The following is a 72,089-nucleotide window of genomic DNA, read 5'->3' as shown; positions in this document are numbered from 1 at the left end:
CAATTGTGGCTTCCATCACACCAGAGGCAGAAGAGTTTTTAGGGAAGAGCCTAGGAGATGTGAAGTATTCATAGTGCTGGCTTTCAACAGAAGAAGGAAGAATCTCCCAATAGATAGGAGACTTCCATCTCTGCCCTCTACTACAGTATCTGCTGTCTCCTCCTTAAGAGTCAAGCTGACACTGCAAAATTTTGTCCCTCAGCTTGCTCTACTGCCACTTCTTTGAGACTTTCCTCCGCCACTCTGAATTGTCAGTCTTTTTTGTGGGTAATTATAAAGCAAGTACAAATTGTTATTCTTAACTCCCCACACCCAGGGGGTGGGATGTGACAATTCCAGTGTCTTAATAAGTACCCAACGTTTTTTTCAAGGCCTTTCATTATTCGGAATCTTATTCTCCATAATCAGATGCCAAAGCTATAGAAGAGCCTGGATTCAGAGAGTCCTTTTGCATATTGAAAGGCCCGTGTGCTGTTCACACAGCGGCTTTGATGGGCTGCATATTAAATAGTGAATGTCTTTGATTTCATGGAAAAGCAGTTATAAAGACCAGTTCACACGACCTCTGCCACACAGTAATACATATGTAAGTTTTTCCCCCCTGAAACTGATTTGATTAGTAAAGAGGTTGTTGGATTGTCGTGCCCTCTTGCTCCATTTCCTGATAAGCATATGGAAAAGTCTGCCATTATTTTAACTGCCCCCTTTGTATAGCTTTTGGGAAACAAGGCCTTGCAACATATCCAGCTTCCAAATCATAGTAGTCCTGGAATTTATTTATTATTCATTGTTAGGAATTTATAGATTGTGAAAAGAAGAACTGTTAACTTTTGGAATAGTTTTTTTAAATGAACCTATGAAGCTCATACTATAATTTCTGCTTTTAAGCCCTTTCTTTCTGGATCATGAGTGAACAGTCAATGATCCCAGGTCCAATGTGGGCTCTGCTCCCTTTTGTTTTTTCTAAGTTTGGGATTTGCTTTTGCCATCCATGCTGAAAACTGATGGCATAACTTCCATCATTTTGAGATAGGAAACTCGCCAAAGTATGTAGTATTAATTTTATAGCATGTAGCTATGTAGCATCATAGTTCATCAGACTTCAATGGATAATTAGAAGTTCAGGCCAACCAATTGCTACCAACCTGCCTTCTGTTGAGGTCCTGTATATTGCATGAGTCAAAAAGAGGGCTGTGAAAATATCTACAGACCCTTCACATCCTGGACATAAATTGTTTCAACTTCTACCCTCAAAGTGATGCTGTAGGGCATTGCACACCAGAACAACTACTGTGTTTCCCCGAAATTACGAAATGTCCTGATAATAAGGCCATGCCATATTTTTCTGGTGGACAAAAATATAAGCCCTCCCCCGCAAATAAGCCCCCTGGACAACCCCCCACCTCTGGCCAGGCAGAGCGCTGCTCACCAACCTAGCGGTATCCCGAAGGTGCCAAGCCGCGGGAACGGGGGGGGGGGAGACAAAGGTGATCGCGTTGCTTAGTGCCTTCGGGATACTGCTAGGTTGGTGAACGGCTCTGTGCCCAGCTGAAGAGGGGGGTTGCTGGGCAGCTGCTCTCTTGTGAGCAGGCTGCCAAAGAGCCGGGCACAGCCTCATGGGTGAATGGTTGTGTTGCGCTGCACAGCAGCGCAAAACAGAAGCCATGAAGCAACCACACTCATGAGCAGCCACCCGACAAACCCCCTTTCCAACTGGACACAGCACCATTCACTGACCTATGGGTATTGCCAAGCCGTGTGAGCGCCTGTTCGCCAGCTCCTGCGGCTTGATGCCTTCGAAATGGCAGTGAATGGCGCCCTGCACAACTGGGATTGCTCTCTGGCTCATGTGCTCTGGCTCGTGCGCCTCCCAGCCTCGCAATGCCCTGGCCCAGCTCTCTCCACAGAGTCAGGGGACCTCTGTTGCTGCCGCTGCCGCATGGCTTTTTCTGCAGCTTCCAAACTGAGTCTTCCAGCAGTGGCCGCTCTGGGCGTACCCTCTATGGTTGTACGCTCTGCTGGAAGCTGGCCCACAACCATAGAGCGTATGCCCAGAGCGGCCACTGCTGGAAGACACTGTTTGGAAGCTGCAGAAAACGCCATGCAGAGGTCCCCTGGCTCTCGTAACCCTCCTCTCCAGCCACGCAGAGTGCCATTCACTGGCATTTTGAAGGCGCCAAGCCGTGGGAGCCGGGTGGCGAACAGGCGCTCATGCGGCTTGGCGATTCCCCTAGGTCAGTGAATGGCACTGTGCCCAGCTGGAAAGGGAGTATGTCGGGTGGCTGCTCATAAATTTGATCACTTCATGGCTGCTGTGTTGCGCTGCTGCGACAGTGCAATACAGCCATTCACCCATGAGGCTGTGCCCGGCTCTTTGGGAGCCCACTATTTTGTGTGTAAAAAGAAAATAAGACCCTGTCTTATTTTTGGGGGAACATGGTAGACACAAGGCCAATAAAGCTGTTCTGTTCCGTTCCATTCCATTCCATTGTTCTATTCACTGGCTCTCATCTATCAAATGTTAGATTAATTCCTGCCTTAGATGTTAATGTATATTAGTTCAGTTACTTTAAAACCAGTTTAAATGGGGTTTACTACCCTCTTGCCCATTCGTCTGGGTGGAGCGTAGTTTAACTTCAAAATCCTATGCTTAAGGCACCACAGGGCACATGTTAGTGCCACACAAAGCAAAAGCTTCAGTTTCTTGATGGGTGAATTTCTTTCCTTTTTCACCATTTAAATAGATTCTAATCATAAACTCCAGTTGACCTATCTTTAGGAGTTTGTTCCAATTATAAAGTTGGGATAGGTCTTCTAATTTTAAGAACAGACTCTTTCTCCAAAATGTTTTAGCAATGAGGTTCTAGATTGTTTCCCAATCCATTAATTCCTTTCATTGTTCTCTTACCTGGCGCACTGTCAGGGGCCAATGAAGACTCAAATCCAACAGGAGAAGGAAGGTGGAGAAAAGAGATGTAAGGAGGAACACAGAATGGATGGGATTTTCCATCTGGTAGTCCTGAGAAGTTCATTGGGGCAATGATAAAGGTTGTCATCCAGTATGCTAAAACATGGGAGCTCTTGTAAATAAACAGTGCCCTAACTGTTTTACCAACGTTGCATTGTTTTCATGAAAGATATGTCCTTCTGGGTTCAGCTCCAAGTGTGGAAAAAGACACTGGAGACATGGAGGCGGCTTGGAAAGATGGTTTATTGTTGGACAGGGCCACATGGCTTGAGCCCTGAACAGAAAAAGTGATCACATGCTTCAATGTTGGTGGACAAGAAGAGAAAGGCTGAAGGAGGGGCTTGCTAGGCTTTTTATAACCTGTTTAGTCCCACCTCTCTGTTTCCTGTCTCTGATTGGTTGTCAGACTCCCATGGGGCCATTGCAGGGGCTACTCTCTAGGCTGTGTTTTGAATCCAGGTATGGATGAGTTCTCAGATGCCATGTGGTCAGTTGAGTAAAGGGCCAATATTATCATGTAGCTGCTGGTGAAGTCTTTATTATGTAAAGTGGACTAGCTAGGCCGTCTTAATGACCCATTAACAGTGGGGATGGGCAGGAAGCTACAGGCAACTATTATGTCTTTTAAAACATGTTTCTTTTCACATCCAGAGAAATATTCTGCCTTTTCAATATTTCCTAGGATATTTCATTTTTCTGGGAGAGGACTGGATGATAACTTCCCACAGTTTGTTATCAGTTGCTTTGTCACAAACTATTAATCTCCCCCAAATGCTGTCTACCTGTGTAATCTACACATTGGGGCTCTGGCAAGGAAGCCCTAATTCAAAGAGGTTTTTATATCTACTGCTGGTTGTTGAATAGGCTATTCTTTTGCCTACAACTTATTTTCCCAGACAGTAGAAAGTCTTGGGCAGCCCTTAGTTCAGGGCTGAACTTTTTTATGCCCCAGGAAATTTTATCTCTATTATTCTGACCTTGAAAGACTGTGTGAGGTATGCCCATCAGTGCAGTGTGGAGATGGATCGAAATATTTCAGCTTTTTTTAAAAAAAGTTTCTTTTTAGCACAATTTTCAACACCAAGCCCCGAAAATGTAAATTATAACAAAACAATCTTGCCACCCAAAATTGGTAATTTTTTTCCAATTTGAGGATTTACCCCTTAAATGTTGCCCGCCTAAGCCTGAATTTCCATTCAGAGGAGAAGCCACCAGCACAATTTAATATTTTTATAATAATGTTATTACTGTTTTGAAAGGTGATTTGTATTGATTAAATGTGCAGCTTACAACAAGCAGCTGTAGCCAGTAGTTGTAGAGTCACAACCACATTAGAAGTTCAAAGTGTTGATTTCCCAATTCCATTGATTTTGGTTTTTCAACTCTTGACACATCAGTGCCAACCTTTCTCTTGTGATGGATACAGCCCAAGATGGTGTACATAGCATATGGAAGTGTCTGTTGGCCTCTAAGGTAAAGGTAAAGGTTCCCCTCACACATGTGCTAGTCGTTCCCGATTCTAGGGGGGTGGAGCTCATCTCCGTTTCAAAGCTGAAGAGCCAGCGCTGTCCGAAGACGTCTCCATGGTCATGTGGCCAGCATGACTAAATGCCGAAGGCGCACGGAGTGCTGTTAACTTCCCACCAAAGGTGGTTCCTATTTTTCTACTTGCTTTTTTACATGCTTTTGAACTGCTAGGTTGGCAGAAGCTGGGACAAGTAACAGGAGCTCATTCCGTTACGCGGCACTAGGGATTCGAACCACTGAACTACTGATCTTTCTGATCGACAAGCTCAGCGTCTTAGCCACTGAGCCATGTCCCTTTGTTGGCCTCTAGCAGAGACCAAACCATGTCAGGCACCTGCAAAAAGAAGACTACTTGGACTCCCATTTCCAGACACTATAATATTGATATAGCTGTTCATTATCTGTTTGTGCAACCAAGTGTGTGTGTTGCAGTCTAGGGATGGGAAGAATAAGGTTTCAGCTGAGAGCCTTATCTTTGGTCTACATAAGTCAGATTCTTATGACTTTTAGATTATGGACAAATTAGCTCTGAATACCTTCATATACATACACACAAAGAGTGACTGAAAGCAGACAGACCTGTAAGAACTTTCTTTATAGGTTTCTTGAATCTCTTCTGATAGCAAATACACAGAATTGAGGCTGCAGTCACAAGCTATCCAAACACATATATTGAAGGACCATTTAGGGAAAACACACAAGCGCCATCTAGTGGAAACTAAAAGATACTGAAGACAACTCCCTTTCTATGTGTATTCTGTAGCCTTTTATGCAGAGAGGTGGTGAGCAGACAAGCAGTTACAAGTGTCAGAAGGCCATTGCTGGACAAAGGAATAGGAAAACCAAATTAATTTATTCATCTATTCTCTTTTAAACTTTCAGGGTCAGGGTTTTAAAACAAATATTGTACAGTCTCCCATGTAGATACACTCTTGTCAAATTATGAAATCAAACTATAAACAGCTAAAAAAGTGAACAAACAAAGAAAGAAAGGCAGAAGCAAACATCCCCTTTTACAATTTTTCTCTTCAACATCTGAGCCTGGAATGGAGACTTCTGCAACTGCAGATATGTTCCTCTAGAGTAGCTAATTTGTTTGCTTTCACTTGGCATTCCTGTTGAATGGAATGCTTCCAATCCCTGTCTGAGCTGTTTTAAGGTCAGGTCTCTTTAAAGGTTTAGGAAAGTTTTACAGACTTGAACAGAGAAATCCAGCAACAGAATGGATTTCTTTTGTTTGCTTTTTGTTTTGACAGGGATTAGATCATGAGATACATTCATATTATTATTGGTTTGTCCTCCCTTGGAAGGGTAGGACATTTAGACTTCCTTGGGAATACTAATGCATGTATAGACAGTATGTATTTTATTAATATAGTGAGGATATTCATCTTGGTGAATAAATGTCTCTGAAGAACAGTAAAGGTAAAGGTTCCCCTTGCACATGTGTGCTAGTTGTTCCTGACTCTAGAGGGCGGGGCTCATCTCCGTTTCAAAGCCGAAGAGCCAGTGCTGTCCGAAGACATCTCCATGGTCATGTGGGCATAAATAAACACTGAAGGTGCACGGAATGCTGTTACCTTCCCACCAAAGCTGGTTTCTATTTTTCTACTTGCATTTTTACCTGCTAGGTTGGCAGAAGCTGGGACAAGTAATGGGAGCTCACTCCGTTACATGGAATGGAGTACAGAATGTTGATCAGAATGTACACTCCGTTACATTCTGATCGACAAGTTCAGCGTTTTAGCCACTGGGCCAACATTTTCTCTGAAGAATAGGAAGCCCTATATTTCCTAACATTGCATTCCATTCCAAAAAACGCCACCTCAAACAGAGATGAGAAATATTTTTTTAAAAATAATAATTGAATACCAAAAAATGATTAAAAAATAAAGTTAGAACCTGATAAAAATTACCAGGTATCAAAATTATGCTAAATAATAATGAAATATGTTGGGAAATATTAAAAAAAGGCAGAATGTTATAGTTCCCTAAAGCAGAAATGGAAAAACATTTTTTTAGAGGCAGAAAGCAGCCCCCAGTCTTTCTTAATAGCTCACAGCAGATGCCAGCACTTAAGGAGATAAAGAACCTATTGAAAGATGAAGCCAACTATCTGGATGGTTCTATTCATAAGCAAAGCAAATACTGCATGGAGAAATCCATTCAAGACAGGATATTTTGAAACTCCTTGCAGCAATGTTTGGCAGACAACAAAAGCAGAATGGTAGGATTAGTACAGCAGCCCCTCACTCAAGATCCAGCAGAGGATGAAAACCATTAGCCACAATAGGAATTGTCCAATAACCTTTCAGTACACAAATCCCTTCATTGCACAACCACCATCCCCAACAATATTTCAGGACCTGTGTAAAAACCGTGGCACTAATCTAGCTAATTGTTCAGCTGACCCAACTGCACACTGTCTTTATTTGGGGTTCACTGGTGGGTTCGGCCAAACCGGTAGTGGCCTGGAGCTGCTAAGAGTGAACCGGTATGGTGGCTTTTTTGGCTCACCCACCCATACACTATACCTGTTTTTATGGCAAAAGGCAAATTACACACAAGTGCACAGCGTGCGGCGCCTGCACGAGCCCCGACAACCAGCTGATTGTCACAGGGGCGGTTGATTGCACATGCAGCGCGAGTCAGGTGCATGTGAACGGAATGCATGCCTGCACAATCAGCGAACCAGTAGTGAAGGTAAGTGCAACTCACCACTGGTGAGGTTCTGTTCATCATTAAACTTTCTTTCCAATCAGCCTCCATTTTATTTTATTCCCAGCTTGGACCTGAAGCAGATGGATTTTCCTTCCAACAAGGGATTACTGTAGGTTTTCCTTTATTGGAGAGAAGAATGCTTGGATAGAAAATTTGCATTGTGCTCCTTCACTGAATCAGGACAGAATTAGCAATAGCAATAACATTAGCAATAGCATTTAGGCTTATATGCCGCGCTTTATAGCACTCGTGGGGCAGTTTACAGTGCGAAAGCATTATTTGCATATTGCCTTCAACAATCCAGGCCCTCATTTTACTGACGTCAGAAGGATGGAGGGTTGAATCAATCTTCAGCCCAGTTAGGATCGATCTCAAGGCTGTGGGCAGAGTATTTGCCTGCAATACTGCATTCTAACCACTGCACAACCAGGGCCTCAATGTTGATTTCCGAGATTATTCTATGACTGAAGTATTCTGTGATTGCTGCGTTGCTTTATGCTCAGTAATGAGAATTGATTCATTCACCTTGAAATTTGACATCTAATAATTATTAATAGATCAATAACCAGAGAGAGGAATCGGAGCTCAAGACTCTTCTGGCATGAGTTGCCTTGAAGATAATTCCAGTTTTTGGTTTCAGGAAAGATCACTGGATTAAAATGTGGAAAATTGCTTGTATATATTTGGGGAGACCCCTAAATGAGGAACATCTATTTTAACACCAAAAAGCCCTATAGCTATTGTTATCTTTCAAAAGATGTATTCATATCCTTCCAAGATAGTGTTATGCTAGATAGCCCTCACTGATTTTTCAAGATGGTAGTCCTGATTCCTTTGAGGCAGGAAGTCATATAAAATGGTTGAGGCTGATATCCCATGAGATTAACAAATCCCTGTGCTACCTCATTCACTCACTCATACACACTAGAGGTGGTATTTAGTATGTTCTGACCAGTTCTGGACAAGCGGTAGTGGAAATTTTGAGGAGAACCAGTAAATACCACCTCTGACTGGCCCTACCCCTGAATCCCAGCTGATCAGGAGGAAATGGGGATTCTGCAGTAACCTTCCCTTGGAGTGGGGAGGGAATGGAGATTTTACAGTATCCTTCCCCTGCCCACCAAGCCACGCCCACAGAACCGGTAATAAATTTTTTTGAATCCCACCACTGATACACACGCTTAAGTGTGGTTTATAGAGAGTTTTATTAATATTCCCCAGCAGCTCCCTTCATCCGGCCTCAGAACTCTCCCAAATAAAGCCATGTACAACCAGGCCAAGATTAGTCCACAGGGCAATGACCAATAGTCCACAAAGCAAATGGAAAGTTGCTCCAACAAGTAAGCTCACTAAACAAACTTAAATCCACCAAGCAAAACCGAAAGTACATCCACAGAGCACACGGAACAAACACACACGGCCATAAACCAAACATGTTGTTCCCAGCAAGGCCTCTCTCTGCCTGCCATGATAAATAGCTTTCTGGTGCCGCCCATCAAGGCGGATGGGGCCTTCTCCCGAGTAATCTGGCAGATTTCCATTGCTGTTGTCTTATCTCTGCCCTGCATGTTCTGAGATCCACCATGGGAGGCAGCACCTCCCCGTCCTCTTCACTGACCTGCAAGGCCTGTAAATCTCTTTCAGCTGGCAATTGAGAGTCATTAATTAACCCCGTTCCTGATGTGCCAGGAATGCACTCATTCCCCCTCGAGCCGGCCTCCGAGGAAAAGTCAGAGGAGTCGTCCAAAGGAGACATCACAATCCCATGAAATTTGGGGCATTTTTTTACATTCAGTTTTTGAAAATTACTTTTTGAGGCCTGCAACATTGCATTAAATCATACAGCGGTATCTGGCATCTGTAAAAATAACTGACCTCTGCCTTAAGCAAAGCATATTTAAATGCTTGGATACTATTTTGCCACAAAAGGGGAGATACCCTTGTGAAAACAGTACTGTTTATATCAATTAAGCATGGAGAAAATCCTGCTAATTTATATCTGATGTTTGTAGTGCACTGCCAGAAAAGTTAGGAATGTCATATATGAAGTGTTGTCTAGTTAAGTGTTGTGCATCACATTCAGGAAGAGAAAAATCCCCAATTATCTGGATCTGTTTTGTCAGATACTGTATTAGAGCTGGGCCATGATAGTTAAGGTAAACCAAGGAAATACAGGATCAATTTAATAATTGAAACCAGTGTCAGAATTCTCAAGGCAGACATAGAACACAGAACAATACAGTTAAAAGGACCTTGGAGGTCTTCTAGTCCAACCTGTTGCTCCACTGCTTTGGAAACAGGGCCAAGGAGCAAGAAAAAGGGACCATTACAGAGGAATCAAGGACACTGAAGACCTGGATCTGAAGAAGATATGGAAGATCTTGATTAAGCAATGTTGTGTATTCCTTTTCAGGAGGAGCAGTATCCACTGTATGAGTGGACTCAGTCCGTAGTTGCCATCTGCAATTCAGTGATGTACCACACAAGGGCAGTTATAAGTGGACACAACAGCGCCTGCGATTTTTGCAAGGAAGGTATATTTTCTGCCGTAGAATCATGGTTCTTTCCTGCCTATGGGGTGGTATAATGATCATTTGAACCTGCTGAACATTACAGTGCATGTGTAGTACATCTTCAGAAGCTAGGATTGGTGGGGCTGTGTAAATTTATATATACATATTTATAGAGAGAAGGGAATGCAAAGAGAAAAGAACTGATGCTTTTTAAATTTATTTTTCTTTTACTATTTCCATTGTTACATAGTCCATTTTTAAATGTTGTAATTTGTTTGTGATCAGTTCATTTGTTTCTCTGTTGATTTCAAAGAGTGATTTTATCAGTCTTCTATTGTCTGTGCGTTGTAACTCAAAGACATGATCATATGAACTCCCTCCCCTTACATCCTCTAGCCCAGGGGCATCAAACCGGTGGCTCGCGGGCCAGATGCATCACGCAAAGGCCACACCCAACCCAGCTCCGCGAAGGGAGAAATTGTTGTGATACATCATGTGATGACAATGTGACACCACAAGTTTGACACCCATTCTCTAGTCCAAGGGTGTCCAACATTGGCAACTTTAAAATCTGTGGAATTCTGCAAATTAAAGTCCATAAATCCTAAAGTTGTCAAAGTTGGACACTCCTGCTCTAGTCTGAAAATGTGACTCTACCTTATGTGGCTCTACCTTTCACTTAAAATATTTGCATTGCTGTAACTCTTCTGCCCTCCCTGTAATCTTTCAGTGACTTTTATGCATAGGGTGTTAGCGTTCTAAATAGCACCCAAAAGTAAATCAGAGTCCAAGGCAAAGTATTGCTCAAAGTTCCAATTTATTAAGAGTTGTTGGCACATCTGGGAAAACCCAAACCTGAAAGCTTCCCGGTTTCCCCCACCTAGTTGAAAGTTCAAGATTTTGTCCCCACACCACAAGTCCATCACATCGTCCAATCTCCCACTGCCATGCTGGCAGTTCCACCCATCCAATTCCGGTCAGGTGCAGAGGTGCAGAGATGAAGGATGACCTTGGCTTTCTAGAAAGAATTTTGTTGTGGCTATATAGTATGTGACTTCTTACATTCCCCCCTCAATTTTCCTACCATAGAAAATGCATAGCAGAATAATAGAAAGTCTGGCAGGCCAAAGACCCAAAAGAAAAGATGGCGGCAGGCCTGACATAGGATTTCCTCCATTTACTACTGTATACTCCAAAATCTGTCGGATTCCAACTCCAGTATGTGCTAATTAGAGAAATGGAACCAAAATCCAGCATCTCAGGAAGGTATCAGATTGGAGAAAACTGGTATCGATTATGATTTAATATAAAATAACTTCCTTTTGTTCAGTATATTCACACTGAGATTGGAAACAAAAATATAAAAGTATTGGATATATTTTTAATTTACGCAATTAGAAAAATAAACATGGTTCAGATAGTGGTAAAATTTGGGAGATATTGGACAACACTTCTTTATTACCATATTTTCTGCCTACTTTTCAGTTCAGAAAACTGAAAATAACCAGCCTCTTCCCCTTTGGATAGAGTTCATGTCTACCAGATAGTCAATATAGAGCAGGGGTGGGATGTCAAACTCAATTTCATTAAGGGCCGCATCAGAGTTGTGTTTGACTTTGGGGGGCCAGAATGGGTGTGGCTAGGATGAACATGTTTATGGTGGGCATGACCAGCTCGACATCACTTGTGTCGGGGGCGCCTGTGGTGGCCCAAGCACTCTGCCAGCGAAAATGGGCCCCCGAGCTCCATTTTCAGCTGTGATGGCTTCCTACAACCCACTGATAGTGAAAATGGAGCTCGGGAAGGCTGCCCTGCCGAGCTCAATTTTTGCTGGCAGAGGAACTGCAGGCCGGTCCTTTGCTGTTTCTAGGGCGGTCCCATGGGCCAGATTTAAACACCCCATGGGTTGGATCTCACCCCCAGGCCTTAAGTGTGACACCCCTGATATAGAGGGTTGATTGGGGAGGAGAACAGAGCTAAATGGCCATCAATGGGGAACAACATTTCCACAAACTGGAGTTGAAGTGCTTCATGAGCAAAGACAATATTTTTTGATGTCATTTCATACACATTGCATTGAAGCTAGTAATACATTAATGGTTTATTAATGAATTTATTAAATTTACATGCTGCTCATCTTACTGGCCAGAGTGACTATATGCAGCTTACTTTGCAATAAAAATAGCAGTATGAAACAATGATAAATACAGGAATGGTTAAAATTACAAGAATTAAATCATCTAATAACCAAGGTTTTGCATGGAGTCAGGGTGGTGCCTTCACCTCCAGCCTAAAGCATCTCCATTGGGGCCCCAAGCCAACTGGCAGAACCAGATCTTTAGGTCCTTTTGTAAGACCAGAATTTGGGAGTGGACCTGGCAGGATGCGCCAAGCCATGGTACAAAAACCTCTTCTCCTAGACCCCACCAGCCAAAATTCCTTGGCTAATGAGATCCACGGAAGGCCAATTCTGCCAGAATGTGTGGGTTGGGCTGGTCCCATTGGGCAAGATAATTCTTCAGTTCCCAGCTAAGTCAATCCTGAAGTGCAGCAGACCTTGAACTGTTTTTGAATTCTGCAAAGAACTCATGTAGAAGTACCCTGAATATCTGTTTTCTCTGATTGTATTCTAATGATTCAGCAAAAAATAAATAAAAATTGCCTTTCTAGTCTTAGTACATCTAACCCTTGCAAAATAAAGTCTTCTTTTAGCCAAGTTCAACTTCTAGTGATTACACAGGTGCCCGTGTTCTTCTTTTGGCAATGATATCAAAATGTCTTCCAGGTTTTTTCCCCCCAAGTTTCCACTCTAGCCAACAATTATGGGATTTTATGGTGGTCTCCCATCCTGGTGCTAACCAATGTGACCCTACTTTTCAACATAAGTCAAGCTTAGCTGGGGGCTGCCATCAGTAAAACGTGTTGCTTAAATGTTGCTGACATCCTGCACATTTGAAATCAAAAGCGAGGAAAGAACTTGGCTAAGTTTCTTAATAACTCCTCTCCAAAAATCCCACATTTCACAATTGGTCTTTAGTTGCTGATACCAGATATAAAAGCATGATGTCATTTGGCTTAGTTTTCACTCCCTTGCCCTAAATCAGACCTGTGTCTCTCATGGTTTAAAACAGAGCAGTGAACTTGCAAAAAAGGAGGATTGTTTTTGTACTTGAGATTTACAGCTTTCTTCTTTTAATCTCTCATTGGTCCATAATAGATGTTTTTTCAGCAGGCATGGAAAGGATGACCTCATGTAAAAGCTCTGTAAGCTTTTCTCCAAAATAGGGTATAAGAATGTCAGAGCATGCCATAGTTTCAGTTTTGATTTCCCGAAATGATGCCGAATACGAGGCAAAGAGTTGGGTCTTATTTTAAAAAACTTGGAAAATTCTCAGGGCTCCTAGGACACATAATACATTGATAGCAACAACACAAATGGAATATTGGCTCCTCCAAAACCAATATGGTACCATATACAAACAGGAGAACTGGCAAGCACAGAGGAACCCCAGATTTTACAGAGCTAACCTATTTTACTAATAAAGACGAATATTTGTAGTTCATTCGTGATGGGCCCTTGGTAATTTCTGAGCATGGTTATTTTCTTCTTCTTTCTTTCTTCTTCTTTCATTACCCAAATTAGGTAACATCATCAGCAAGGATGATCATCCCAAAGGTGCTTTTCAAAAGGCAACTGGACTTTCTGGTTTTTCTTTGAAGATGTTTTGCTTCTCATCCAAGAAGCTTCTTCAGCTCTGATGGGATGGTGGGGAATGGATGGATTTATATTCCTCGCAGACAGCTGACATTTGCATTCTTTTAGTGGTTCGCTAAGGTCACCTGGAGGTTGATCTTTGTCATCAGAGTCACCTGAGTGGTGCAAATTGGCGTGGAGCCTTCTTGGAACTGTTGAAAGGACTGTGTTGTAGAGTGGTGTTGTATCCCTCTCCCTCTGTTGAGTGAGTGCTATTCAGTTGTGACATAGATGGCCTCTTTAACTCCTCTTTCAAACCAGTGGTCCTCTTTGTCCAAAATGTGGACTTTGCTGTCTTCAAAAGAGTGGCCTGTGTCTTTTAAATGCAGATGCACTGCTGAATCTCATCCTGATAGGTTTGTTTTCCTATGTTCTCCGGCACTGATGATGTTACCTAGTTTGGGTAATGAAACGTCTGCTAAAAAATAAGAAAGCTTGTCGATCAGAAAGGTCAGCAGTTCGGCGATTCAAATCCCTAGTGCCACGGAACAGGATGAGCTCCCGTTACTTGTCCCAGCTTCTGCCAACCTAGCAGTTTGAAAGCACGTAAAAAAATGCAAGTAGAAAAATAGGCACCACCTTTGGTGGGTAGGTAACAGCGTTCCGTGCGCCTTCGGTGTTTAGTCATGTTGGCCACATGACCATGGAGACGTCTTTGGACAGCGCTGGCTCGCCCTCTAGAGTCGGGAATGACTAGCACGTATGTGCGAGGGGAAACTTTATCTTACATGCAATATCTTTGAGTAAGCAATTTTGCTAAATGTTTGAAGAAGCATACAGTGCATGCAGAAATGTCCTTACAGCAAGAACCACACTGGGCAGAGCAATGATATATAAACTGGATGGGAGAATAGGATTCCCCCCCACCTTTTTTTTCTGGGCAGGAGGATGGGGATATTTATTTATAGATTGTGTTAAACCTACTTTAAAATGTGTGCTATGTTGCTGTGTTACTGATCTCAAAATGATAGAAGCCTGTCCTGACAGCTTTAAATAATTCTGCCACAAAAATTCACTGATGTACTGAGACCGGATTCCTAGGCTCTGGGGAAGAAAGTGATGCCAGAGTTGCATATGCCTCCAGATCTGCAGGTTTGCCCATCCCTGGCTTATTGCAACGCAGAGAAAACAAATAAATGTTGGATTTTTTAAAAATGGGAAAAACAACCATCCACATAAATCACAAGATTTAGAAATCATTGGCATGCAACTCCTGTGATTGCCCATAGTGGTTGGGCATGAAAACAACTGAAGCCCCCAGATGCTCCTTGTGCTCTAGAGCTTCAGATTTGTGCCTCTGATGAACATAAATAAAAATCTGCAATAAAAATTACATATAATACAGTATAAAGTACACAATATAATCACAGTTGTGGGGCCATGATCAGTAAGGAAGGTCTGAAAATGGGCAGGTTTCAGCAGTAAAAGATATCCTAGTACTGTGCATTTGATTGTTTGAATTATCTAGCAACAAGTGCAGCTTTCTCTATGTACTCACCTTGGATACTTCAGGCCTAAGTGAACTGGGCAGTAGCATAAAAGCAAAAGGAAGTTAATTACATGATGACTGCAGGCTGGAGTTAAGACATATGTTGATTGATCTAAAATTCTAAATCAAAAGGGGTTGTCAAACTTTGTGTTGCCATGCAATCTCCTGGGATGACCTAAACATGAAAGAGCAGAAGCAAAGCTTCTAATCTCACTGAATGTTACTCTAGTGAGAGATAACCAGCATATTGTGGAATATTCTTTTTGCTCATTCAAGTTTTTGACCAAGGGGAACTCTAGCGTTCTGTCATTAAATTCCCCAAGTCACTGGGTTGATGTGTTCTTCACAATCATGTCCTATTGTTGCTATCACTGCAGTGGAGATGAGAGAGAATAGGAGAAGGAATAAAGATGGACTTGAACCTTGGACTTTGTAGACCAGATCAGAGGTGGCATTCAGCAGGTTCTGACCAGTTCTGGAGAACCAGTAGCGGAAATTTTGAATAGTTCAGAGAACCGGTAAATACTACCTCTGACTGGCTCCGCCCCCATCTATTCTCTGCCTCCCGAATCCCAGCTGATCAGGAGGGAATGGGGATTTTGCAGTAACCTTACCCTGCCACGCCCACCAAGCCATGCCCACAGAACCAGTAGTAAAAAAAAATGAATCCCACCACTGGATCAGATCCAAATTTTAGTTCCATCTTCCCTTTTCTGTAATATCGAACTCCAGGCAAAGAACCATGTGGCGGGATAAAAACAGAATAGATATATTTAAGCCTGGCAGACTTATTTTCTCCAAAGGCAATGACCTACTTTTTCTACCTACTTTGAAAGAACTTTTTTTTTGGTGACTGGGTTTAAGGTGATTACTCCTTCTATGTGGATTACATAATCAGCCAAGATTAAAATCTTTCCACTAGATGGTGGTGTTTCGATGCGCACACAACTCTAGATAGGACATCTGCTTTCATTATTGGCAGCTTGCTTTCTCAGCCTTACAAAATGGTTGCTAGTAGAATAATTGTTTTAAATTATTACAATGAGAATAATCACGACACATAACTGGAAAATAAAAATAACAAACTGTCAAAATCAAAAAAATCATTAAAACAATATATCAAAGCACACCAGGGGTTGGGTCCAGCAGGCACTACTGCCGGTTTGCTCATGTGCCTGCTATGTGCGTGCTTGCGCAGTGCAATTCTGTGCATGTGCAAAACCAAAAAACAAGATGGTGCTGCTAGGGGAACTGGTTCGGGGGCGTGGCAGGCCTGGGTCGCTGCCGGTTGCAGTGACCCAGGCCACCAAACCACTACCGGTTCGGTCGAACTGGTCTGAATCAGTAGGAACCCACCACTGAAGCACATGTAAAATTTGCTAGTATAAACAATATTTAGACTTATCCCACTTGATGCAATCCTATATGTTCCCCAATAGGCAGTCTACAGAACAAAGCTGCACTACCTGCGATCTCCACTTTCTGGTCAGCTTGTAGGGAAATGAGGTGGCCATCCTCTGTCTTGCCTAAATGTTGGGTTGTGGTTGGGGGAAAATATATAATCCAAATATTTCTATTAAAAAAGGTAACTCAGCAGGACATGAGTCAGATTTTTGATGTCCTCATCACCACATGGGTAGAGATGTTTCTCTTTAGGAATCTCTGTCCTTGGGCATGTTGCCTCAACCCCTCAGAAGAAGGCAGGGCATTATAGCAGACCAATGTATGGTATTTTTTGATGCAGTATTAAAGAAAGAAAAGTCAGGTGCAAACCTCCAGGTATGACCACATGGAGAAAAGTGAAGATGATGGCCAGAAGCATGTAATTGAAGCAACTACCACAGTAACAAGATCATGGTCTTCAAGGGCAGCTCCATTCAGAGTGTGTTGCAGTAATCCAATAGAAATGAGTAGGGCGTGGAGTAACTGTGGTCTGGAAAAAGCTGCAATATCTGCACAAAATGAATGTGTGTAAAGGTCCCCCTAGCTGCCACCTCTCCTCAAGCAAGAGCGAATAGTCCAGGAAGTCTCCTAAGTTGCACGATAGCTCTCTTCAATGGGAATGCAAGTCCAGCAATAAACGAAGAGGAACTTCACCAGATTCAAGAAGCCAAACACCCAGAGCCAAAAGTTCAGTTTGAATCAAAGCTGGTTCTTGTCTATCCATACCTTATGGTCCCATGCATTCTGCCAATACTGCTTAGCGTTACTATAGCATGGGATATGTATAACTGGTTATCATCAGCATATTGAAGATTCCACATTCCACGCTGCCTTTCCCAGTAATCTGATGTAGATATTGAAGAGGAACAAGGAAAGATCTGGGCAAGGAGGCACCCTATACCTCGGGCTTACTCTGCCTTTCCTCCCTCCCCAACATGACCTGAAACCTACCACAGAGAAAGGAGGAGAGCCATCACAAAACACTCGTCTTTCTTCTCAATTCAAGCATAACATTAATCAAATGCAGATCTTCATCATATCTTGTTTTCATAAGGAGAATACGTCTATATTCAGGGAGAAAGGAGGGAAGATTATCTTAGGGCTGTTGGAAGAAATGTCCTTCTGGATTCAGTTCCAAGTGGGGAGAAAGACACTGGAAACATGGTGGCTGTTTGGAAATATGGTTTAAATGGTGGACAGAATCACATGCCTCGAAGGTGTTGGGTGAAGAAAAAAAAAGGGAAGCGATGCTGAGAGTGCCTGAGTTTTATACCCTCTCTGGGCTTTTGAATTTGAGTTTGTATTCTGATTGGTTGTCAGACTCCCATGGGCCATGCAGGGGCAACTCTGTAGGCTGTCCTGAGTCCCAGGCTTGGTTGAGCCTTGCTAGGTAATGTAATCTCCCCAGATACTACGTGGTGAGATGAGTAGTGGGCTCATCCTACATTTGTTGGATCTTGGGTGAGGGCATTTGCCTATGCATAGACCTAGCTATCTCTCTATCTTTTAAGTGCAGGCATCAGCTGTGAGCTATTTAGGAGGGTGGGGCTATTCAGAGTGAGTCTGTTTCTTGCCTAAAAAACATGTTTCTCCATTTCTCATCCAGGGAAATACATTAGTCTGCCGTTTTAATATTTCCTAAAATATTTCATATTTCTAGGAGAGGGGTGGGTGCTATCTTCCTATAGGGCTAACTGAAAGTAATGTGCAAGAATTTGAAACACACCATATTTAGAAAATATTCAGAAAAAGTCACGTGATTTCCTTAAAACTATTTTCTTTCTCATTATCTATAATTCACGTTTCAGGGATGAGTTACGCCCTTTAGCTTAGAGAGGATGGGTTTTTCCCTAGACAGTGTTTGGCTTCCTGTCTTGTTTCTCAGGCTTTTCTACTTTGGATGAATTTCAACATTGTGATGAGCTGCCTGAAGGAAAAGGGGGAATTTAACCACGTCAGGCTGATATTAACCCTGTTAGCAAGGTCATGACCCCTCTTCACATAAATAAAGAAAATGCTGCTCTGTGATGCTGGGGGGAAAAATGAAAAGACATATGAGATTTGGCTTGAATGACTTTTTTGGTGTGATGCTTTGGCCCCATGTTTTTCACAGGAGGCATAAAAGAGGAAAGTTATTTGTTGTGATGACTTATTTCTTTTCTCTGTTGTAAAAGACCAGCATTATAGAAAAAACAGTCATAAGGGGTAATACATTCTCTCTTGGTGGCCATTAGACTGGAAGCTACAACACATTGGAAGTTCATGGCAGATCTATTGGAATAAAGAGATGAAGTATGTTTGGATAATTGCTCCTGTAGAAAAATAAATTAAGAACTCCAACTCAATAAAAAGACACAAAAATATAGAAAACAACCTGCTGGTTTCGACATTTGTCTCATATAATCCCCAATTAGGTTCATTTGTAAGCTCACGAACACGAATCGGAGCGTGATATCCATTTCCACTGTTTATCCCTAGAACTGATATTAACGCTCTGCCCACAGGGGTTCTGCAGGCAGTAATACATTAAAATTCCTAACTATTGATAACTTAAATATCATGAATTTATCCAGTCCTTTTTAAAAATCCATTGAAGTTGTGATCATTTTTATACCTAATGCAGAAAATTCTATAGGTTAATTGTAGAAGGTAAATTGGACTCTCTTATTAGGACTCTTTTATATCTCACTAAAATCAACTGGGCTTTCACAATTGCCACTGATTATTTGTGACAAAGAAAAAAGAAAAAGAAACCATACTATTAAAATGATAGCTTAGAGGCGTTGGACATGGTGGCTCAGTGGGTAAGACGCTGAGCTTGTCGATCAGAAAGGTCAGCAGGTCAGCGGTTCGAATCCCTAGCAATGTGTAACAGAGTGAGCTCCCTTTACTTATCCCAGCCTCTGCCAACCTAGCAGTTCAAAAACATGTAAAAAAATGTTTGTATCAAAATAGGAACCACCTCTGGTGGGAAGGTAACAGGATTCTGTGCACTTTCGGCATTGAGTCATGCTGGCCACATGACCACGAAGACATCTTCGGACAGTGCTGGCTCTTTGGCTTTGGAGCAGAGATGAGCACTACCCCCTAGAGTTAGAAATGACTAGCACATATGTCCGAGGGGAACCTTTTACCTTTTACTAATTGGGACAGGGTCCCCACTAATCTTCATAATATATGGACTCCATATTATCATGGACTCCAAAGCAACAGCTTTCTTTTTAAGAGGATTTGCTGGACAAGCAATATTTATACAATTTTCTCTATATATTTATTTTTCAACTATATTGCTGTGATAGATTATCAGTGTTTCTGCTGCTATCTTTCTTATAATTCTTAACAATAATGATGATGATGATGATGATGATGATGATGTAGTAGTAATAGTAGTAGTGCTCCCTCTTCTCTTTTTCCCTATATCTACAACCCTGTGAAATAAGTCAGGCTGGGAGAAAGTGTCTGACTCAAAGCCATCAAACTGAGCTTCCATGATCAAGGATGCACTAAGAACCTGGGTTCCTTGCTTCTAGTCTAACCATCATGACTATGTCAACATTAAACTTGTGATGTAACAAGGAGGGGAGGGAGAGAAGACAGGGCATTTTCAATCATTTGGAAGAACAATGTGATCTAAAAGGGGAAATAGGTTATCTGTGCATGTATGATTTGTCTCTTTGTTTAACTTACCAGACTTCGGGTGAACAATGCTTGTCTAGTATCCTTATTTAGTATATCCTTATACTTATTTAGTACAAATATTTGCTTATTTAGTATCCTATGACTGTCGCTAAAGGTTGTACCTTTTGATTTATGAGGACTGTATTTTTATGATGACTATGATCATGATTTATCACTTATAGCTTTTATGCACATTGAGAGCTTATGCACAGAAGACAAATTCCTTGTGACAAATCACACTTGGCCAATGAAGAATTCTATTCTGTTCTGTTCTGTTCTGTTCTGTTTCAAATATTCATTGTTCTGATCCTTCAGTTTTGGCTTAGCCAGAATGCTAAGCTATAAAACAAGTTTGCAGCGGATGATTTCATAGAATTCATAACTAAGCCAAATAATCTTTTACAATAATTAAGCACTATGGGTGTACCCATCATTGTCGCTGCTTCCTGATAATGTGAACAAAAGGAAGCAGGAACATGCTTCTCTGGTTGTGTGAGGAAGAGTGAGGAAAAATGAATGGAATTTCCATCTATTTAGACAGCTCTCTTGCACATATATTTTTATATCTAAAGTTGGTTTGGATAGTAAGATGGGTGGCATATGAATTTAATAAACAAATAAATTTTAAAGGTTTCGGATTATAACCCTTATTCACTCTGTTGAAAACTTCATTTCTTAAAATTAGCCTTGCTTACTTTTTCAAAGCTCAGATGGATACATGGTGTTAGGTAACACCATCTGGGATGCAGAAATATCTGATGCTATTAGTTATCAGTTTCCCCCCACCAAGTTCACTCAAGGATTAGTTCTAGATGGTATATAGGTACCATATTTTTCAGATTACAAGATGCTCCAAAGTTTAAGACGCATCTAACTTTTGGAGAGGAAAACAAGAAAAAAAAATCTGCCTCTGCCTTCCAGCAATTTGCCTCCTTGCAGCAAACAGCAAACAGCCTGCTCAGCTTCAGCACAAGCAGCTGATTGGCAGTTAGATTGGCCTCCCAGAATACCACTGATCAGCTGTTCCAAGCTGTGGGAATCATCGCTGCCCATCGGACTTCTAGTTTGTCCCGAAGGCTCCAGAGGGCGAAAAACGGTCCTATGAGCAAACTGGAAGTCTGTTCCCGAATTTCGGGTTTGCCTGTAGGGGTGGTTTTTCACGCTCTAGAGCCTTCAGGGAAGCCTCCTGAAGGCCCCTGAGTACTCCGGAGGTCGAAAATCAGCCCTACGGACAAACCGAAAGTCACTTCTGGTTTGCTCATAGGGCTGGTTTTTGCCCTCTGGAGCCTTTAGGGAAGCCCATTCCTGAACTTCCAGTTTGCCCTTAGGGCCACCTTTTCGCGCTCTGGAGGCTTCAGGGAAGCTCCTGAAGCATCTGGATGGCCTCCAAGGGTGCGGGGGGCTGTTTTTGGCCTCCCCAGGCTCCTATAAAGCCCTTGGAGCCTGGGAAGGGCAAAAAAAGCATGCCAAAAATGGGGGGGAGTGTTGGTCATGCGCATATGTGCGCTGGGGTTATGCGCATAGCATTATGGGTGTGGCATGCCCATGCACTACCCCCCCACTTCCCCCGCTTTTGGCACACGAGCCACAAAAGGTTCACCATCACTGATCTACCAGGTTGCTTTTATTTACCTACTTTATAAATGTTCCTCTAGGAATATCTCTGTACAAGAATATTTTTCATTTATTGCAATACACTGAACTAAAACTATAAAAATGAATCTGTTCCTGTCCAAATTATATCTTGTCCAAATGCTCTACAGAAGAGGACTATCGTCACAATCTGGAAATCCACGTTAAGCATATTTTTTGCATGAAAAGCAAAAAGCTTTTTGAGTACGTGCCAAATGTCAGCAGGTAATGGGGAATGTGTGAAAGAAGCATATTGATTCACGAAGATTTGCCCATGTTAAGCTATGATGAAAACTTGTTGGAATGGAATCAATCAAAAATATAATTAAAAAAAAACATAAAGGCATTCACTTTATTATTTTCATTATTATTGCTTTTTCTCATTTCCCTAAACACAAATCCAGGAACAATGGTATGCCATCTTTTTTCCTTTCCTTTTTGCAATCAAATAAGTTTATTTCATTACAACCATTTGGATATTTTAAAAGATAAATGGATTATTGGAAAAAAATTAGTTGAGAACACTTTCATCCAGCCTACAGTTCTGTTCTCCATGCACTTCTTGCATTTAATACCCCATCTCTCTTCTATTTATTTATTTATTTATTTATTTATTTATTTATTCAGTTTCTCTCTTCCATAATCAACAAGATTGTTCATGAGCTCAAGATTATTTAATGGGGCACCCCTTCCTCCAATTTTATCCTCACAACTTTGCTGGAGAGGTTGGACTGAGAGAGAGAGACCCTCGTGTAAGTCACCTGTAAGTTTCCATGACTGAAGCTATATTTGAAATCAGGTTTCTCAGGCCATAGTTTAATATTTAACCAGGGTATCACTTTGACTTTCATAGGAGCAAGTAAAGAACAGAACTGACATCCAATTACAGTGTTGAGACCACTTTTTGAAGACATGTTTCTAGAATAGCATACCAGATAATTGAAAGGTGGAGGAACTGCAACCACTGATGAATTGCTACATCACCCCTCCATTCTGGAGAAGAGAGAATTGAGTTTTGGTGATTTGTGTCCTGGTAACCTCAAGCTGAAATTATTGTAATATACTCTGTATGGGGTAACCTTTGAAAGTTGGTTTGGAAATTGCAAGTGGCCCAGAGTGTGACAACAAAAATGATAAATAGGGCTATCTTAAGTTGCCATTCTCATAATCCCTTGCTGAAACATCTTCATTGGATTCTGATGGCCTTCTCAACTCAGCTGAAGTACTTTATCATAGGACTATATATGACTGTGGGGTCCCACAAACTATAGATCACATAATGACTAATTGTAAACTGAGAGCATATTTTGGTCCAGTATCTGATTTTTTAAAAATATAAACAATGTTACACTTCAATGGTTAGATGGCCTAGACATTATTATTTGAATATAGATCTTTTTAACATTTATATTTTATTGTATTTTCCTAACCCAAGTGAAATGTTAATATATATTGGTAGTCCATATATGATATGCCATATGCTAAATAAATAGATTAAAGGGACTAAGTAGTCCACCCGCCCTCACATATCATGAATGAAATATCTATTGCAGGTCCTGCCATGTTTATCTTTGGCATGGACAACCAGTTAGAAATTGTCTATGGCAGGACTCTTATTATGAAATAAAGCGCTACTGGAGTCAAAGTTGGCTTTTCCTTTTTTATAGATGAGGAGTGGACATCCTTTTCTAGACTATTTAACATCACTGTTCTATTCTTATTCACATACTTTATATTATTATTATTAAGATTTAATCTTCAATTTGATTCACACTCTGAGACTGGTAAAAACAGTTCAAGTCTTAACCAAGGACCTAAGAGCTGTAGCATCTGAGTATATAGGCCCGTGATAGCAGATTTATGGCACATGTGCTGGAAGTGGTACAAAGAGCCATCTCTTCGGGCACGCCAGCCATCACCCATTGCTCTTCCAGGTTCTGGCGTGCACATGCGCGCCGGGCAGTTGGTCTTTGCATGCACATGCGTGACAGAAACTGGAAGACCAGGTGACCGGTGCGCATGCGCACGCCGGAAACCAGAAGCTCATCCGGGTAACTGCTCTTCCTGTTTCTGTTGTTCCGGTGGGTGCGCACCAGAGAGCTGCTCTTCTAGTTTTTGGTGCTACCCCCACATGTGCTCCCATATTTGCATTCTGTGCCGAAAAAGTTTGCCAAAACTCATATAGGCAGTTTTGAGTATGGCTATTCTTTTGGGAAAGTCAGAATATTTAGGTCTAATAAGTTCAAAATTCCCATGTATTTAGGCAGCCCTTTGGATGTTGCTCCAAGGGCTTCTATTACTATTGGTACAACTATTGATTTCTTCCTCCATAATCGCTCAACTTCAATTTGCAAATCACGATATTTTATTATTATTGTTTTAGCTGTTTCTCCTCAATTTGTGCATCACCTAGTATTGCAATATCAATGAACTAGACTTTTTTCTTTTCCACAATAGTGGTGATGATTATTATACTTTTATTTTATTTTGTAAGGTGTCCAGAACTGTTAAATACTAGACAGCATATATATTTTCTAAACAAACAAACAAACGTTTAAAATAACTGGTATAGGGGTGGTATTGATCTACCTTCCCTACCATGTCCGTGCATGTGCTCCGCCTTCTGCATATGCGCTTTGCCTTAAAAAAGGGTCTAAATGGGATGCCATAGAGTTGGGGCAGGTGGGCGGGGCCACCCGCAATTTCCGCTACCAGTTTGCCTGAATTGGTTAGAACCGGCACAATACCACCTCTGAACTTCTATCATCTCAAAGTTCTTGGGTTGATTAAAACAAATCAACAGCAGTCCTAGTAAAAAATAATATTCTAAAAAAATTCATTAATTTTTAGCTTTATTTATATATTGCCTGAAATGTACTTTTCGTTGAAAAGTACACTGAAAAACACTGAAAAAAGGCCATGGTGGGAAAAAAGAAAGAACAATATCCACATTTTCCCTTTTTTCGTCACCCCATTTGCATTTTTTCATCCCGTACTCCTTCCCCTCTAGCCAGAAGGAGAATAGCATGCAAACTCTAGAAAAAATGGAGAGTTACTTACGCAGGTGTATTATCAAAAGCAAAACAGATGAGCAACATTTTGTTTTTCTTTTTAAATTAACTCTATTGTGGTCTTGAACATATGCTTAAATTCTGTCTCTTCAAACCCTTTCAAACCAAGAGTCTCCCAAAGCCACGGCTACTCTGCTCCCTCCACTCAAAAGCATCTCACAAGTTGACAGTTTTCACAAGTGAATTTTCTCAAACTTGTGCTTGAGATACATTGTTCTGCATAATTTCAGAGACATGGTTAGTTGTTATTGATTGTTTTGTTCCTCAGAAGATACCTATATAGTTGACTTCCCTAGCTATACAGGATCTGTGGCTTCTGACTCTTGTCTTGGCATCTGCTAGCAGTGGAGAAGGAATTTGTTAGGGGGAAAAGATTCTTTAATGTAAATAAAATAGAGACGAAGTAGAAATCCCGTAATCTCTAAATTGTAAACTCTACTGGATGATTCAGTTTGTTGTTTGGCATGGCGCATGATTTATATTGTACAAAGTTTATAAACAAAGTAAAGTTATGGTCAATCCAAGAATGAAAAAGCAAAGTTTGGATTTGCAGTGTATAATCTCTTCCCTCACAAGCAGTGGATCTATTGTTGAATTACCATTCTTCAAAGTTTCTTAGTTGCTGTTTTTGATAGGAAAGTGTTATTTTAGCTCATCCCATCTAGTTTGCAAGTACTTTTATTTGCACATATTTTTTTCTGTAGCCAAAATGTTTCATGGTTTTACATTAGCAAATCATTTCCTAGATAAAGATGCAATAGTGTCAAGAAGGAGTTTATAATGATTTGGCAAGTGGAAGCAGTACATTTAGTCTTTTGGAGTTTTCTCCCTTGAAAATAGCTTGCCCACTTTTTTTTTTCTATTGCTAAGGTGTACAGTAATTCTTGTTTTTTTTAAATGACCAAATGATTAATAAACAATGTTAGGCTTGAAAAATAATGTCTATTGTTTCCGGTTCACCCACAAATGCGCGAACGACAAAAGCGCGCCTGACTAAACCGCGGTGACAAAACCGCGCCGACGAATGAGCGCTGAAGCGTGCCGACAACAGCACGTCGACAGAAGCGCGCTGTAACCCTAACCCTAACCCTAACCCTAACCCTAACCCTTACCTTAACTTAAATCACGCTTCTGTCGGCGCGCTTTTGTCAGCGCGCTTTTGACATCGCGGTTTTAGCGGCACGGTTTTGTCGTTCGCGCATTTGTCGGGTCACGATTGTTTCCAGAGGGGTGGCATTTTCATTTGTTGCAACAAGCTCTATAAAACATTTTCATGCATTGTAAATATTAATAGTGCCTCCCAGTTATTTTTGGACAGTAATTGGCCAAGCTGGCAGAAGCTACTGGGAACTAAACTGCCAATCAATAGAGCAACAGATGGCCTGTTTCTGATTTAGGATGTATGTCTATGAACTGCAGTTCATCATTATAAATCAGTCCTACAAATGACTAGAATTACAATTCCATTCTTCCTAGCTAACAGGGTCAGATATATAGCTGTATATTGAGCAGAATGTTGGGATGGATAGCCTACAAGAATCCTTCTTATTTTATGACAGGTATGACAACACAGAGTCACTTGAGAATGCTACCCATGATCTAGCATACTCTTTCAGTCCAGAAAAAAAAAGTCTTCAGGATGGATGGTACTCTAAAGTGGCAATCTGGAAGACGTGAAATCTACTTGCATGGGTGTTGATTAAAATTTGTTAGCTTTGCAATAAATCTTTTCTTCAAGAACTCAAATTAGCATACATAATATTCTATTTTCCCCCCCAACAACAAAATCCCCATGGAATAGATTAGTCTGAAAAAGCAAATGGCCAAATCAGCAGTAAACCTCCATAGCTGGGAATTGACTTGAACTTAGGCCTGCCGTCCAAAATTCTAATCACTATACTAAAGCAGCTAGTGTAATAATTGATTTAGCTTGTTCTGTGGGGTTGCAGTAAAGCTTTGGATTGCGTGATGACCAAAAACAAACAAACAATCTCAAGCTATTCTCATGGTTTTTGCCAGATGTGTAGACTATTAATGGAATAGAGTGAGTGGGTCTTACTTTATTGTATCTTTAAACTAATCTTCTTTCAGAAGTCTTGCAACTACAATTCCAAAGGTTACAGTACTAGGGAATTCTGGAAATTGCCATTTTGACACAACTAAAGGATGCCAGAGTGGAAACAATTGCTTTATGAGTATTCAAATTCTCTTAACAATCTTGACTATGTCTTGCCAAAGTACCTTACTTTTTCAGCATATCTAGAGTCAATTACAGTAGAGTTTCCATTATTGTAATGAGGTATGTAGACATTCTCCAGGAACAATATTTTCCATCTATTTTTTGGCGCAAGTAAGGTCATTCCATCCTTTTTTCTATTATATTCTTCTCATGAATCTTTTGGAAAATTCAGTTATTCTTTAGAAAGTTCACATTCTTCTCATGTTCTGCTGTATTAGAATCTGGCATGTATTAATTCTAGCTCAGTTACATAAATGAGATTTGATCTAATACTTCTGGTTTCTTTTATAGCTGTACTTTTCAGTCTGTGGTTTCCAAAATATTTTTATTGAGGCAACAATGGACAAAACAAAAACAGGCTCATGTTCCATCTGATATTTTATAGTAAATATCCATGGACATTTAACATTTAACCACATATGAAATGATATTACAACCAGGAACACGTACTACTATACAAACTGACACGTCTGCCATGTAAACATGCAAACATTTCCTCCAAAACGTATGTTACCTTAACTGGGAGTTAGCATAGCTGCTGAAGTTATCATCACAACTAGTTCAGGTGATGCTACTGCTGCTGTTACTGTCTTCCTTCTTGTGACTGCCAGTTTATTTGGGTATGTGAAGAATGTGATCTTGTAGAGGAGCAAGGAGACAATGAACTGCAAACGCAGCTGATTTATGTCTCCAAGTTCTGCATGGATTTTGCTCAAGGGAAAAAAGCAAGGAGGCGACTAAAGGGAAAAGTAATTTCTTGCTTAGGATATCTTGTTGAGGCATATTATTTTTTGTGCCAGCATTATTTTGTCATCCATTATCATCCACTGCCAACTTCCTTCAACTTCTGCAGGGAAATGTCCTTCTCCACGGCTACATCCAATGGTGAAAATTTCAAATATTCAGATTAACACTCCCTCTTTGGCGATGTCCTGTGTGAGGCTTAAAGCCTTTAGTTCATTCCATCACTTATATATTTTTTGCCATTTCCTCCTAATTTTATTAACCTTTTTTCAGATTTTTCTCTTCTTTTCAAATCTCTGTGATTCCGGAGAGGTGAAAACCTCTGATTGCCGCAATAATGCTTTTCGTTGCTATTTTTAATAGTGCCAACCATCAACGGGCCACATTGTTTATGGACTGTAAATGTAGTATAATTAGACCATGTATAATTGACAGACTGTATTTTATTATATATTTTAGTTATTTATTATTTTATACTAGAGTTTTTTATTGTGTTTACTGAGCGTTTTAATTCTTCTGATCTCTGGTCAAAGACTGTAATAAATTGATTGTTTCTAAAGTGAATATATGTGTTTTTAGAATCCATCAAGCAATGAACCTGAATCAAATAATTAACATGAAAATATTTTTTTTATTAATAAGATAAACCACTTAGATTTTTCAGATTACAACAAACACAAATCAGTACAATTATTTCTTCCTTTAATAATTGCATCTAACCTTTCTTGATATTCATCCATTTTCAACAGTTCAACAAGCAAATACAAAATTGTGCATGGATTATAAACATATTCACACATTGATTTTATTTTTGTCTCCTGTTTGGAGAAAACCTTGATGGTAATTCATAGTATTGCCCTGAGAAGGGCCAAATTAAGCCAAATGAGATCAATAGAGCATGCTAAAACCTGTGTGGATTGTAATAAAAAATCTATGATAAGACCTTAATTTAGGATAATGTTTTGAGAAAAATACTGACTTGAAATTTTGATTTGTTTGTGATGGTAAACAGAGGCCGTGTTTTACTTGGTAAAAAGGAAAGCACAAAAACTTCAAATGTGTTCTGTGATCTGCTATGTCCTTGGAAATAAAGTGCAATCTACAGTCTATTTCCTATAGTATAAAAATATAAAATATAAATATAATATAAAATATAATAAGTATTTTGAAAATCTAAGCCCTATTCTTTTTGTGAGCCCATACTTCTATTCTCTCTCTATCGGTTTCCGTTTTTGTTCTCCTACCATCCCAATTCTTGAATACAAACTATCTATGATGAAACAGCTGATAAAATCTACAATAGTTACATGGACGTTCTTAGAATGAAACTTTGATTTGGGGTTTTACAAATTAGATTCATAGATAGAAATGACTGGTTCATACTATTATGGTAAAACAACAAGGATCTGTTGTTAATGCCTTATTCTACTGTAACAGAGAGTCCGATGTGAGTGTTTCTTTTTCTTTCCCTATCCTTCCTCACTTTTGTTTCCCCTTTCCCCTTCCCCCTCACTGTCCTCTTATTTATTTTTGTATTTTATAATACTTCATAATTTAATAAAAATGCATTCCCATAGATGTTCTTTGTTATGGAGCACCAGCATCCATCCCCTTGTTTTTAAACCTGCTCTTTTGACTACAGTTGTATGTGCATATATCCTGGAGATGGGATGAACACGAGCTGATAATTACATTTTAATGCATATTTGAAAAAAAAATACTTTCATAGAAATATATCTTAGTTAGAAAAACAATATCATAGTTAAAAATGAAGCACACTATACACAGAAACTTGTATTTACAACTATTGTGTACAAATATTAATATGTATATACATGTAGCCCTTGACTTAAACTAAAGTTACAACAGCACTGAAAAAAGTGACTTATGACCATTTTTCACACTTATGACCTCATGGCCACATGATTTACATTTGGATGCCTGCCAGATTCACTTAATAACTGTGTTATTCATTTAACAACAGCAGTGACTCACTTAACAAATGTGGCAAGAAATGGTGTAAAATGGGACAAAGTGAACTTCAACAAATTTCTTACTTAGCAGCCTAAATTTTGGTCATAAATTGAGGACTATTAGTAACGTCTATTAGGAATATAATTCTAATGGGTTGGCAATATATAAATCATGTAACAATGCTATACCTGTTTCTTTAAAGCATACTGTATAATGTGATTGCTTGCTGTTTTTCCTCAATCCACCATAAGAGGGAGCCAGAAGAACTATTAGCTCTGTGTTTGTTAGATGCTGGGCTGAACTGATCTGAGTGCCGTGAGCTATTGTAAGTTTTGCAACTGTTAGCAAACTTCGAACTGGTTATATAATTACTGGACTATGTTATTTGGATTATCCCTTCACTGAAAGACATTGATGACTGTCTTATCTGTGTATGACTTGGACTGTTTGATGGACTCTTGATACCTCTATTTCCACGAAAGTAAAAGCCTATTTAAACTGCAGTGTCTCTGTATGCTGATTTGTGTGTTCTCCAATACAACTCTCACAATGCTTTGCTGAACGTACTCGCTCTCCCAATGGGGAGCTTACTTAACGTCTTTCTGCCATTTGAGGCACAGTGTTCATTCATCACAACAACCTTGTGAGGTAAGTGAAGCAGGGAGAGAATGAGTAGCGCCAAATCACCTACTGCGTTTTATATAGCCGAGTAAGAATCTGAATGCAACTTCCAGTCCAGGGGTGTCAAACTCAATTTCATTGAGGGCCGCATAAAGGCTGTGTTTGCCCTTGTGTGTGTGTGTGGACACGGCCAGCTTGATGTTTCTCATGTCAGGGGCACCCGTGGTGGTTGGTTCAAGCACGGTGCCAGTGAAAACGGAGACCGGGAGCATGTATTTGCCGTAGAGGGACCACAGACTGGTCTTTTGCTGCTTCCAGAGTGGCCCTGCAGGCCAGATCTAAGCGGCCTGTAGGCCTTGAATTTGACATCCCTGTTCTAGTCAGTTTTGCACCACACCAGCTCTAATCTCAGGAGCTCTAAACAAAATGCTGAGTTAAAACTGGCTTTTGATAATGATAGGCCAGTGTTTCTCAACCTAGGCAACTTGAAGATGTCCAGACTTCAACTCCCAGAATTCCCCAGCCAGCATTCGCTGGCTGGGGAATTCTGGGAGTTGAAGTCTGGACATCTTCAAGTTGCCAAGGTTGAGAAACACTGTGATAGGCTAATAGGCAAAGCTCGATTTACATTTGATTTTCATATGGTCATTTGTTTAATGTGAGAGCTTTAGCTGGATTTTGTTTCTTAACTAAGGCTGTTTCTACAGTGCTCTTCTCATTCTGTAACCTCTGTAATTTCACAAAGGTCTTTGTTTTCTTAACGGCACCTGTCCCAGAGAAATCACATGCAAAGCATGTGTTCTTTCAGCCAAATGCTTTAAAAAATAGCAGAAAAATGAAACAACCTCTGAATGTCCTATACCTCACCTATATGAGGTAGCTTGCAGAAGATATAGCCTCTGTTTTTTTATAGGGGAAAATGACCCAGCATGAAGGTACCGGATGCTTCCTGCAAGATGATTTATATGTAGGTAGTCCTCAACTTACAACCATTTGTTTAGTGACTATTTGAAGCCACAATGGCACTGAAAACGACTGTTGCTGCATCTCCATGGTCACATGATCAAAAGTCAGGCACTTGGCAACCAGCATGTATTTATAATGGTTGCATCAGTTTCAACCTTTCTAGACAATTTCCCACAAGCAAAGTCAATGGGGGAAACCCAAATTAACAACTGGATACAATACAATAGCAGAGTTGAAAGGGACCTTGGAGGTCTTCTAGTCCAACCCCCTGCCTAGGCAGGAAACTCTATATACTGTTTCAGACAACATCTTCTTAAAGACTTCCAGTGTTGGGGCATTCACAACTTCTGGAGGCAAGCTCTTCCACTGATTAATTGTTCTGTCAGGAGATTTCTCCTCAGGTCTAAGTTGCTTCTCTCCTTGATCAGTTTCCACCCATTGCTTCTTGTTCTAGCCTCCGGTGCCTTGGAGAATAGTTTGATTCCCTCCGGACATCTTTAAGTTGCCAAGGTTGGGAAACACTGATCTAAACTTCACTATTTTTCCAGGGTTGAATGTTGAGTTATAGAATTATGCCAGTAGTAGGACTTTATTAAATACAATACAACTTTTTTCCATAAATGGAAACTATCCCAGTTATTTAAATGGTACACTGACACCTGAAAACAGAGATAATTATGTCAGTGTGGCATCTCCACGGATCTTTAGTACACTCACAATGCTTTTAATCTTGGCATTGGATAAGGACTTAATGTTCAAGATGGCACAGAGATGTTTCTTTCTGTATCGGAAAGAGGAAAAAAACAGGATGAGAAATGACAGAGTAAAGTAGCAAGAAAAATGGTGAGATGAGAAACAGGAATTTTAGCTTTGTATGCAGTTATAAGGAGCCAGACTGGTGTAGCAGTTAAGTGATCAGGTTAGAAACCGGGAGACAGTGAATTTTAGTTCCAACATAGGCGCAAAGCTATCTTAGATGATCTTGGGTCAGTCTGTTTCTGCCAGCTCTAGGAAGGAGGCAATGCAAATTACTTCTGAAAAACTGGTCATAAGTCAAGGGCTATCTGTATACCATCCAACGGCAGCAAATTTTGATACATATTGCATAGGATAGAATAATCCAGCTTTTCTTTCTGCTTCTATCCTGCCTAGAAGTTACAAAAGGTACAGTAAGCGTAGTTCAAATCAGAGCACTGCAAATGGCGCCTTAATGCCTCGAAACAGCAATGATGATGGCTGTGTGACACCTCCATGAATGTCTAGCACACTCACAATATTGTTAATGATGATACAGGATAAGTGCTTAATGTGCAAGATGGCATTGAGATGTCTCCGTCTGTATTGGAAAGACAAAAAAAAGAAGCATGAAGAATGACAGAGCAACGTGGCGAGAAAAATGGCAAGATGAGATGAGAAGCAGTCATTTCAGCTTCGTGTACGGTTTTAAGGAGCCAGACTGGTGTGGTGTAGTGGTTAAGGTAGCAGATGAGAAACCGGGAGACTGTGAATTCTAGTCCCACCTTAGGCACAAAACTATCTAGGTTGGGTCAGCTTTTTTCTGGTTGCTGTAGGAAGGAGGTAATGGCAAATTACTTCTGAAAAACCCCGCCAAGAAAACTCAGAGAAGTAGACATAGCAATAGCAACAGATACCGCTTTACAGTGCTTTACAGTTCTCTCTAAGCGGCTTACAGAGTCAGCCTATTGCCCCCAATAATTTGGGTCCTCATTTTACCCACTTTGGAAGGATGGAAGGCTGAGTCAACCTTGAGCCTGGTGAGATTTGAACTGCCAAATTGCAGGCAGCTAGCTGGCAGGCAGAAGCAGCAGCCTGCAGTACTGCACTCTAACCATTGCCCCACCGAGGCTCATAACTGAATGGAAGAAAAAATAACCCCATTTATAAAAGACAACAACAGATACTCAGAGCAAACAGAAATATGTTTCAACGTGCCCCTTTCAGCCACAAAGATAGCACTGGAAAGAATGAAAAAGGAAGAAACTCAGCAACAAATACCCTGTTTCCCTGAAAATAAGACCTCCCTGAATAATAAGCCCAATCAGGCTTTTGAGCGCATGCACTATAATAAGCCCCCTCCTGAAAATATTGCAACACAGCAGCAGCCATGAGGTGACTACACTAGCCACCTCCTGCACCTCAAAAATAATAAAATCTCCCTGAAAATATGGCAGGCACTTATTGTGTGTGGGGGGAGGGGAGGCAAAAGAAAATAAGACCCTGTCTTATTTTCAGGGAAACATGGTATTTCCCGTGGAGTGTCACTTGTTTTTTCAAGGTAGAAGCTGCATTTTTCATTCTATTGTTATTCATTATACATGGGAACTAACAGAAATCAGGTTCTTAATTGAGAAGTATTGATGCCTTCATTGAGAATATGAGTCATCATTATGGTTGTTGCAAGTCCTAACGGTTGTAAACAAGTCAGTGACAGATCTGATTGTACATTTGTTATTTGTGGTGGGGGTTAAGTGAATGTGACAATCATAAGGGCGAAAGCTGTTGTTCTTAAGCAAACCCACTGTTTCGCTGTGGTAAGGTTTTGTCAAAAGCCAGAAGTGCTGGTTTTCAACAGAACTGCTGTAAAATATGATCATCCGATTGTTAGAGGCTGCAAATGGCCATAAATGTGAACATGACTATGGGCGGCAGGTGGGGGAGATGACAATTGGAACCTCAAATCCAGATTGCAAGTCCTCTTTTTTAGGTAGGTTGTAACTTCTAGCAGTTGCTAAGCAACCGATCGTACCTCAATAGCTACCTGTATACCATCCAACTACAGCAAATTTTGATGTATATTTCATAGGATAATTGAAGGAGAATTTTAACCTTTTCTTTCTGCTGCTTTCCTTCCTAGGAGCCACCAAAGATACAATAAGCGTGGCTCCCATCAGTGCAGTGGAAACGTTCATTTTTCATTTAAATTTGAAGAGATTTAGATGCAGTATGAAACTAGTTCTCAAAATCTTTTGAGATTTCAAGAAACTATGCTGCCTGGCTTTTGGAAATTGCGTTTAGAGGGAATTCTAAGGAATCCCAAAGGGGCTCCCCCCCCCCCCCAAAAAAAAGGCAACTGAACTTTTTTTCCCTTTGAAAACATTTCACTTTTCATCCGAGAAGCTTCTTCAGTTCTGGATGAGAAGCAAAATGGTTTTTTTATACAAAACCCCAAGAAAGTCCAGTTGCCTTTTGGAAAAAAGCACTATGACTTGGGTGGTTGTGAATCTCCATAAAGAACTCTGAGGGATGCAAAATTGGGATTCTGTGGTTTCAAATGAAATGGTGGGAAATGTACACATTGGCCATGCTAGTGTAGATGGTGGTGTTAGTGGCACAAAATCAGAGGAATCAATTGTTACTGGGTTAGTCTGTAAAAGCAAATTCATAAAGACTTTTCCCCCTTACTTGATATCAGGATAATTACTGGCAAGTGCACTGACTTCAAGTTTAATAGCATCTGGATCTTGAAGTCTGATGATTTCAGCCAAACTTGGGATAGCAGACTTCAGCCATGTGGCATTAGACCCCTAACAAAATAAAATAGAGACTTTAAATATTTCACTCTGCAAATTCCTACCAATTATAAATTCTCTCACTCATATACTTCGAAATAGTGCTCAAACTAGGAAATGGGCAACCTAAAGCCTGCATGCCCCCAACTCCCCCCCCAACCTCTGAAGACCATCTTAGCAGCCTCACTGAAAAATAAAATACACTTTTTATATATATAAGAGATAATTTATATATATATATAATTTATATATAAAGAGATAATTTATTTTTATAAGAGATAATTTTGTAATCATGCTTTTTTATTTGCTGCAAAGGAAGTTGGAAGCGTCTTCTTTCTATTTCTTTTTATCTTTTCTTTCCCTACCTTTGTCTTCGTTCTTTTCTGTCTTAAAATTCTGTATTAGTTTGTGTTAATTGTTATATTCTTTTTAATACTTTCAATAAAATTTGCATTAAAAAATAGTACACTTTTTCTTCTAGAAATACTTGACTTATGATCACAATTGAGTCCCCCAATTCCAGTACTAAGCAAGACAGCAGTTAAATGAGTAACATCCAATTTTATGATGTTTTGTCATAGTCATTAAGCAAATCACTGCAATTGTGAATCATATAGTTGTTAAGTGAATCTACTTGCCCCATTCACTTTGCTTGCCAAAGCCAGCTGTGAAGGTTACAAATCGTGATCACTTGACCCTAGGACACTGCATCTGTCATAAGTACATGACAGTTGCCAAGCGCCCAAATGTTGATCATGTGACCATGGGCATGCCGCAATGGTCATAAGTGTGAAAATCAGTCATAAGTCACTTTTTTCAGTGCTGCTGTAGCTTTAAAAGTCACTAAATGAATGGTGATAAGTCAAGGATTATCTGTAAAAACAAGAACATATATATGGAACACTGAATAGGTGAAGCACATATTTTGCTTCAATAAACAACCAAATTCCTGAAATTGGAGTAGGTGGCACTGAAAATTTCAGCAGCACCCTCTCCAATGATGTGACTTGACTATGATAGTATGATACTATTGTTGTTGTTGTTGTTGTTGTTGTTATTATTAAAGAAATATTGCGACCTGGCATCAAAACTACACGATTATTGATGAAACATGTAACAGTGATACCCCACTGTCATTGGGGCACTTGGTACCATATCCAAGAATTTTACAAAATACATCAAGAAATTACAACTTCCTGCAATAACACCAGTGGAACTGCAAAAAACTGTGCTACTGAACATTGTACATTTTAAGAAGATACATACTTGGTAGATACCTAGGGTGCTGGCAGCAACCCGTATCAACCATCACACCAGTCAATATTTGTGATACATTTTAAAACAGGGGTCACCAAACTTTCAGACTTCAGGGACCACTAAATTCATAATTTTTATAATTTTTTATGAATCATACGGACCACTAATATGAATTTAAAAAAAGATAAATAGTGTTTAGTGCAATATAAGAAATGCAAATATTTTTTCTGCGGACCACCAGTGGGCCATGGACCACCAGTTGGTGGCCGCTGTTTTAAAATGTTCAGTTGACTGAGTTTCATGTTTAATGAATAAAAGAGATAACACCACCACCAGCAGCAGCAACAACAAAAGGTTTACTTCCCTAATTTCTTACTCCTGTTCCAAAAATAATCATTGGATGCAAAGTGGTAGAATCTCCCCTAAGTAGGAGGGGTGGACAGCAGTACTTTGTACATAGTCCTCCTGATGCTTCTATGTATTTCCTTATTACTCTTTAGAACAGCCTCTAGAATAGTCACGAGTATTGGACTTGAAACATGCAATTAAAACAATCTAAAACATTGATCTACACTGACTGGTAGATTTCATATGGGAATCTTTTCATGTCCTGCTCAGAAGTAGAGAATGTCTGTATGCAAAGCACGTACTCTGAACTGAACTGGTGTATACTTCTTAATCTAGCAGGAACTTTTCAGAAGATTGTGGGATTTAGGTTGGAAAGAGAGGAAAGTAGGCTTACTGAAGATTGAAGTCTGCCTATCCCCCTTTACCGCCAAAATATGATTTCACAGCGTAAGTACCAGTTGGCTACCTGAGTTCCAGTTGGCTACCTTTTATCTGTCTCTCCAAATCATCTATTTGTTAAACAACAAAGCCTTTTCACTCTAAAGTGAACATTAATGGATGCCCCAAGGTCAACGAGGCATCCAGACTGGTATTACAGGACTGGAGATGCAGACTTACATTCTCTATGCAAAATTTGTACAAAACAGAGGCATCGTAGTAGATAAGTTCAGACAATTGATTTTGCTTTTCAGGAGATTTGATTTTGATTTTTTTCCATATAATCTTTTGAATGTATTTTTGGACTAGATAGAGGTGAATTCTTTCCATGATAACCTATAACAGAAGAAGCAGAGGTTAACTTTCGTAGATTAGTTACAGGGGTAAAAACAAATTCTACCGTTAGTGTTATAAAAATGCCATCAATAGGTGCATAACTGGTTTCTCCTAAGACCAAAATAGTTTCTATGGCCTGTGGAGAGGCGCTAAGAAAACATTTTTAATGTATTTCCTTAAAACAAAATCTCTTGGGGCCATATATTACAGGAATTCCTCAACTTACCCCATTCATTTAGTGACCATTCAAAGTTACAATGGCACTGGAAAAAATGATTCAACAATTGATACTCGCACAGTATGACTGTTGCAGCATCCCCATGGTCACGTGATCAAAATTTGACCACTTGGCTACCAGCATGTATTAACAATTTACAATGATTGCAGAACCTGGAGTCATGTTATCTCCATTTGTGATCTCCCCAACTGGTGTCCAACAAGCAAAGTCAATAGAGGAATAAATCAAATTCAATATTGGATACTTCAGCAAGGAGCCATAGGTGGGCTATTCTTCAGTAAACAATTCCCAGCAATTCCACCCAGAGAGACTAATAGTGCATGGTCTGGGAGTCACAGTTCAGTAATATCTGGAAGGGCCTATATGGCCCACTCCTAGTCTACAGTACCTAGCAAGAGCCACAGTTTCAGATGGTTTTCTAGCATTACCTGGAGAAGGTGAAGACTGGAAACTTTGGACTACATAATATGAAGTCCACCACCAAGTTACAATCATTGTAGATTACTAATAATTCATACAAAGTTTCAAATCTCCTGTTTGTAGTTTCTTACCCGGTATATACACTGCAGTTATCTGATATAGTCATGAAAATCTCAGGTATTTGGATTTATGTCTGTTATTTTTGGATCATTTGATTTGAAAGTATTGAGAGGATTATAATTATGATTGTGAATGATGAGAAATAAACAGTAAAACTGCTTATGCTGCTCACCAACCAGATCAAAATCCCATTAACCATCAATTTGAGGAGCTAATAAAGGAAAGGTGTGTCTGTTAAACTGGAATGTCTACTAAATCTGATTGGGATTTAATCATGTATTTTGTATGTAATTTATTCAAATCTATTTTACGTATTTTATGCATGCATAAAATGGAAATGAGATTTTATTCAGGTGTACTTTACACCTGCATAAACTTATAGGCAGGATTTATGTATGCACATATTCTGATCGCTGCAGAACACTATGCTGCAGATTTACTGTCTACAATTAGGAGGTGAAACAAAACAGATCTTTGCTTGGGAATTTGTACTGGATTTTAGAAACAAACGGTAGAAGCTAAATCATCAGCCACTGCCTCGTCAGGAGCCTTCCAAGACCATAAATTATTGAGGCACTTAAACCTCAAGCAGAGATTCTATAAGGAGGCCTTGACTGTTGTGGATTGGAGCAGGGAAGTTTTTCTTTAGTACATGGCATCATTTTCAGTGCAATAAAGACACGAATCTTGTCATTTCCATGAACTTCCTGCTGAGTAAGTCAATTCATAAAGGAGGGATTAAATGGATGGAAAGACAAGGTTTAGAATTGAGCATGGTGTCCATCCTGACAAAAACAAGCCAAAATCTTTTAGAAGAAAGAAAACGAGGCTCCTTTGTTGGAGTAACAGAATGAGACCCCAAGTGACATTGGCAGCTTTGAGCCGTTCCAGGACAGCTCGAACAAGGAATGCTGCCGTGTTCTCTTAAAAAATAGATGGAATACAATTTAAAACAGGAAAAAGAACAATTGTCCTACCATTTTGTCACTCTTAGGGATTCCAAAGATGCACTAACTATAATTGTGAAATGGAGAGGGGGGAAGGGACTTTTGATGCCAGAAAAATTCTGGATGTTTCTCTACTTCCAGAAGACAACTTCTCCCCTTCAAGTAGCAACTCTCCTCTCATGTTTTCAATTAGGATTTCAGCAAAAATGCACAGGGGACTGGATCTAGGAAAGAGTATTCAGAAAACCGAGAGTTCTTTTCCTGCTGCCTTCATCTGATTCCATCAGAGATAATATATTGAAATCCAGAACAGAAAAAAGGTATTTTAAAGATGAGTTTCCGTCTTTGGGTTGAAGTCACCTTGGTGGTGATGAAAGGAAAATGGTGGCTCTCAGCTTTAACGTAAGCTGTGATAAAAAGCCTTTAAGTTTTTCCCTTCCTGTAACTAGTTTTCAAGAGGGCATGGCGGCCTAGCTGTTAAGAATCTAGGCTTGTCAAACATACGTTTCTCAGTTTGAGACCCTAGCACCGTGGGACAGGCTCCTGTTCTTCCCCAGCTGCTGTCAATCTAGCTTAATAACATTCTGTGCACCTTGGGGTATAGCCACATGACCATGGAAGCATCCTTGGGCAACGCTGGCTCTCTCAGAGAGGAGAACTGCCCCCTAGAGTTGGATACAACTGGAAAGGAAAAACCTTAACCTTTTTAAAAAAAAATGTTTTAATGACTCAGCTGCTTTTGATCTTAGTTTATAACATTTGAACCATTCTAACAAATGGAGACAGAAAACAGCTATTTCAGAAAGTAATTAACTATGCATACACGATGTGCATTGATTCCATTTTCACCTTTTGATACATTGGTTGTGAAGGCTTTTGTAAGAAGCTGAAGAAGCTTCTTGGATGAGAAGCAAAATGTCTTCAAAAGAAAAAAAAACAAGGAAGTCCAGTTGCCTCCTGAAAAAGCACCTTTGGGACAACCATGACCTGGATAACTGAGAATCTCTACAGGCTTTTAGTTATACAATTTGGGATGAACACCCTTTGGTGTGGGAGCGGGAATGGATTTCCAGAGGAAAAATTGCAGACTACAGAAACCAGGAGCACTACTCAAGTGACCCTGAGGACACAGAAAAACCTTCAACGACCCTCTAAAAGGATGCAAATGACCAGCTGTCTGCAAGGAATATAAATCCTTCCATTCCCCACTATCTTGTCAGAGTTGAAGAAACATTTTGGATGAGAAATGAAACATCTTCAAAAGAAAAAAAACAAGAAAGTCGAGTTGCCTCCTGAAAAAGCACTTTGAGACAGGCTTTTGAAAGGTTTCAAAAAAACATGTTTAAAAAGGGAAACAGGTAATGATGGCAATACATGTATACATCATGAAAAGTTTTTTTTTTTAAAAAACCCACATTTAACTCTTATTTGTCCACCTCAAGGCTTAGGTTGCATGAATTGGCTCACTTCATTCTTAGTATTAAATTTTGAAAAGCATAAAAATGTTTGCACTTGCAGTTCCTTGCATCAGCTCACCTGGCGATGAGGGTTTTTAAGCCTCTTGAACACAAGGATACGGGCATCCAGGGCTGTAATTATTTCATCCATAACGCCACCACAGGAATCCCATTTCTTGTCATTAAACTTTTTAAAAAGTGTCTGAAGAACAAATTTTAAAAATTGTTCAGTTTTTTTTAAAAAAAGAATTTCCCAGAAACTTGATTAGATATTTTTCAAGCAGCAACTAATTCTGTTAGTTTAAACGTGACTTGAAAAAAATAAACAAAGACACTTGCACTATCCTTTCTTCTTCATAGCTCAGGCTATCACAAAGTGGGCTCTTTTGCTCCCTTAATGTTCATTATAATTTATTATAAGCATTTTATGCAACTTTTCCCAGACATTATTAAGATGGTTATGGACACGGTTTTTCTGGGGGACACTATTTTTCCATTGAAGAGTAAAGAGCAAGGATAACTATTCATTGGGAATGGGTAGTTTTCTTGGAGGCTGACAAACCTGTGGCTATTCTTTTTAATCCATGCCCGTCCCCCACCCCTGTTGCCTTCCAGTGGAAGAGAAAACTATCATAAAACGTAGTCTGTTTTTCGCAGAATAGTAGGATGAAGGTGTTTTTCCATCCTTAGAACTCCAGAGAAAGTCATCTCTTCACCTTCACTGAATGGAGAAGGTTTAAGTTTCATCTTATGCTTTGCCTCGGGCAGCAAAGAGCTAGGAAAGTAGCTTTGTAGTATATATCTGTAACAATACCTGTATTTCTGAAAACAAGGGTTCAAGAAGCCCATTAACCCCAGTCGTCTGAAGGTCATCAAGCATGGAAAAGATGTTCGTTTTAACATCGCTCTTAGTTGAATCTGTGCTCTTCTCCGTATGGGCCCTGAAAACCCAATTAATAGCGAATTAAAGGCCTGTTTTTTTAGATATTTTAAAACATCAGTTCTTTTTGCTTACAGCAGCTTACAAAATCCAGTGAATATAATGCTATGCAATTCGTAACCCAAAATGTATATATAACAAATCAGAATAATGACATCAGCAATAATAATCATAATGGTTGATAATACTAATGTAATCTTTTCAATTTAGATGCCGCCCAACTCCAGGCAACTCTGGATAAAAGTCTGCATAAATTACATCCATTTAGCATTCAGTCTCAAAAGGAAGCAACACCTAGCTAATGTCTGTGCTTGGAAGCGAAGCAGAACTGGGTCAAGTTAGCACTTTGAGGGCAGACCTCCAGCGAGTATCAGGACTGCAAGGCAAGTTGACTGGCAAATTAAAATAAAATCCAGAATAGAACAATGGAAACCATTGCTGTAAAACACAGATGAGGCCATGAAGTCATTACAATTGAAGCTCAACTTGAAGGATATCTCCTTTTAGCATTAAATGAAGACATTCATAACGAGTGGGTATTTGAAGCTTTTCGAATCCTGACTTTTGGCTATAAGATCTGAGCTGCAAAATCAAGAGCACAATTCATCAACAGCAAAGAGATATTGGGTGGTGCAGTGGTTAGAGTGCAGTACTGCAGGCTACTTCTGCTGACTGCCGGCTGCTAGCAGTTTGGCAGATCCAATCTCACCAGGCTTAAGGTTGACTCAGCCTTCCATCCTTCCAAAGCGGGTAAAATGAGGATCCAGATTGTTGGGGGCAATATGCTGCTTAAAAAGGCATTGTGAAGCGGTATATAAGTGTAAGTGCTATTGCTATTATATCTTCTTCTGTCTTACTAAAAAATGTCATATGAAAGATTGAATTGACCAATTCTGCTGCCCGTTACAGATATATACATACAAACAAACATACATACATATAAATTTATTATACACCCATTACACAGTGTGTGTGTATGGAATATAAAAGGATTAAATATTTAAAAGGATGTATAAACAAAGGGACCACCCAAAAAAGCCCAGGTAAATTGTCTGTGAAAAGAAATGGGAAGAATGTAATAGCCTGAATGAAAGTAGGCACAGTATGCGGAGTGGAGTTGATGAATATATGCGGAGAAGTCAAACTGTAGGTCTGATTGGAGCTAGGTTCGAGGTTCATTTTATTTATATGCCGCCCTATTCCCAGCGGGACTCAGGGCGGCGCATAAACCCAAGGAGGGGGAGGGAAAACACAAAAACTTCAACAAAAAGTACAGGGCATTTACCCTTGAAGACATTCAGAAGCTACAATTTATCCAGAAGGCAGCGGTGTGAACAGTTTTGGAGAGCCCCCTTAGGGTGGCACATGTAACACCAGTGTTACAAAAGTTGCACTGGCTGCTGATTTGCTTGCAGGTATAGTTCAAGATGTTGGTTATTATCTTTAAAGTCCTTTATGGCATGGGTCCAGGATGTCTGCAGAACTGTCTATCCCCAATGGGACTGGCCCACCCCACTTGTGCTGGCAGAAGGGACCCAATATGCATCCCATAAGCCAAGGAATTTTGGTTGGGAAGATCCAGGAAAAGAGCCTCTTTTTGGCCAATGCTCCTACCCTTTAGAACAGGGCTGTCAAACTCCGGGCCCGTGGCCTGGATGCATCAAGCGCTGTCCATGCCCACATTTGGTTAAGCGAAGGAGAAAAAAGTCCTGATATGTCATGTGATGTCGCTGTGATGACATGAGTTTGACACCCCTGTTCTAAAACATTATACCTCAGAAGGTAAGATCAGCCCTCAGGAAAAGCCTTAAAATCTGGCCATGACAGGCATGAGGTTCTGGAGAAGTTGCTAGCTGGAGGTGGTTGGAACACTGGCAGAGAAGGCACTCTACCTTTCCCCTTTAAACTCTTGATTTTTAGTTCATCTTAGCTTCTGTAATTTGAATCCATTTTTATTTATAATCATTGAATGTTTGTTGTATCTTGTATGTAAATTTCTCAGAGTTTCCTGGACTTAGAGATGGGCAACAATAAATAAAAATTATTATATATATTGTTCTCTCCCTCTCATATATATATATATACACACATACATACATACATACATATACATACATGCTATAATAAAGCATTACATGCTTTCATTTAGGTTATTTTGAGTATGTATACAAGTATGAAAACAAATATATCTGTTACCCTTCACTAAATGGGGTCGTGGAAGAATTAAACATTATGCATGGATTACATCTGTTTGTACATATGTAATCCAGGAGGAAATAATTATTCTGAAGGACAACATGAATGCATAGTGGAAACCAAATGAGAGCATTTAGAAAAAAAACTTGGGGCCTTTTGGAGACAAAAAAATGAATAAGAATAATATATGCTTAGAAACAGATATTTTTGTTCTGAATAAATGATTTAAGTGTATTCATATGTACACTTAGAAAAATGTATGACTGACTAAAAGAATTAGTAAAGAATACATGGATGAGAACAGATGGTTTGATAGACAATTTTCTGAAAATATCAAGGCATGTTTTGGGGAAAAATGGATGAAAAGGAAGGAAAATGAAAGAAACTAGAGAGAAAGTACAATGATTGAAAATCCTGTTTGGAAAGAGTATAAGATGAATCTCCTAAGAAAATGGATGGAAAATGGAGGTAAGAAAAGGGAAGGAATGATGAAGTGGCTTGGAAAAAAAATGAAAGAATTACCTTGTGAATTGCTATGCTAACGAGAAATAGGAAGTAGAATGTTTGGGGTAATAATGCAGTGAAGGAGATTATGGATAAGAAAAAAAACTGAGAAGTTTCAAACATTTTGCACAACTCTATTATGTAAGAAATTTGCAGTACTAAATTTGTTCTTACCGGAAATTCTCGAAATTATTCATGTTTGCAATTATTATCGGTTCAAAATATCGATGCTGTTGATTTCTTCTAATGAAAGTCTCCAGGTCTCTCTTGTAGCTAGAGAAATCATAAAAATGAAAACAATCATTAGTAACTTTACATTGGTAGCCAAGCATGCCATGACATATAAATATAATAAAATCAATCAATCAAATCAATATTACCATATTACACCTATCCTCCGCGAGCTGCACTGGCTGCCAATTGGTCTCCGGACGCAATTCAAGGTGTTGGTCATTACCTTTAAAGCCCTACATGGCTCAGGACCAGCGTATTTGCGAGACCGCCTACTGCCGCATACCTCCCAACTGCCAATAAGATCCCACAGGGTGGGCCTCCTTAGGATGCCGTCAGCCGGACAGTATCGGCTGGCGGGGCCTCGGAGGAGGGCCTTCTCTGTGGCCGCTCCGACCCTGTGGAATCAGCTACCCCCAGAGGTCCGGACCTCGCCCACCCTCATGGCCTTCAGAAAAGCTGTTAAAATTTGGCTGTTCCGGCAGGCCTGGGGCTGTTGACCTTATTATGTAGGGTCCAGCCCCAATTTGAATGTATGCGTGTTGGAGAATTTTAATCTTTATTTTTATTTTGTTGTTTTTCTTTTTTTGTTCTGTGTAAGCCGCCTGGAGTCCTCCGGGATTGGGCGGCCTATAAATCTAATAAATTAAATTAAATTAAATTATATCACATTGCCAACAATTTGCTATCTTACCATTGCAGAAAAGTCAAGAGTTCTGTCAAAAGTAAAGCTGACATTTGGTGGCCCAGCTCTGGAGTGATGTCCTTAGCGGCCTCTTGTGTTTCAAAGATAGCCTAAAACATCCACCCACCCCAAAAAATCAAAGAATTAGTACTTTTAACTTTTTAATTCATAACTCTCCCATTCTACAAGCATAATCTTCTATTATTTATTTATATATTATTATTATTTAGTATAATTTAGTATAGTATAATGCAGCACTGCAGGCTACTTCAGCTGACTGCAGTTCAGCAGTTCGGCTGTTCAAATCTCACCGGCTCAAGGTTGACTCAGCCTTCCATCCTTCCGAGGTGGGTAAAATGAGGACCCGGATTGTTGTTGGGGGCAATATGCTGACTCTGTAAACCGCTTAGAGAGGGCTGAAAGCCCTATGAAGCGGTATATAAGTCTAACTATTGCTAATTACTCTGGAATGCCTCAAGCAATTTCAACCAAACTTGGTACACAGATGACTTAACCTCTGGAGACAAACACTGTTGGGGTAAGACACCCCTGATATGTGTGTCTGTGTGTGTGTGTGTTCCAGCATAACTCTGGAAAGCCTGGACCTTTAAGGAGAGCGAATGTAGCTTCCTAGAGTGGCAATTGTTCGTGATGTCATGGGAGGTGGAAGAGAGCCTGATTAAGGCCTTTGATTGAGCGTGCTCCCTCACACAGTGGACCTTTAAGGCCTAGGCGTCCCTCACACAGTTAGCCTACAAAGTGCCAGGATCGTAGACAGGGCGGGAAAGAGGAGCACATAGGAGGGGGAAGGAAGAGGGTAGGGATGATGGGCATGGGAGTAGGGGGAAAGGATAGGGCAGGGATGATGGGCATGGGAGCAGGGGGAAAGGATAGGGCAGGGATGATGGGCATGGGAGCAGGGGGACAAAAGGCTCTATAAATCTATAAATACCCAGGCATCAGCTAGTCGTAAATATAAACATTTTCTCCAACAGGATACCAGGAAGATTTATTAGTAAGCAAAACGGGATAATCTCAAAGAACAGAAAGAAATACATACCATTTGAAAATTAAATAGCAAAATTTTTCCAGAAACAAATAAGACTATGACTTCTGTTTCTAACCTTCAAATGTTACTTTTTGTCCATATTTTTCAACCCACTGCTCCACAGCCCAATCTGATTAGTACTGCAAGCTTCCTTTTCCAGGCTGACTGAGATCAGGAAATTCCTAAGGATGTTCAAGTGACAATAGATTTTTTTGTGACAGTTTCCACATTTCTATTCCAGAATGTCAAGTTTTCCCAGTTCTGTAATTAAGTACTTCCTGCTTATGTTATAAGCTGAACTCTGTGACTCCACTCCAATAATCAGAAATGTTGAGAGTGTGTGTCAGCACACTTTCAAATGCAAAATAGAGTAACCTTAATAGTTATGATGTTGGGAGACTTTGAAACTGGAATTGAATTTGGCGAACTTGCACTGATTTGCTATGTTTTAACCAATACATATTGTTTTAACATTTAAAGCATCTTTTGGAGCTGCAACTTTGTTTCTTTAAACCTGCAATGTAAAAGTTGCAATAGGGTGTGGTTTGTTCATCTGTCAGGTTATGCAAAATGGGGAAATCCCAATTGGTTGAAGTTCTACAGAATCTGTAGATGGAGGTAAAGCAGGAAGATCACAGCTCAGGAGGAGGAAGCTTGCAGTGTTATTGAAACATTTCTCGACTGCCTGGATTAAGCACAAAACCTGAGCAAACTTTAGGTAGGGCTGCAAGATTACCATTTTAGGAAGAAAAAAGGCAATAAGCAGCCTAAGTAAAGAGCCAATTAAAAAGCCTAAATCAGAAAGGATGGTATGGGGAAGCTAGATATGAGTGGGTAAAAATAAGACTATTGTGGACAAGAATCCAGTGGGCATGTCATCACTGCTGGGCATCAGATAGTCTCAACCCTCTGATCTCAGCCCAGGTTCTCTACCTTCTGTATCTGCATTTAAAACTAACCTCACTGGGAGTCTAGTTAGGATTATATACATTTCAGTTAATTTGCTTGAACACTTACTAAAATATTTTCTCTATATAGAGAAAAGAATAATTATTTCTTATCAGTAAACCTTCACTGTATTAGTGAAACTAGGTTGCTTTTCTCTAGTAAAACAGTCCAAATCTATTTTAATTTTCTATCTTTAATTTTCATTTTGACATAAAATGGGAAGAGTTATAGATAGGAGACTTCCCATGGTCTGTAGATCTATATTGTGTTATTTTGGGTGGTGGTAGTAGTAGTAATTGTGTAAGAATATGAGAATGTGTGTGTAGAAGAACAGGGCTCAAATCATAGAAAAAAATGGATTTAAAATGGTTTTAATCAAACCCATGGATAAGAACATCTAGAATATGTTCATACAATTCTCAATAAACTAAGAGTTTATAAGGAATCCAAAGATCTGGAATGAAATGGTTGAATGTAGGAATATTGCAAGTATACCAGTGAAAGTTCCACATCAGGCCATCTATTATTTCATTTCATTTCATTCCATTTCATTTATTATATTTACATGCTGCCCTTTTCCCCCGAAGGGGACTCAGGGCGGCTAACAAATCAAATCAGGGAAGGGGGGGGTACAGACAAAAATTAAAAAATAAACGATACATAACAATACATAATTTAAAAACAAAGTTTCAAAGTTTTATTGACTTGCTGTAGTCAGGGTAGAAGCAAAAATAGTTTTGCTTTCCATTGTTTGTCTTGGCATATTTTTTCCTTTTAATTCTCCCACTGAAATTAGTTGAAAATTACTCTGCCATATTCAGCAATAATAGTGTGCTAGAACTGGGAATGGGCTGATGGGAAAAAAGCAAAAAAAGAAAAGATCCAGTGGAACCAATATTACTCTGAAGGTCCAGGAATGCTACCTTGAGGTGCTTCTACTATCAGGGTAGATTTATAATTATAGATCTTTCTACAGGAATGCTGGAACAATTTTTCAGGAGTTGATTGCATAATACACACATAAACACAAAATATTTGTTATTTACCTTTATAGCATCTATTGATAATTCACTATGATAATAATCATTCAATATCCCTGGTGCTACCTCTTTGGTCCAGTTCGTGACTTCTATTTTCAAACATTTGTCCAGACAACATCTAATAAAATCCTTTGTAAGAAAAGAAGACCAAAATATACAATTAGCAGCTATCTCTCTAGAAATGCACATATATTTAAATCTAAGGTGCTCTTAAAATGATTGAATAGCAACTCCGCTGCATGCTATGCTAAAATTCCTCCACTAAGTGAAAAAATAGCTCATGAACAAGGATTTTGAATGCTGGGCTTCAGTTTAATAGGCCTTTGCCCACCCAACTGAGCTATGTAGGGATTAAAAGCTAATAAGGAGCCAAAATGGTCCATCTGCAATGAAGTGTCTTCTGGAAAGTCCCTCATACAAGAGTGGTTACCCCCTCTGGTAATAGCAGCACCTATAATATTTAGGAATACATATTAGTTTCCCTGCAATAGCCCCTGGTTTCCTAATGAGGTTTTTCTGGGAATATGTGAGTGGAAGAAGAACTGACATCAGCATCAGGGAGACATTACCCAATTCTGAGCGTGGGGGCAGAACATCTTTGCATCTACATTCCAAATTGTAAACTACCCAAGAACAATGAGAAAACCCCCCGATAATTGGATCAAAACAGGAATTACATAGAGAAGATAGAGTTTCTCTCCCAACCCCCATTGTATTATCAGTGTAGTATTGAATAACCTGTAATAGCTGTAATGGAATGTGGGAGTTATCCTGAAAGATGGGATAGGGGAAGAGATGCTGCTTAGGGAACAATCAAATAAAAAGGAAAGTAATCCACAATTGAGCAATGGGCAGAGAAATAAGCTTATAAAGGATCTGCTCTAATGAATCAGGTGGTAAAAAGAGACAGTGGAGATTTGTACTTTCAGACTTGCAAGATTCCATTAATATTTCCTTGTAATAAAGTAGGATTAGCTCACCTCATTGCATTTTTTGTCTGGCCCACTTGTGAAACTGAAAGTAGTCTAGTTTCAAGTGTAATATTAAATTAGAAGCAGCTTACAACCACAGTGGTTTTGTTCCACATACCACATTAAATCAAAGCTAAAGAAACAAAATGATGGTTGCAGTACATGGGCCTGCAGGTGAGCCAATCCAAAAAAGCCAACGTGGTAGGTGTGAACACAGAAATCCAATCTTAGTCCTTATGTGTTAGAAAAAAAAGCAGGGCTTTGATATTGAGGTTGCACCCGTTACTTTGATTTTTTTGGGGGGGATCCTCAGATGGGTGAGATGTGAGGAGAACTTAACCACTGTGAAAAGTGACAAGTTGAATTTACAACTGAAGAACAAATGTGACTCATTGCACCAATTCTTACATGAACATAACTAACTTGAAAAGCTATGGAGGAAAAGATAAGCAGAATTCTTACCGTTTCATGAGTCAAATATGTTTGTTCAAGCTGTTTGATCTGTCCCAACGGCAACAAGTTTCCAATACTAGCTTCATCCAACTCTTTAACTAAAACACTGTTCTTTTTAATATCACTGAAATAGCCAAAAAGTATCTCATCAGCTGGCAACATAGTCTTTCTTCATTGTTTGATTCAATTTCCCAAAAATTCTCAATATAAAGCAGATGTGAAAGTAGGCTATTTGCCACAGAATGCTTGGATTCCAATGTGAAAACCACCCATATTGTATGACCAACATTTCACAAAGTAATTGATACTGGCAACCTTTCTAATGACAATCCAAGCTACTGAAACAGGGATTGGAAATGCCTTTAAAATATTTTTTTTAAAAGAAGGCTAGATGAACTCACTTTGCAACAGGCAAGAAATCTAAAAAGCACTATAGTTGAATTAGTGGGGAGGACTGAGGACAATTGTTCAAAATTCATTGAAAATAGACACTGCTTTTGAATATCCATACCAAGTCATTATTTTATTTTCTCAAATTGAGGGCAGTTTACATTTAGATATTTTCAAGACTGCCTTTTATGTTTCTTGATAATCAAATTTCTTAATAATCCCTATTAGAATCTAAATAACAACTGTCTCCATTGTTGAACAGGTTCAACTATAAAGCCTGTTAAGTTAACAAAGACACATTATTAATCCTATTCTGATCAACATAGGGCTGCTTTACACTATCTTAAAATATTTGTTTATCTACCTCAGCATTTATCTTCTAGGGATGGAAGATTTTGTTGAGTTCAACTTCTGTAATATTCATGATTGTTTTTCAATCATAAGCCTATTATAGTTTGTTTTCGTATCAGTTTGTTCACACCTTAAACATTTGCATGAAAAATTGTGAACATTTTCAGAAGAATATATTTTCGTATTTCCTTGTCAAAATGCATTTCAGCAAACAATTTCCTGGAATTGATCTGTGTTTAAATTGGCAAGACTTGCATAAAAACCCAGATACAGTATAAACTTTACTTACTTTGGATATAAATTTTGTGTCCAGTTGAGAAGAAGGTAATTGTCATGTTTGTTCAATTCAAACTCAGCACACATCTCCATCTGGTATGAAAAGTAATTGTGGTAGAACTTGGCATAAGTGTTGCACACCTGAAAATGCTCAGGGTAATGGTGTTTAATATGCTGCACCACTGTGATCATGTCATCCTTCATAGTCTTACCCATATGCAAGAAAGTGTTACCAATAGTAGAGAGGTCTTTAGAAACCAAAGGAGGTGCATTCATTCGTTCTTCTACAGATTTCTGGATAGTGTTCCTCCATTCCTCTTTCCACATTCTGATCTGGGAATTCTCCTCCTCCTTCACCCACATAACAACTGCGCTCACGGCATTTTTCAGCAATTCTGGCTTTGTTAATGCTATGCTGATAGAGGACTCTATGGTGTTGAAAATCTGTTGATATAAAAGTTCTAATAAATCCTCAATTTCAGTCTGATTGTCCAATGTTTCTTCCCCATTTCTGCTGTCCAGATTGCTGTTGGATTTTTTTTGCATGATGAGATGTTCACTTGCTTCGCAAAAATGTTGGCTCTGAATCAGCTTCTTGATTTGGTCAACTGGCAAAACTAAGTAGACATACATGGTAATCAATGTCACGTGATTGATAGGTTACTAATTCATTCAAGTTATATTCCCCCAATTTCAAGTTAAGTCTACTCAGAGCAATTCATAGTCTAAAAGTGTATGTAGCATTTTTTTCACGGGGGTAACAAATTTAGATTGGTCTCTGTAGCAACACTAAGTTTGTTCTCCATGACTTCAATTTTTCATTTTAAAAAGGAGGAAAAATATTTTCTGAGTATGCTGTGTTGGGATGAGTCTTGTACTTCCCAGCTGAGCAGTTGAGGGATCATCCTCAACTTATACTATTTCAACCATGGAAAACCAGGTGTGAGCTCACCTTGATGGAATCTCAATTAAGGAAAAGAAGGGTTAGGATGGGTTTTTTGGCCTTAGTAAGCTTTTAATACCATTTTGGCCTTATACCCCTCAAGGATGCAAAGTAAAAACTGAAATAAGTAGACAAAAGACTGTTCTTGGAGTCTTATATCTTACTCTTTATTTCTCATTGTTAGTCTAAACATTTCTGTTATCTTATTTTGTTGAACTGATCAGTCCATTTTGAAAATAAATGTAATGCACCATTCAGGAAGTATCTGTTATTCTGGATGTCTACTGAATCCAAAATATCTCATTTGTATGAATTTATATCATTTGCATTAGGGCATTATTGTACAAATAGTGCCAATAGCTCTTGAGTGAAAGGCACATTAGAAATCTAATAAAAATATTTTAATCAATTAAGATCAATTGCAGAATTAAATCAATATGTAATTTACATGCATTTAATTGTTCTTGTCTGGCTACAAAGAATTTATATTCCATGGATACAAAAGTATTGTCTGTTATTTGGGAGTGATATCTGGTTCAACATTTTGACCACTGCAAAATTGACTGCAATATACTTCTATTAAATTGTGGTTTGACTGCCTCAGTTGGGTAGAAGGTTATGTTTCTGACACCCCAAAATCCATTTGGGTTTTTACAGAACTCCTTTATGATTAATAGTAATCAAAATAAATCAGGAGCTCACTGGCAGAAGAATGTTCTTCTTTCAAGTGTCAATGAGTAGCAGTTGCCGTGTGTCATTTCGCTGAACAATGATAAGTAATGTGTACATCTGCACAGTTTTATCATAAATCTGTGGTGCAGCAGATGCAAAGAGTTGTGAAGCACAGAGACTTCATCTTTCAACCTATACTCTGGTAAATTAAGGGAAGCTGGAGTGGAAAAAGCTGAGCATGGTTTTAAAATTTGAGGAAGAAACATCAATACTGCATTGTGCTGATATCTGATAGTTGAAAATACAAAGGATCTGCAAGCTCCAATAATATAGGCCAAGGAACAGAATGAAAACAAATCAGACTAAAATATTAAGAAGACCAAAAGAGTGCCAGCCGGTGTAACTACCAGCCTTAGAGCTGATAATGAGGATATTTAGGGAGACCAGACGTCCCTCTTTTGGCGGGACAGTCACGGTTTTTAATAATTTGTCCCGCGTCCTGCGGCGTTTTAAAAAAGTTCTGATTTTTGTACAAAGGGTGCCTCGCCCCTTTTTTGGCTCCACCACGTGGCTTCCTCTTGCAAACATTTACACACATTTTTCCAGGTCTATCTATGTCTATAGACTAGTGGCTGTGCGCCGGGAGGGCAGCCTGCAGGGTTGGAGGCTGCACGGCGGCTGCATGCTGCCGAGCACTAGCAGGAATTGCGGGGCGAGCTGGCCAAGCGGCCTCGCATGCAGCTCGCCTCGCCGCCTGATGGAGGCTGCCCAGCTGCTTTCCCTCCACCATCACCTTTTTCCTCCCATTTCTTCTCCTTCTCCTCCTCACTGTGATCTGGATGCCTCACGCGCCTTCCTTTCCTCTGCGTTCGGCCCTTTCGAGCGGAGCCGCAAGATTACGAGCAATGCGGGGTTGCTACGCTAAGGGCGCCCAGTCCCAACTGGGAACTGCTGCTGCTGCAGGGACCCAGTGGCACCCGATCCCTGCAGCAGTGGCTGGCTCTGCTCCCGGCCGTGGTCCCCTGCCACGGCCAGCGCGTCTTCATCAGCAAGCGGGTTGCCCACCCGGCTCGCTGTCGCTGCCCCTCCATGGCTGGGTCATCCCAAGCGTGCACGACCCGGAGCTCTCCGCGCCTAGCTGCGTTGCGCACACATGCGGGCATTCAAGAAATCCAGCTTTTTTTAAAAAAAAAAATCCTGATCAACCCAATTGTTCCAGCTCTTCCCTCCCGGACGCCCACCATCCAGGAGCTGCCCGAAGCCTTCCAGCCCACCCGGGGCAAGTCGGCCGCAGTGCAGCCGGTGGTGGGCAGGAAGGCTTCGGGCGGCTCCTGGGCAGCAGGTGTCTGGGCAGGAAGAGCCAGCGAGGGGGTGGTGGTGGCATCTTTGGCAGCGGAGCAGAGGCGCAGCAGCGCCAGCAGCTGGACAGCCTCCATCGGGCAGATGGAGATTAGAAGCGGGGTGGCTGCTGGGGCTTCGGCTGCTCCTAGCTCCTGCGCCACTTGTTGGCTGCCCTTCGCTGCCCTTGCATTGGAGACGGCCGGGATGCATGTGTAAAAAACGCCGGATTCCTTGAATGCTCGTGTGTGTGTGCAACACAGCTAGGTGCGGGGAGCTCTGGGTCGTGCGCGCTTGGGATGACCCGGCCATGGAGCAGCGGCAGTGAGCTGGGCGGGCAACCTCCTTGCTGATGAAGATGCGCTGGACACGGCAGGGGCCCGCTGCCGGGAGCAGAGCCAGCCTCTGCTGCAGGGATCGGGTGCCGCTGGGTTCCTGCAGCAACAGCAGCAGCATCAGCAGTTCCCAGTTGGGACCGGGCGCCCTTAGCGTAGCAACCCCGCATTGCTTGTAATCTTGAGGCTCCGCACGAAAGGGCCGAACACGGAGGAAAGGAAGGTGCGTTGGGCATCCAGATCACAGCAAGGAGGAGGAGGAGGAAGGGGAGGAAAAAGGTGAGGGTGGAGGGAAGCAGGCAGAAGCAGCTGCAGCAGCAGCAGCAACAACCATGCTGCCCGGGATGGGTGTGTTCGGCACGGCCTGACTGCTGGGTCATCATCCCGCTTCTAAAGGACGAGGGCTTCACAGTCAAGGCACTCTGGGGCCACACTCAGGAAGAGGTGGAAGAACTGGCCAAGGAGATGAGCGTCCCCTTCTACACCAGCCGGATAGACGAGGTCCTGCTGCACCAGGATGTGGATTTGGTCTGCATCAACCTGCCGCCTCCCCTCACCAGGCAGATCACGGTGAAAACTCTGGGTGAGTTTCCGTGGAGACCTTGGCGGGCAGCTGGCTGGACTTCCAAGAGGTGGGGGGGAGAAGGAGGCCGTGGAAGAAGCGGCAGCGCCTTGAAATGGAAAAAGGGCTGCTTCCCCCCCCCCCCCCGTCAATGGTGTCCCGCTTTACCAATTTTAAAATCTGGTCACTTTAGGATATTAGGATATTGAAGTGATAGCTTCTGCCTTTTGGAATTGACCATCAACAGTAAAGGAACAAGAAGCTATGAAATATGCTATATAATTTATATAATTTTCTAAAACAAGATTGAAATTTCCAAGAGGGTTAATTCTAGTGAAATTTCAGCCAATTCAACTTTGACATTTTTTATTTCATCATTTAATTAAAAACATTTTCAATTTTAAGAGTCTGTGGATGACACTTAAAACACTTTGAGGGCTTGATGCCTATCTTATCAACTCATCTACAACCTACTATAACATATAGCAGGGGTTTCCAAACTTGGCTGGTTGAGGAATGCTGGGAGTGGAAGTCTACAAGTATTAAAGATGCCACATTTGGAGATCCCTAATATATAGTGGCAGGCTGTCCTTCTATATGACCATCATTCTGTACCTGTGATTGGTTGACAGTTTTCCTCCTCAGGTTTCTTTTCATTTCTTTTCCCACCTTTGTCAAAAAACCAAGCAATTATTTTTTTTATTCCTGTTTTCGGCTTCTTCTTAACATTGTCTGTTTCAGTGAGTTCCAAAGGTGATTGAGGAAAATATTCAAGGGGAGGAATCTGCTTGTGGTTCTCAGTTCCCATGTGGTTTTTGGGCTGGGCTTCTTCAGAGGATGATTCAATTGACAATGAATCAGGTTCTGATTCAGAAGATACCGAAGCTTTGGCTATCTTCTTGTTTTCAGCCTGTTTAGCAGAATTTGGAGGACTGCTATAGAAAAAGGGCCTTAATTTTAGCATCATCTTCTATGGAAGACCCTGAAAATTATATGACGAAATTATCAGACTTAATTTTCATTCAGTAAGTAAAAAAACAAGTAATACTATAGGAAAAACAGAGATAGAACATTACCAATATACTATGTCAATATATTCCCATTAAGTGAGAAAACAAAAATATTCTGAGGCTTCAATGCATGCACAATTGAATGATAAGACTACAAGGCAAAATTTCCCCATAAGGCAGAGAAAATGTATAGCAACCTAAAGCAAAATAATGACTGAAAAATACATGAGCACTTATTATTTTTAATCTATTGTTTATTTTTCTTCTGAAGGAAAAAGGGAAATATTGACAGCAGGTCTCTCAAGGAAGGGATACAACTAGCTCTAATTGTATCTTAGAAACAATGGCTCTATAATTTTCCAAGTTTAGAATGCTACCTAAGAATTATGGGGAAAGTACACATGATGTGAAATGTTTCCCAAACTACACTCCAGAATGTCTATAAATGCAGAACTTTTTAAAAAAGTCCTTCAGAGCAAAATGCCTAAACAATGGTGCTTTCTTTGGATTATAGTGTGGACTATTCCTTGCCATTGATTATGCTACCTGGAACTGATTGTTTAACTATTTAACTGTTTATTAAATTTATAGGCCGCCCAATCCCGGAGGACTCCGGGCGGCTTACAGAAACAGAATCAAGAAAGATTAAAAACAGATAAAACAAGACAAATTTAAAAAGACACAACATGCACCCAATCTAAGCAGGGCTGGACCTCAATCCAGAGGTCAACAGCCCCAGGCCTGCCAGAATAACCAGGTTTTAATAGCTTTCCGGAGGGGTCTCACCACCGCCTCCTTCAGAGGTTGTGGAAAAGAACCCTCTCGCAATGAAGCGTTCGTAATTCTCTGGAGCCAGCCGCACGTTACATTCCTGCTGGTCGAAAACAGCCAGGAGGGACACGGATCCAGTAAACAGGTAGAGGCACTCATCGCTCCCATGGCCTTGTCCACTTCATCAGGGGTGACAAGCTGGAACTCATTCCAGGAAATCTGAGCAAGACCCTCCCTCAGCATCTCCGCTGGTTCTGTCCAAGTGGAGTCAAGGTCTGTCCGGATCGGAGCGATTTTGTCCGACAGAAACTGGGCAAACACCTCAGCCCGTCCCTGTAAGGCATCCCCCGCTTCCCCCCCCTTTCAGGAGGAAATGGGTTATCCTACACAGGGCGGCTGGGTGAGATTCTGCGGACGCAATAAGAGCGGAAAAATGTGCACATTTTGCCACCCGTATCGCCACTAAATAAGTCCTAATAAAGGCTCTTAGTAGTGTTCGGTCGGATTCGGAGTTACTAGCCCTCCAGCGTCGCTCTAGGCGTCTCTTTTGGCGCTTCACCTCCCGGAGTTCCTCGGTGAACCAAGGTGCCCTCCTGGATCCACTGCTGTGGAGAGGCCGCAAAGGCGCAAACTGGTCTAGCGCCTCAGTCGCCGCTGTATTCCAGACTCTGTCGGATTGTGGGCAAGAGAGTCAGGTATCTCCCCAAGCTCCTTCTGAAATCCCGACGGGTCCATCAGGTGCACACACAAATACACACAAGTTTAGATTGAAACTAAAGTCTAAAATATCTGGATAACATAATGGTTTATATTAAAAGCCATTAGGATTAAACACTGGATTGTCAATCCATCCTAATGAATTGCATTTCCCCTACATCCCATCTATACATTCTAAGACAGGGGTCCCCAGCCTCCCGGGGACCACAGCCAGTTCAGTGGTGTATGTGTGTGTGTATGTGTATTTGTGTGTGTGTGCGCAACTCATGCACAACCATCCCATCGACCCCATGTCGTTCCACAAAGCTGGAAAGATTGGGGAATGTTGTTCCAAAAAAATATGTTTTCAAAAGTCTCTAAATTTAGTTAGTTTGAAAAGGCTACAAATTTATTTTTCATCCTAGTTTTCATCATTTATTATAAATAACTTAAAGATGTGAACATACCTAACATGCCTTTTTCCTATTTTCCCTCAATAACCACCCCGAGGTGGGTTGAATGGAGAGATAGTGACAGAGACTATGGCTATGACGTAACTGGCTTTCATGTATGGACTAGAATTCCCAGTGTGCCAGCAATTTCTAGCCTGGTGCCTTAACCACTAAACAAAGCTATTCTTTGCTGAAGGATTTCAGCTCCGTGCAAGCAGGGACAGAGCTGAAATTCTTCAGCCTCAAGCACAATCAACCAGCCCCAGAAGTGACAGGACATACTCTTAGCTGCCGGCAACAGCTCTACAACTTTCTCTTGATGGCTTCTCCACCAACTTTCTAAGGAAGGGGTGAAAATGGCATGTTCATAGGGAACTTGGCAAATAAATGTGAATAGGTTGCCTAGCACTCTGATCCTGTGACTGGGAAGGTTTGGTGCAATGTTTTGTGATGGTCAGAGGTGATGGTCTTTATGAGACCACTGTTAATATGAACTGTCATTAAGAAAATGGTCATAAGTGAAAAACATTAGGTGTAAATAAAAATTTGTTCAAAATATAAGCAATGGAAATGCATCAAATCAGTTTTATTAGTGCGGTTTTAAAACCCAGTTTTAGCAAATTGCTTGCAAAAAGAAAGGGAGGGTATTCAAGAAAATGAAAAAGCATTTGAGACTAGAACAAAGTCTTTACTTGAACACATTCCAATCAAATAAATAAGTACTTTCATAAATTTCACTAATTTCAACAGTATTGTCCTGTGGTTTGAGTGTTTTTCATTAAACAATATTTATTTATTTATTTATTTATTTGGAATATTTATATGCCGCCCAATCCCAAAGGACTCCATATAAATGGAATTGATTGAAATATCATCAGTTAAGGAAGACTGCATAAAGCTGGCAGTCTGCACTTTGGCTTAGGAATACAATGCAATTCTAGATGCAAATGAAAGTTTTATTTCACCCTATTTCAGAAGAAAATTTACACTTTTAAAATAAAAAGAAGTAAACCTGGCATTTCAAGCCCCCTGAAAGAATCTTAAAAAAAAAACCTCCAGTCCTAAAGTTGACCTTTTATCTTCTGCTCCATCTGTGTTCTATGGCTTGGCTCACTTGCTCGATTGGATCACTGCCATGGAAGTTGGACATTCTGTGGTTTCTTTGGGTCGCTGATGTGAGAGGATATTTGAAGACAGATGAAATTCTGTGATAAGCAGATTTCTTTCTACGCCCCAACAACTGCCCCATCCTTCCTTAACTTCTACTACTGGTAGTAGAAGAAAAACTTGTTTCCATCTATGGTTTGCCTCTAGTGTTTTAATCAAACCATGATCTCTGACAGATTATTTTTACAAGCCAAATCTTGTTTTCAGATCCTGGTTTATTATGAGACAATTCAACTAGTCAGCCTTGGTTTGGTTAAAGTCCTAAACACACCACAAATTTAGGTTTTCTTGTCATGTATAAATAAAATATGTAATATAAGATCTGAATACACTGTGTACCTGTGAGTTAGCATATTGTACACCTGTTGATTGAGTTAAATATTTAAAAACCCACCAATAATGCCTTGCCCCTTAATGAACTCACTATTTAATCTTTACTGAAATACTGCAATTTTGTTCAAACGTTTTAAGCCATGGTTTGTTAACTGTTAAAACTGAATAAGCTATAAATGACAGAATTCATATGTTACATTCCACTGAATGTGTGAGATATTAATAATAAAATTATAACATTGGAAATTGCCATTGCAACACATCTCAAAATCATCAGATCAGAAAAGATGACCCATAAGTCATAATTTACACGGCATCAATAGCTGGATTTGAACAAAACCTAAGTTTTATAGGTTTTTTTTTATCACGTGGTTTCCAATTCTGTAAACTCCTGGCCATCGGAATTCCCTGGCCATAGTTGCTACAATCCACTTAATATATTACTAGGAGCTCCCCTAAACCCGGGAGGCCTTATTTTTAATTGAAGTCAATCCAGAAGCCCCTGAAAGTCAATTCCAGCGGCTTGTAGTTTTTCCAACAAGAAACTGGACCCAGACAGAAGACAGGGACTAGGCTAGGCGTATCTTTCGGGAAAGTCTATTATACTGTACTTAAAGAATTTGCTGTTGCACAAACCCATGTTTATTTTGGTTTACTCTGCCTTCTCTTGAGCAGTTCCAAGAAGAAGACCAAAGGGCAGCAGACACAGAAAGGAAAAGGCGACAATAAGCCAGATCGGGTGAGGGGACAACTTTCGCGAGATCCGCCACTTCCACTGCGTTCATACATTACACTCACTTTCTGAACTTGCCCCTAAATCATAAACTAACCAACGGCTGAAGTTGCACAAGATGCAAATAATAACAATATTTTTTTAAAAAAAAACCAAGGTGAAAATAACCAAGATTAGAATAGGTGGCGCAAACACAATTCGAAGGCTAAATCTTTTAATAGAATTGGGTAAGCCAGGGCGGTGAAAAGAAGCGCGTCGGCGACGACTTACGGTGTCTAGAAATCAGAGCTGGCAGCCGAGCCTTCTTTCTCCACCGACGGGCTGAGGAAACACGCGGTCTTCTTTGGCAGAAGTCGCCGCCTATTATAACAGGGAGGAGGCGCCTACGCAGCCCTCGGGGGATAAATGGCTTGGAAACTCCGCCTAGCCCGAAATGAAGCTGTGGGGAAATTTCCCGGAAAGTGTGGAATTTCCAATAATCAGCCCCGTCTTCTCTTCTCCCCGGGAACCAGTTGAGCGGCGGCCACTCGAGGGAGATTGCATGGAAAAAATTAGTATCTTAGTATCTTAAAGGAAAAACAAAACCATTCGCCCTTGCGCACGTTTTTGAGGGCCCGCAGAAGAGCGTGAGGGGGCGAGGGAGGCAGACGCTACTCCGGGCGGGCGCCTTTCTTTGGTTCCCCCACTCAAACGCTCTAACAGTAAGGCTGGAACCCTCCCCGCTCACTCCGTCCCCCCTTCACCGTCCCAAACATGGAGAGGGCAGGCAAGGCGCTGGAAAGGACCGCTGCCGTCGGCTGCCAAATCGTTTGTCCGCCGAAGAAGGAAAGGAAAAGCCGAGCGCAAAAGCTTGCGGCTACAGGAATAGCCGCTTTTCTACTCACGCTTGCTTACTCACCTCTCGAGCGGGAATAGCAACTCCAACTGGTTTGGAGTGTAGGTTGACTTTTTTTTTTTAAGTGGCGGAAGACCATTACGTGTTTATCCTGACTGGTTTTTCTCTTGAAGATGTACTTGGCCACCGAAAGATCAGTTATTTTCGTCTGCGGAAAATCACATCTTTCAGATAAAAACCACAGTCTCTATTCAATCTTCAGTCTTCCTTTCTGCAGCAGGCACCCGATAAATACTAGGGGGCTCCTTGGTGCTCTCTGAGCTGGATTGTTTCCCTGCAAACGTTTCAAGACAACTAGACACAAGAACGGATTCCCCCCCCCCTAAAAAAAGCCATCACTCTGCTAAATAAATAATACTTTCAAATAATACTCTCAACACTTTCAAGGCTGCATTAGTATTACTATTAGTATTCTCATCGTTCTTGTTACCCATCGTCTCCCACTTACGACTGCATTACTGTAACTTTGTTCCTTGTATCCTTGGCTATTGATATTGATTGTTCCCTGCTTATTTGTACCCTATGACTATCATTAAGTGTTGTACCTTATGATTCTTGATAAATGTATCTTGTCTTTTTATGTACATTGAGAGCATATGCACCAAATTCCTTGTGTTTCCAATGAAGAATTCTATTCTATTCTATTACACAAACTAGGTAACACCTAGTTTGTGTAATGAAATGTCTGCAAGAAAACAACCCAACTCAGAGAGCACCCAGGACCCCTCATTCCAACCCTGAACTACAATATTAATAAATATTAGATACTGTAGTCTAATAACTTTAGTATTCTTTCTTCTCCTTTCTTGGGCAATGTTGCAGTGGAAGGATGTATGGCTCTAAAACCCACCAGCAGGTGATCAACAGAATTGGGGGGGGGGGGCAAAATTCTCTGAAACCAGAATTCTATGCTGAGTTTAAAACCACAGGCCTCTCATTGCTTTCCCTGCCCTGATTCTCTCTAGATGGGTTGCATTCCAGGGTGTATTATTTCTGTTACCATGCCATCTGGGGATAATGGGAACTATATCCAAGACAATAGAAGCCAGCAGGTTGAAGAAGGATAAGTTACATGGTGTTTTTAGAAAAGGGTGGGTATAGTTCAGATGAGAAAATAAGTTCACATTTATTTATGCCCTAAAAATCAATTCGTGTCTTCCTTGTTTCTGGCTACTTTTAGAGTGATAGAGGAAGTTGGAGGTGAGACACCTTGTTATTTTACTCCTCCTAATTGTCAGGCATTTACTGGCAGAGGATGAAGGTTATGAATTAGGACAGCTGCCTTTCTCTGACTCTACATTTCTCTTTTACTCACAGGCCGAAGCTCTGTTCATCTGTGGCACCCACAACATTATTAGAAATCCTTATGAATCATATCATGCGTTCTAACTTGCTTAATACACTGTTGAAAGGAATTAGGGGATGGTGATGGAAAGTCCCACAAAACTTTAATGCCTGTGTAGCTATTTAAGTTGATCCAATTAGAAATAATTGTGGGATACCTCAAATACTCTCCTATACTATAGAAACAGTGGCCTTTTATTTATTAATATCTAATAGATATAGTTTTATCAAACATGTGAGAGAATATTTAAGATCAAGGATATAAAGACCTAGATCATGGGTGTCAAACTTGCGGTGTCATGTTGCCATCACATGATGTTTTGTGACTTTTTCCCCTTCACGGAACTGGGGCGGTGGGTGGTGGCCTGCGCATGACGCAACTGGCCTGCGGGCCACCAGTTTGACAACCCTGACATAGATGGTGTAGCACACAGATTATTCTTTTGGAACTCCTTTGTGTAGTCAAGAGGAGAATGTATGGTATGAAAGCATAAAGGCATGAGCTGCGGTGGCACAGTGGTTACAGTGCAGTACAGTAGGCTACTTCTGCTGCCTGTAGTTTGGCAGTTCAAATCTCACCAGGCTCAAGGTTGACTCATCCTTCCATCCTTCCAAGGTGAGTCCAATGAGGATCCAAATTGTTGGAATCAATATGCTGATTCTGTAAACCGCTTAGAGAGGGCTGTGAAGCACTGTGAAGAGGTATATAAGTCTAAGTGCTTTTGCTATGGCAAAATTTTGACTTGCAAAATTTTTAGTAACCAGTTTTTGTCTGTTGTTCACCTTCAAGAAACTGCAATCACCTGGTCACAACTTCTACACGTTTAGGTGCAGTCTGGGATGTAGATTTAAAGTTGCTTTTGTATAAAGCAAAAACAAATACTCTGCACCGCTAATTGCATCCCCGCATGGATTGGTTTTTCTTCAGTATATTGGTCATTATATTTACAGGTTCACTGAGCCATTGTAAAAAGTCATTCTTTAAGCTGCTTGCTTTGTATAAGTCTAATCAAAATTGTATGCCAACCTTATCTTTACTCTTAAGTATAAACGCCCCACAATGCTAAGAGGTGCTTTGCCTCTGGGGCTGATAGCAGCTACCATATGAATAGGAGGTGGGGATGTAAACAAGAACGGAATCTCATGACATATGTGGCAAGAAGAAAAGAATTAATGTCGTCTTCTCCATAAACCTAAAATTTATTTCTGAACTGTCTATTTCAGCAATGCCAGAACTGACAGTGCTACCCATCTGTTTGGTGGGTATTTATGTGGCTGAAGGTAAAGTTCCTTATCTTAAATAAAATAATATGCACAATTATTTTCTGTCAAAAGGATCTGGCAGCCTGCTTTTGTGAATTTTCAGTTCCTTCCTGTGGAGAAAGTTAATTATTGGAATTTAGCAAATTGATAAAAATTGCAGTAATCTTGTTCAGCTGTCTCCAGCCATGGACTTCTCAAAATACTTTGGATGACTGACTTCATGATTCATGTGTCCTCTATAGCTCTAGATCAGTGATGGTGAATTTTTTTCGCCTTGGGTGCCAAAAGCACGCGTGCGTGTCCACACCCATAATTTAATGCCCCCTGCACTGTGAATCCTGCGGATGCGCACATAACACCCCACCCGCTGCCCCGCGCATGCATGCACGGCTTCCTAGGAGCCTGAGGAGAGCGAAAACGGCCTCCCTCACCTCCTGGAAACCCTCCGGAGGCTGGAAACAGCCCATTTTCCAACTTCCGATGGGCCCAGTAGGTCTGTTTTTCGCCCTCCCTGGGCTCCAGAAGCTTTCTTGGAGCTTGGGGATGGCGAAAAGCAGGCCCAATGGGTCAATCAGAAGTTCATTCATTCCCAAACTTCCAGTTGACCCTGTTGGGCCTGTTTTTTGCCCTCCCCAGGCTCTGGAGGCTTTCCTGAAGCCTGTGGAGAGTGAAAACAGCCTCACCTGGCCTTCCGGAAGGCCAAAAAACCAGCTGACTGGCATGTACATGCATGCCGGAGCTGAGAGTTGCCGTGCCAGCTAATATGGCTCTGAATGCTGATGGTGCCATAGGTTCACCATCACAGCTCTAGATGAAAGAGCTGTGGTCCAGCATAACTGCACAATAACAGGCTTAGGAGAGGCTGTTTTGGTCCTTATGAGCCATGGTGGTGCAGTACTGCAGATTAGAGTATAGTACTGCAGGCTAGTTCTGCTGCCTGCCGGCTGCCTGCAATTTGTCATTTCAAATCTCACCAGGCTCAAGGTTGACTCAGCCTTCCATCCTTCAGAGGTGGGTAAAATGAGGAGCCGAATTGTTGGGGGCAATATGCTGACTCTGTAAACCACTTAGAGAAGGCTGTAAAGCACTTTAAAGTGGTATATAAGTCTAAGTGCTATTGCTATTTAGCCAATCCTGGAAAAAAATTGTTGTCACGATTGTCGCAACTAAATGTTTATTATCTTGCATAACAATGTTATTATTTCACTTCTGTAGAAAAAGCCAAATCCTGCACAATGATCCCATCTGTTTCTACTTGGTGGTTCAGCTAGAGTTCCTCAGCATGTGGAATCAGATTCTGCATTAAATTATGAAATATTTGTAAAACAATGTATCAAAGGAGGGGGTTTGAACATGCCATTTAGCAAAACTGGATTTGGCATCGCATCCTGAAGCCATGATCTTTGGTTAGGTTTCTTGAACTTTTCTCTAAAAGAATTATAGTATTAATTCTTCGTTTCTGATCAGTTCCAAATGTGGATGTGGCAATGGTTTGGTCAAAACAACTGGAAAAGAGCACATGCTTTCTTATGGCACTTGGGTGCATCTGTGTGTCTACTGTGAGAAAAAGGAATACTGAAAATGAAATGCGGAAGAAGGCTTAAATTTTTATTGCATTACACAACTGCATTTCTTCTTCTTCTTTTAGAAGATGACCTCTCCAAAGAAAACCAGTATTGTTTTTTAAAACTTCCAGTTTTCACATTTGCTAAGAAGTAGACTTTTAACTGTTACAGAAAGTTTATTGTGTTTTATAGTTTCAGTTCCTGAGCTGTTTGTTTCTTATGACTTCTCTATTTTTCTTTTTACAAAGGATATCCAAATCAATTAAGAAATTTAAATGAACTTCCTTCAGACCTGAGGTTAATTTATGAAGTTTGATTACCTAGTGTAATGATGGTGTACTTTAAAAAAAAAATAGATCAAACTTTCCAAAGGCTTGCTGCTTCCTACCTTGGAAATTCCATGAGTAAATAAAAAAATGATGCAAAATTAAGCATACATTTATTTACAAATAAAGGACAATATTTGTAGCACAGAGTTTCATTACCCAAACTAGGTAACATATATTATTCAAGAGGCTGAAACACAAACTTAATGTCTCAGTAGAAATTATATAGCTTAAGAAGATCAAAGTTGTACAATTTTTAACAGAAATACAAATATAATGCAAATACTCAAAGGATGACCTTTAAAAATTGATATTTGCTTTTAGTACTTAAATTGTTATTTTTTCCCTAATATTAACCTCCCCTCCCCAAGGCTGTGTCTTTTATATCCACTCTAGATTTTTAAAGTTATTTGATTACCTTTTGATGGCAGTTTCTGTAATTGCTTTATGAAATAGTTTTGGCATACATTATCCATACCTTGTGGTAAGACGAGCATCCAATAAATGTGATAAATAAAATGAAATAACACAACTTTTGTGCAGTTCACAAATATTAATGAGTCACCGTTGGTGACTCAGGCAGCTATATAAATCTGATTAATATAAATAAATAAATAAATAAAATGTCTCAGCGGTGTGCAACTATGCCCCAATTATTAATCCTTTATTCTTTGAATACTGCACTGTTTGCAGAAGGTGTGGCACCAACTGCCGAGGGAAGGATAAAGACTCAGTGACAAAGGACATGTTTGGCAGGATTAGAAACGACTTCCCTCTGAGATCCTCACAAAGTGCTGCCTGCAAACAGTTAAATGCTGATGTCTCAGTCATCCCACTTCCCTTTGCCTGATTCCCAAAGAAGTGTGGCGTTTTTCAAATTGTGGATCCAAATACATCACATAATGAAAGGGTTATCCAATGAGACATCCACACTCCATTTTTGGCTTTAAGGGTGTGGGAGTTCCCCCCCCCCTTTTTTTGGCAAATCAGATGATGGAGATTTTGATTGCATTTGTAGAGGCCTTTAATTTCTTTTCATTTTTACCCACAAAATCTATTTACCACTTGAACTCTGTTATGTACCATTGTAACAACAAAAAGGTAAAGGTAAAAGTATCCTCTGTCCAGTCGTGTCCGACTCTAGGGGACGGTGCTCATGTCTATTTCTTAGTGAGGGAGTCAGCATTGTCCAGAGACATTTCTGTGGTCATATGGCCAGCATGACTTTACACCGACTTTACATGGAGCACTGTTGATGCTGTTCGTCCATCGTGTTCAAAGAGGACCTTGACGCCCAACAGGTTGTGGGCTGTCTACGATATGTCTGCAGGTGCCTGGTAAGGCCTTATATGGGCATGAAATGTTTTGCCACATGTCGGGCAGATTGTTGCAGCATTTGAAGGTCTGGCTTCTCTTATGCTATGGTGGTTCTTCGGTCCTCAGATGTCCTCAGGTAGCCTTGGTGGATCAGCATGTGTCATGTTGATTGATCTTGTGCCAGGGTTTCCCAGGAGGTGGTGTCAATATCCATGGACTTGAAGGAGGCTTTCAACATGTCTTTGTATCACTTCCTTTGTCTGCCATGTGATCAGTTTCACCATAGAGCAGCTGTTTAGGGATGCAATGGTCTGGCATCCTTGCAACATGGCCTGCCCAGCGTGTCTGGGTTTTCATCCGGAGGGTCTGAACTGATGGCAGGCCTGCTCTGGAGAGGACTTCTGTGTCTGGCACCTTGTTCTGCCACCGGATCCTCAGTATTCTACAGAGGCAGATCATGTGGAAGTGGTTCATTTGCCCAGTGTGCCTCCTGTATACAGTATACACATGGAACGCTGTTACCTTCCCATTGAAATGGTTCCTATTTATTTATTTACTTGCACTTGCATGCTTTCAGACTGCTAAGTGGGCAGGAGTTGGAGCAAGTAATAGATACTCACTCCATCTCATGGTGCTGGGGTCTTGAACCCAGTCCGTCAGCTTTCCAGTTGACAAGCTTAGCTTCTTTAACCACTGAGCTGTTGTGCCCCTTTTTAACAACCAACCTCATCTCAAATATATTAGTGAAGTATATTCTTCAACAGAAATCTCTGGCTACAATGAGTTGATCTATGGTTCAAATGAAAATTTACATTTAGATACTCCTCATTGCATTTACTAGTCATGCTTTTTTGAAGGGACATTGCTTGTGCAAAATTACAATTTTGCATTGCACAGCAGATGTGGAATCATAGTGGGTAACCACTTGAGCTCTTTCACTATTGTCCATTTTCTGAATTTTAGCATTTGTGTTGTTGCTACTATAATCAGTGTGCTCCAGTGAGCCAATTTTCTGCTACCAGTCTGTTTTCATGAATCAGTTGATGTATGGACACCATGGCAAGGCAAAACTTGAAGCAGCAATTGTGTTTTCACCAGCAGATAGTGCATTCAGGGAGGTGGGACCAAGGCAGTGGCTACTGGATTTTTTCTAGCTAGCAGTTGGCTTTCACGGGAAAGTAAACCTAAGGTGGAGAAGGACTCCTGCCTATGAACATAAGGAGGATACAACAGACTACATGATAGATTTTGTATAACCTATGATCCAGGAGCCTAGTTTTGAGATTGACTAAGGTCATCTGAACTTTTGGTCTGTTGGTTTGCTTTCTCGGCCATCATTTATCTCCTTTACTTTTTCTGGTTTCTCCTTTCTTTGATTTTCCTCTGTGCTGCATGCACTTATATTCAAAATGCCAAATGTTGAATTAAACTATAAGCTGAATATCTTAGTGACTTAGGACCCATACTCTTTATACTTTACATAAACAACCTTTGCAATCATATTATAAGCAACTGCGTTATCTTCACTGATGATGTAAAACTATTCAACACCACTGCTGCAATCCTACAAAAAGACCTTGACTATGTGTCGGAATGGTCAAACAATTGGCAATTCCAAATCTCAACCAACAAATGCTCTGTCTTACACATCGGCAGAAAAAATCAGAATACAAAATACAAACTGGGTGGATTTGACCTCGTAGATGACCCCCACTCCGTCAAGGACCTTGGAGCACTCATCTCAAATGATCTAAGTGCCAGAGCTCTCTGTAAAAAAGGCATTAAGAGTTGTTAACCTAATCTTGCATAGCTTCTTCTCCAGTAATATTGAACTGCAAACTAGGGCATACAAAACATTTGCTAGACCAATTCTTGAATACAGCTCATCTGTCTGGAACCCGCACTGCATATCAGACATAAATACAATCAAATGAGTCCAGAGATATTTCACGAGAAGAGTTCTCCATTACTCTGCTTGCGAGGAAATACCTTATGCCACCAGACTTGAAATTTTGGGCTTAGACAATTTAGAATTTCGTTGTCTTCAATCCAACCTAAGCGTAGGACACAAAATTATCTGCTACAATGTCCTACCTGTCAATGAATATTTCAGTATCAACCACAACAACACACACGCTCTCAATAGATACAAACGTATGGTAAACTGCTCCAAACTTGATTGCAGAAAATACGACTTCAGTAATAGAGTTGTCAATGCCTGGAATGGACTACCTGACTCTGGTTTCTTCCCCAAATCCCCAAACCCCCAAAACTCTAACCTTAGACTGTCTACTGTTGACCTCACCCCGTTCCTAAGAGGTCTTTAAGGGGCTTGCATAAGCGCACCAGCATGCCTACCGTCCATGTCCTAATATTCCCTTGTATTTGTATACATTTCATGTATTCATAATTATGTCATAATCAATATACTTATATCTGTTATTTAATTCATGCTTGATGAAATAAAACAATAAAGTCTGTATAGATGACAATGACTCTGTAACCATCTCCATGTCATCTGCCAGACTGCCTCCCATACCCAGTTACTATTTCTTAACTATACTTCTAATTTTTAAAATGCAAAACTGTGATGCTACCTTGCAATGTGTCAGCTTCTTTCTTGGCAAGAATGCCCTTGGGTTTCCCATAGATTCCTAGGCCTTCTTAGAAGTAAAAATTGTGGCTGACTCTAGACCAGTGTTTGGTTGAAAAATGTTTCTGCCCAAAACAACAGCAAAAGTAAAGCAGGATGATAAGGTTTTTTTTGGAGAAGTTAGAGTGACTGAAAGTTACTGTACCTCTTTGTATTTAGATAATTCAATGGTTATAATTTAGTCTATCATGGTAGTCATGTTATGAACATGCCCCCATTGTTCTATTTGGTGAGAGTTCCAATAACATATCCATATGTCCCTACCAACTCAGTTTCCTTAGCATTTTGTTGTCTCTTTTGAATGCTGTGTAAATATGGTTTCTTTCAGTCAAGTCAGGTATGGATTATTTCACTAGTTCTGGATCTATGGACAGGAAGTGTGCTGTGACATTGAATGAAATGTTTGAAAGCAGTCAGAAGATGTGATGAAAGACTCCTTAATTTCACAACACATGTACAGGCTGGATAACTCTGAAGAATCTCCTCAGCTAATGTATAACGTTACATTGGCAACAGATAAGGGTCAATAGAATTCAAGAGGGGATGGACTTAGACAATTTTTGGGAACATAAGGACTCTAAGCTGATAACTCACTTAGCTCCGTCCCTGGCTTTGGCTGCTCTTATACAGTTTTAGAAGAGTTTGGGTAGACCCAAAAGAAGTTTGTACAAAGAATATATACGTCAGTGCTAGGAACATGTTGACATCTGTTGACAAAAATTTTCTTGACTGGCTGGAACTAGCTGCCATTTGAGAGGGTAATTGTATATGAAATGAAGGGATTAACAAGTACTTTCTCCTTGATAATCTAAATGGCTTTGACAATCTGAACTGGAATAAAGACATATACCAAAATAATGGCTAAATTGTTTTTGTCTCTACTTACCTTACCAATTGTGTATCAAGTGAATAAGAAAATCATTGTAGTGGGAGCCAAAATTCAAAGGAGCACAGCGTCTCTGGCACATTGTTTTAGATTTTGTAACTTTCAGCATTTGAATAATGTTTCTGTGCATATTTTCACACTTGAGCTGTGTCCTGTCACTTTATGTATGCGACATGTTTACTTGCTCTATCCATGTAACATTAGCTTAGGAAAAAAAAAGAATAAAAGGATAAAATGTGGATAGCATATTATGCAAAGCAATTAGGTAGTGGGACAAACATTTCTCTCCCAAATTATCCATCCCAAATTATCTTCATATGTTAACCTATTGAATAAATTGAGGATGAATATTTTGAGATTCATTTAAATAAAAGTATTTAGCACATATTAAGCAATGGAATTTAAAATCTAAAAATGTGGGTATCTTTAAAAAGATAAAAAAAAGATAAAAATTGCTTCTATTCTTGAATACAACTGTCATGTTTTCTTAGTAATGACACAGAAGTGGTTTGTCAATGCTTTGGGAAAAATTTACACTTTCAGACTATTGTTGGGATTTCCCAGTAGGGGTTTTTTTTTCGTGCAATTACTATTCTGGTCTTACTCTGTTTTCTTTTTTTTAGGAGTGGGATGGGATAAATCAAGCATAGCAGGGGACTTACCACCATCTAACTGACTATCAATGTACATAGTTTAAATTATCTGGCCACTGTGGGAATTAGCATGGTAAATTAGAGGAAGGTTTGAGCAGCTGGTTGAATCTTAGGTATTGGAGGAGTCAGTAGAAATAATCAACTCCTTGAGAATTAGAGAGTTTCAAACATTTGTATATGCTTCAATATTTTGATGACATTTCAGTCATCACCAAAACAAGTCAAAGTCCTTCTATTAAATTTTGAAGAATGTGATAGATAGTTGGCTGGTAAGGAGAGTTACCTATTTCTTTCTGAGGGCTCAGACATATTTTGATAGCCCATAGCCATACTTCTTCTCTCAAGACTGAGACATGATATGATGGGTGATGTGATAATGATATGTAGCTCTATTGTGCACATGGATAGGGCTTAGATTTTATCATTTTTCCTGAGGTTGCAGGAGTATCTTCTTTTAAATAAACTCTATTTTATGACATGTTAGTGTCATATTTATTTTTTTGCTTCCAAATAATAAACAAGATTTCTAGGAGGGAGGGAGTGGGAGGGGAGAGAGATATAGATAGATAGATAGATAGATAGATAGATAGATAGATAGATAGATAGATAGATAGATAGATAGATAGATAGATATGCCAAAAGGGTTTTGTGGTTCCTGGTGGGTTTTTTGCCCTAATGACCTGCTGAGTAGGCGTCGTTGGGGTGTGTGTCATGTGACTGCGTGGGAGTAAATGATGTTGAGTTAGTCACACCCACCCGCCCATGAGAATGATTTAAGGGAATTGTTTAGCAAAGGGGATTGATTTGCTATCATAGAACTATCAAAGTTCTACAAATGTTTATTTTTATTACTTTTCAAACGTTCTTAGAAACTGAATATTTCTTTGTTTATGTGTAGATAGAAGCCTTTGAAAATATTCCATGCCTGTGCAGATACTTTTTGCAAATGCATTTTTATACTCCAGGTTCTAATAATATCGGAGTATCTTAGAAGACCAAGAAAAGTATGTTGGCAATATATGATATGGGCACCCTACATTTCCAAAAGCTAGGCATTTTGTTATTATATTTAAATCAATTGTTTTATGATCACTGTTACCTTTCAATTGTATGGCTATGGTATTTTCCACCATAAATTTCAAAATAAACCAACTGTTTTCTTGTAGAGAAATATAAATATGCAATCTTTCATCATTATTTTAAAATTGTGACATTTTCCCTTCCTTAGTAACTTCCTCACTTGTTTTTGAATACTCACATGTAAACACTTTTTCTCAGATAGTTTATACAACGTCTCAGGCTTGACATGCAATCTAAGGAGTGTTGTGTATAACTAAATTTAGAGCTGGCAAAATCAACTGCTGATTCAGAAAGGTCATTGAATCTTATTTGGGTTACATAAGGACTAGGAATTCTATCAAATCCATGCTAATGTCCCTAGCATGAAGTAATGACTTGTTAACTATCTTGAAATTACAAAAAGAAAAAAGTAGGTATGCGGATATATGTGCAGCTACATACTTGTGTGAGAGAGAGATCATGAGAAATTATTTAGAACAGTTATTGAAGATAAGCAATTTCCTTAGGAAGGAATTAAACCCTAAGAGAGTTATTCTTTTTGGTGAAGGTTTCTGTACAAATTGGTAAAATTACCTCTCTTTCACAAAGAATTTGTAATAGCTAGAAAACTAAAGGGAATGCAGTCTTTCTC

The 72,089-nt window shown here is 40.2% G+C and overlaps 1 protein-coding gene across 2 annotated transcripts; it reads right to left on the bottom strand.

Moving 5' to 3' along the window:
• Positions 1–31,796: 31,796 nt before the first annotated feature.
• Positions 31,797–60,239, bottom strand: TNFAIP2 (TNF alpha induced protein 2). Of its 2 annotated transcripts, none has more exons than XM_032234765.1 (12): positions 59,747–60,235; positions 54,930–55,296; positions 50,478–51,081; positions 49,457–49,571; positions 48,030–48,152; positions 44,997–45,097; positions 44,246–44,344; positions 41,246–41,372; positions 40,511–40,633; positions 37,094–37,249; positions 34,764–34,885; positions 31,797–32,121 (listed from the first exon to the last, which is right to left on the bottom strand). In XM_032234765.1, the coding sequence occupies exons 2-12, from the start codon at positions 55,279–55,281 to the stop codon at positions 32,016–32,018; spliced, it is 2,028 nt and encodes a 675-aa protein (XP_032090656.1). In that variant the 5' UTR covers positions 55,282–55,296; positions 59,747–60,235; the 3' UTR covers positions 31,797–32,015. The 2 variants fall into 2 exon arrangements, with proteins under 2 accessions (XP_032090656.1, XP_032090650.1); XM_032234759.1 differs by having other exon boundaries at positions 32,030–32,676; positions 59,747–60,239.
• Positions 60,240–72,089: the final 11,850 nt, after the last annotated feature.

The sequence above is a fragment of the Thamnophis elegans genome, chromosome 1 (assembly GCF_009769535.1).
Source record: "Thamnophis elegans isolate rThaEle1 chromosome 1, rThaEle1.pri, whole genome shotgun sequence".
Classification (NCBI taxonomy): Eukaryota; Metazoa; Chordata; class Lepidosauria; order Squamata; family Colubridae; genus Thamnophis; species Thamnophis elegans.
Note: the sequence above shows the minus strand (reverse complement) of the source record. Positions and strands in the feature narration are given on the sequence as shown.

Bases quoted from the DNA above. Each gene is read 5' to 3' on its own strand.
- TNFAIP2 (XM_032234759.1), bottom strand. From the start codon at position 55,281: ATGATGCTAAAATTAAGGCCCTTTTTCTATAGCAGTCCTCCAAATTCT. The intron at 51,082-54,929 runs GTACAGAATGAT...ATGTCTACTTAG, and splicing joins AAACTGTCAACCAATCACAG to TTTTGCCAGTTGACCAAATC. The intron at 41,373-44,245 runs GTAAGAACAAAT...TTGGGTTTTCAG, and splicing joins AATAATTTCGAGAATTTCCG to GGCCCATACGGAGAAGAGCA.